Source organism: Prionailurus viverrinus, chromosome B2 (assembly GCF_022837055.1).
Source record: "Prionailurus viverrinus isolate Anna chromosome B2, UM_Priviv_1.0, whole genome shotgun sequence".
Lineage (NCBI taxonomy): Eukaryota > Metazoa > Chordata > Mammalia > Carnivora > Felidae > Prionailurus > Prionailurus viverrinus.
The window spans coordinates 88,025,235-88,097,323 of record NC_062565.1 but is presented as its reverse complement, the minus strand read 5'-3'; the positions used below and the strand labels follow the sequence as shown (position 1 = coordinate 88,097,323).

Sequence of the window (72,089 nt, the reverse complement as noted above, 5' to 3'; positions counted from 1 at the left end):
AGCCTGTTTCCGATTCTGTGTCTCCCTCTCTCTCTGCCCCTCCCCTGTTCATGCTCTGTCTCTCTCGGTCTCAAAAATAAATAAACGTTAAGAAAAAAAATCCTCTTCAATGAAAGAGCCAGGGTGAAGCAGCAACTGCTCACTGAAACTTGAGGGAAAGGAGTAATATGGAAGTACATGATGGCTCTTAAAGCTTTTGTTAGGAAGTGGTACACATCACTGTTACCACGTTACATTGACCAAAGCAAATCTCACGCCAATGCTGACATCAGGGGGTGTGGCCTGTAGGAAAGGGAAGAAGGGTGTGGCCAGGAGGAAAGGGCAGCAAATAATGTTTAGAATGCACAGTCTACCACAAGGTCTTTCAGCCCTCTTCAAAGTCCATTACTCCTGTGGCCATCTGTTGTACAAAAATATATGTGATGCATCTATGTTTCTATTCATATGTACTTATATACCAATATATAGTAATAACTGTACATCTTATATGTATCGGTTTACATTTCTAGTGTAAGCTTAACTCTGAAAAATTAAATATGTTCATATGCCTAAGGGCCAAATATAAGCAGAACTTACAGACCAATTATCAGGCTTCATTAATGCATGGGTGTCTAATATTTATTTGCTTTGCAACTATTTGGGTATAGGGAAGAACCAAGAGTTTATACATAAAACCTTGATTAATAAAATCCAGTCATTACTCTCAAACATCTGTGCATGTATTTATTTCTACACCACCATTTGTTTATATTTTACTATACTATCCTGCATATCTTTGACTTTCAGGAAAAAGAAGTAGAAAAACCAACAATCAGAGATGGTTCCTGCATTGTAGTGCTGAATGCCACATCTTAGTGTTTTTTGTAAGCCACTCAAAGGCTCTTCACCTTGCTTGCACTACTGTTGAAATCAAAGTCTTAAATCCTGGGACACTGGTAAAAGTTATGGTTTGGGGCATTTTACAGTTTACCACCCTATTCCTATTACCTGGGATTGTCCATGGCATGGGATGACCATGGCATGGCATGGCGTAGGTAATCATTGACTAAGAACCAAATAGACAAGAAGAAATACTGGTATGATTAAAATATTATTTCATCTGATTTTCTAAAAGAAAGGATCTTTCATTAGTTGTACTGCAATACAAAGAAAAAATATTTAAAGATTTCTTTTAATGTTTATTTATTTTTGACAGAGAGAGAGACAGAGCATGAGCGAGGGAGGGGCAGAGAGAGAGGGAGACACAGAATCCGAAGCAGGCTCCAGGCTCTGAGCTGTCAGCACAGAGCCCAACGCGGGGCTCGAACTCACAGACCGCGCGAGATCATGACCTGAGCCAAAGTCAGACGCTCAACCGACTGAGCCACCCAGGCGCCCCTAAAGATTTTTAAAATGCTTATTTTGTAGACATAGCAAAAATCAAATTTCCTGGTATCTCATAAAGCACGAAAGTGCTTTGTACGTAAATGTGCAAAAGTTATGTTGCATTAATTGTGAAAGAAAAAGAGTCAGAATTCCTTGTAATAGTTTCTCTGTTGATCTGAAGCAGTGGTATAGAAGGGAAAGAGTAGAAGAGCCCTCCAAAAAGAATGTTAGGTTTTAAATGATATTGTGAATAGGTGCAATTAAGGCCTGTCTTTTTTTTTTTACCCCCTTCTAATTCAGGATTTTGGTTTTGACATGGAAAAGGTTCTTAAACAAATGTTACTTTCTTCATGTTTTTTTTTATTTTTTTATTTTTTTTATTTTATTTTTTTTCTAATTTTTTTTTTCAACGTTTATTTATTTTTGGGACAGAGAGAGACAGAGCATGAACGGGGGAGGGGCAGAGAGAGAGGGAGACACAGAATCAGAAACAGGCTCCAGGCTCCGAGCCATCAGCCCAGAGCCCGACGCGGGGCTCGAACTCACAGACCGTGAGATCGTGACCTGGCTGAAGTCGGACGCTTAACCGACTGCGCCACCCAGGCGCCCATTCATGTTTTTTTTTTTTTTCAACAACTTCATGGGGCACCTGAGTGGCTCAGTCAGTTAAGTGTCTGACTGGCTCCAGTCATGATATCGTGGTTTGTGAGTTCGAGCCCCATGTCGGACTCTGTGCTGACACTTCAGAGCCTGAAGTCTGCTTCAAATTCTGTGTCTCCTTCTCTCTCTGCTCCTCCCTGTTCACACCCTGTCTCTCTCTCAAAAAATAAATAAACAAAAAATGTTTTTGAAAAAAAGAAAACCAACTTTTCAATCACATGGTATCTCGGTATATTAAACATCAATGAACCAAATCTTTTTATCATAAAAAGGGTATTCTTCATCATAAAAAATTATTATAAGAATATATTTAATGGTTAATGCTTTCATATCTACCTCTTAATTCACTACATGCATTGGCATTGTACAAAACCTAAGAATACAAGGTAGTCCCCAAATATTATTAAGAAAAACAGTTATAATTTATTGATCTGTTATTAACTTTATACTATGCTAATCATTTTTTGTTGGCTATCTCAGGCAATCCTTAGAATAATGCTAAAACCTAGGTGCAATTATTTCCATTTTACAGCTGAAGAAATTGAGGCTCAGAGAGAATATAGCTATCAAATAGTGGCAGAATGAGGATTCAGACTTATCTTTGTGTATAGATAATAGAGCAGAAGTTAAGGGATTTTTAGCTGTAAATGTGCCTCATATAGTTCAGTAAGTTGCAATCCAAGAAGTCATTGGTACCTAAATTAAAAGCCACTTTCCTATGAAACAAGGACTTTGCCTTAAGATTAAATGAGGAAAAAAAAATCTATTAGTTTTCTTTTCCTGCATAACAAATTACCACAAATTTAACATCTTAAAAAAACATTTATTATCTCACAATTTCAGTAGGTCAGAAATCTAGAAATGGCTTAACTGAGTCCTCTGTTCAGTCTCTCAAGATATTGGCCATGCCTGGGTTCTCATCTGGAATATAAACTGGAGAGGGATCCTGCTTCCCTGATCAAATAGTTGTTAGCAGCATTCAGTTCCTTGCAGTTGGAGGACTGAGAGTCAGTTTTTTGCTGGCTGTCAAGTGGTATCTGCCATTAGCTCTAAGACACCAGCTGAAGTTCCTGGCCAAGTGGGGTTTCTCAACATGAGTGCTTGCTTACCTATCGCCAGCCAATAACAGCGAGATTTCCTAAGCACCCAGAAGGTACTTCATATGCTCTTTTCTTCTAGTCCAATTGTCTCCACTGACATTGTAAGGTCCCAGTATCTTTAGAGTAGATACTACCACTCAGGAACCTTGGGTCCCACAGTGTTTGGAAGATAATTGCCATGGGAAAAAAGTTAAATATAGATAGATAGATAGATAGATAGATAGATAGATAGATAGATAGATATTATATGGTTTTAGGAGTATCTCAAGCTTCAATGGCATGGTGAAAAATAGTTCTTTGTTTGGAGCATTAAACATAGGTTCCCTTTGCTCTACAGAAAGTAAGGGTGTATCTAAAAAGCTAATATTGGGGTACCTGGGTGGCTCAGTTGGTTAAGTGTCTGACTCTTGAGCTCAGCTCAAGTCTTGACCTCAGCTCAGGTCTTGATCTCTGGGTTGTTACTTTAAGCCCCATGTTGGGCTCCATGCTGGGTGTGAAGCCTACTTAAAAAGACAAAAAAATAAAAATAAAAAAACTAAACAGTTAATATTTATTTAGAACCTACTGTGAGCCAGACCTTATTTAGCACTTTCACAAATGTCATCTCATTCAATTATTTACTTCTATAATCCTCAAACACTGAGAAATAAACATTATTACCCAGTAATGAGAGTTCATCATATAATCACAGAGCAGCCTCTCAATAGCAAGCCAATATAAGCTACAGAAGCAGAAATTGTATTTTACAGTTCTATGTGTCCCTGGAAACCAATAGGGGTTTCCTATCTAAGAAGTTGTTCATGTTTCAATTGAGAAATCATTTCTTAGAAGGAAAATTTTCACTTCTTATAATGGTTTAAGTGAGTTACAGATAATGCATATAAAATAACAATGATAATGAACATGTATTTAACATTTCCTGAGCATCAGGCACTGCTGAAAATGAATTACCTCATTTATTCCACAGGATCTACTGAAATATGAACAATTTTTATGTCCATTTTATAGATAAGGAAACCAAATACTGGACAAGTTAAGTAATTCATCAAAGTCACACAGTGGCTTAGACAAGATTTGAATCCAGGCAATCTTATTCCATGACTCCGGCCCTAAAGGCCAATCTACTGTCTTCAAATAGCATTTATCAGGTATTTTTTTAAGTATGCAATCCATAAACACAAATAATTTACAGTGAAGACAAGTCCAGGAAGATCTGAATGAATGCTTTAAGATAAAAAAAAATCTACATCTTTCATGTATCCAGGTCATCCCAATTTTCTCATTTCCCAATATTTGTTTAAATTTTAATTGTGATGTTTCTTTGAAAAGGTACCCTTCTACATTTTCAAATCCTTATTTCTTTACATATAAAGTAAGGCAACTCTGTAGCTTCTAATCACATCCTTTATACGAGTTTTTTTGAAATGGTAAATTGCTGTGAGATGAAAAGTAGATCTCATATTTCTTGGGGCTAAATTCAGTTCTCAGCTACAAATGTGGTCACAAGGTCTCCTTGCTGGGGTCTTTTATGTTACTTTAATTAAGTTTCAGCTATTATTATTTCTGCTGCCTCTAAAGGTATATAAAGTATCTTAGGAAACCTGTTTTTGAGGTGTCTATATTTGTTTTTCCCTAATCAATCTTGAGATTAATTTCATGTTCAATCCTGTTGTCTGTTAGGGCTCTGTGCTCTAGTATCTTTTTTAGATTGATCTGAAACCACGTTTAAAAAGCAAACCTTGGCCACACAAGGTTTGGTAACGTTATACTTGGTTTGAAAAATGTCTCTTGTGCCCTAAACAAAAATTACTCTGGAAGGGTGCTGGCTGCATCCTCAGGCATGCTATTGTGATTGCAAGTCAGCTGCAGTGCTCTGTTTGTTGTCCCAGAGCGGCCACGGACAGGCTGCTGCTCTACTGAGCCCTCTATAGCAGTTGGCCGCCAACAGCTCTCTATGGGGAACTGAGAATGGAAAGGCAGCCAATCATGCATGGTGTAATTTACATCTGATTGATGAAGGTCTAAGAATCACAGAAACAATTAATTTGTATCAGGACTCCTGTGGGCCAAAAAGTAAGAGATTGTGCCACTGGTACCCAATTTTAATTTTTGCTTTGATCAATCACCTGCCTTTCCACATCTACTTTGTTTTCAGAATTAACTTTTGCAGCCACAGATGTTAAAGGATGCAACAGAAAGAGTTTCTGGAAAACAAGAACACCAAGGAAAACACTCATTGATAAAACTCACTTGTAACTGCACTACATTATCCTTTTCTCAATTTGATAATGGTAAGGCATTTTCCTTACAATTGCAAGGGAGGATTTAAAAACTCTTTTTTTAAAAAATAAACTACTTTGTTTTTATTCATGTAAGAAAGATTACAATGGCCAGGAGAAAGGAAAAAAGAATAGTGGCTACTTCCTAGGAGGAGAACAACAGCAGGAGCAATTTAAAATAAAAATAACTAAAGATGCCTTAACTTTATAGTTAAAAATGAAATGAAAATTGCAAAAGCAATTTGTGGCAGGAAGCCTTTAAAATGTTCTAAGGATTGTTCTTATTTTGCATGAGCCATGGCCAATCTTTAAAATAGTTAGTCCATTAAGCATATGTATATCTGATTCAACACTCTATTGTAGGCAGAAGGCCCTCAATTATGAAATTGTAGAAGGATGGGTCTGACAGAGTCTCATCTAATTACAGGAGCAAATTACAAGTTCATAAACTTCATAAACCATTCTAATATCTGTCCTTAATAAGAAATCTCACTGCTCAAACCAGGAACATATCTAACACAGTCATATTTTTTCTACTATTCTTGGCATGCAATTGCCCCTTATTTGTAACAATACACAAAACAATAGAAAATAGCATCCATCATTTTTTATTGATCAAATGTTTAAATTAGTATTAATCTTATTCACACACTTCTAAGAGATGATTTAACATGAATGCAGTCATTTATGTTTGCTTTGCAATTATCCAATATTGTTTCCTCTTCTTATAGATGTGGAAAATGAAATGGAGAGAAGTAAAATGGCTAGTGTCAAAGAATGTAGGAAGCTGAAGCAGAAATTAGAACTCACATGGCCTTAGAGGTATTTTTGTTTGTTTGTTTGTTTGTTTGGGGTCCCTAAATCAAAGAGAGGGATTAATAACAGTATACAATGTGTAGTATTGGCTTTTCTGTGACTCTGGTGGCTTGTACACTATACTGCCTTTAAAGATATAAGCTACTGTGGATGATTAATTCTGTGATATGTAAAACTATTGCTGTTTCTGGGGTGCCTGGGTGGCTCAGTTGGTTAAGCGTCCGACTTGGGCCCAGGTCATGATCTCATGGTTCGTGAGTTCGAGCCCCGCATCTGCCTCTGTGCAGACAGCTCGGAACCTGGAGCCTGCTTCAGATTCTGTGTCTCCCTCTCTCTCTGCCCCTCCCCAGCCTGTGCTCCCACTCTCTCTCTCTCTGTCAAAAATAAATAAAAAATTAAAAAAAAATATTCCTGTTTCTGCCTAAGCCAAATTTTCCACTGTAAAATGAGTTTGGTGTCTTATGCCAAGTCTACAAGACAGCTCTGAACTCCCTGGCACTTAGGAAAGGATGGCCCACCCTAGAAATGTGCAAATCTTGACCATTCATCTATGATATCCACCAATACCCCCAGAAGAGAATTGCTTTTATTAAGCATAGACTTACTAACTGACCTTAAGTCTTGCTAAATTAGTTTCATAGTACTATTGGCATTTATTCATCCCCTGTAGCTTTTCCTATGGACACACTTATGACATTTTGATCATTTATGTATTCCTGTGATATGATTTATCATTTTCACAGTGTATACACAAATATCATAATTTTAAAATAATAGAAACATTTTTCTCAATTTATTTTAACTTGGTTTCTTAGCAAAAAGAAAGTGAAAAGTTGTAGAAAATGTTAACATCTATCATTTATGTAATAAAAAAATGTGAATTTTCAGTTTCTCTTTCCTTTAAGAACTAACAAGGAGGGTAAGTTTTACAGGACAAAGTGAGGGAAAGAAAAAAAGGAATATAAGCAGAAAGAGTTTTTCTTGTTTTTTTGGCTCAGGGAGGCAGTTAGCAACATCGTATTAGTCTCTTGATTCAGCCAGAAGTTAGTAGTGAGCAAGGCCAAAAACTCATCCTTCCCATATCCTCCCTGCGATATACTTCTGTGACTCAGGTTCCACAGGTGCCCTGCCATAAATCTTTTGAACAACCTGCTCTAAAGTCCATCAATCACACACAGACATAGGCTTCTACCAATCTGTACCTTTCACTGACAACAATTTAGACCCTCAAACATGAGAGATAGATTTATCCATTGTGATGAAACCAAATTTGGTGGGGTGAGAAAGGAATCCCTAGGTCTGAACATCAGTGTTAGAGTGGTACTCTCTACCAACTCTTTCTCTACCCTCGGGCACAGGGTTGCTGACTCTAAGATCTGGAAGCAAAAATCAGAAATAGATACAACAGCACTAACATGTATGCACTGATTTGTACAGATTAAAACAACAGATAATCCCTGAAGAGGTTTTGCAAAAATGATCCAACACGTATTTCCCCTGACATTAAGAGCATTAATACCATTAACCAAAGCTACCTGCGAAGCCCTTTTTAAAAACTTGGATCAACTATAAATCACATGAGGGATGATAGAAAAAGGGAAGTGTACCTGCATAGTGTCCCAAATCCAGCTCTATGACAGCAAGTGACAGATGACTGGGTTAATATGAGGCCTTCAGAATTCTGTACTATGGAATTATATTTTCCATTTTCATATATAAAAGGAATTTGTATATAATTCTCAATACTTCAATGGGTATGCTGAATCTTAATAAACAATGTCAACATTGCATACTGTACTTACACTTATACCTGACACTTCCAAGTTTGAAATTTGTAGGATGTATAGCAGGAAGCCTTACTGGGAATATCGGAGATTAGCTTTATTGATTCTTTTTTTACAATCAGTTAAAACAAGAAACCAATCTAAATAGTCAACAGCTCCAAATGTGGCACCAACTGCAGCTATGAAATCCCTAAATTCCTTGATTCTATGACTCTACAAATTCTAGCTGGAGTGTAGGAAGTTTCTCTATCATGATAGAACATTGGTTATAGAGTAACAATATAGACTACTACAGCATAGTGTTGACTTTCAGCCGCTAAAATCTACTTGTTCATACTTTCATTAATTTAACAAATATTTATTGATATTATATAATATATATTGATGTTGATATTGATAGTAGTAGTTCCTACTGTGTGCTGGGTCCTGTGATAAGCATAGGAAATAAGTAATAGAAAAATCACTGCTTTCAAGAAACTATCAATCTAATAAATTAGTTACTCCCTAATTTTTTCCACCACAGTAAACTTAAGAGCAATGACACAGTCCAGTCAGTAGAAGTAGCTTTTTGTGAAAGTAACTATGAAGTTAGGGAACTGGGTATATGGAGAAGACAGGATAGGGTATCTTGTATTTTTAAATTTTAAAAACAGATTTCCCTTCTTTTGGTGGAGAATCACTATAGCAGACATAATTAAATAGAGTCCCTTTCCCTCTCAAATGGTTTCCATATGATTATATAATTAAATTCTCATTACCTCGTTGCTAGACCTAGCAACATCTAGTAAAAGAATAAATAAGTCAATGTGATTTCCTTGTTTTGTTGGCCAAAGTTGGAGGCATGGAAAATAACAATATGAACAGCTACCATGTATTGAATGTTTCCCACATGAGGGCTAAATTTTTTACATACATTTTATCACTGAATTTTCACAAGAGCCCTATACAGTAGGTACTGTTATTACTGGGTGAACATACACTCTGCTTTGCCTGGATGATATCCGTTATACTTATTATCTTAAGTATTAATAATTCCTCCTTTCACTCTCTAAGTGTGACAACTGGATATATTATTTTTACCTACAAAATAGTACCTTTAGGGGAGCCTGGGTAGCTCAGTTGATTAAGGGTCCCACTCTTATTTTCAGATCAGATCACGATCTCATGGTTCATGAGATTAAGCGCCTGGTCAGGCTCTGTGCTGAGCACGGAGCCTGCTTAGGATTCTCTCTCTCTGCCCCTCCCCGTTTGTGCAAATGTGTGCACATGTGTTCTTTCCCTCTCTCTCAAAATAAACTTAAAAAAATAGTACCTTTATATAGTCCAATTTAAAACATGATTTTATAATAATCTCACAGCAATCTTAGAAGGGCCTTCTAAAGCTCTACTAAGTAACCCTGGTGTCCTATTAGGTTTCTGAAGATGGCTACTCAGAAAATAAACAAATCATACATTTTCTAATAAATTCAATTTTTGTGCAATGTGTTTACTGGGAGGTGTAAGGGCAGGAGGGCATAAAAAGAACATCATGTACTAGTGGCAGAGACCTAGAAGGTATAGGTCTCCCTGCTGATAGATGGAGAAAACTGAAAATAATGGTCAGAAAACCATATGAGATATATTTCCATGAGATTTATAATAGCAACAATTCTATAGCCAGCTAAGAATTCATTGCAAAGAATTTAATAAAATGAAAGAATTTGATTACACCTTCTTAAAACTTTACCATAATGAGGTTTGAAGATGAATTCCCACTCTTTGGACTCCTTTCTCATTAAGCATAAGACTGGTGGCAATACCTTTGAAAATTTAATGGCCTATGTACTGAGAATTTGAACTTGAAATATTTTTTGTTCATTTAAATTTGAAAAGAAAGTTGCGTCCTTATACTGAATTCAATATAATAGTGAAAAGGCAAATGTGACTGCAAAACCAGAAGACAACACAAAAGCAGCTATAAATGGGTGATTTAGCATCTGGGGAAGGAAACTAAATTCCTTCTGCTACCAAATTTTGCAACATTTATATGCACACTGATTATAATTTTTTCCGTAATACTTTTTAAACATCCATATCAGATTGTGTGGACTATGTAGCTGAATTGCATTCCAATCTTGTTCACTTTACCCGATTTTGCACATGTACACTTGTAATGACCAACAAAATTCCATTGACAGCAGCAGTCTCAAAAACAACCTTCCCAGATAATCAGTAAACCCCCATTCCCCACTATCAACCCAACAATGATCTTCTCATCAGATAACAGTTGTTAGATTGTCTTTATCACCAATTCATCATTAGAGCCAACAAGTATTGATTTATAGTCTGGTAAGGAGAAAATTCCATTTACAGGAAGTTTTATTGCTTAGGAAATTGTCTGAATCATCTAGAATTATCTGAAAAACCATCTTCAAATGGCTTTTTCATCTCTATATTTTTTAAGCCCGTGAGATAATGGTTTAAACCAAGAAGGCCACTCTACGAGGACAGGAAAAACTGTGTGAGCACAATAAAGAGGACTGTGTTTGATTATTCATTTGTTTAAAGAGCACAATTTTATTGGCAATGATAACTTATTTGCCCAAATATTTGTAAAGACTGTGATAGAATTAAATGTACACAGAGTACAGATTGGCAAAAGGAAGTCTTTCTTGAAGGAAATGTTAAAATATGTAAGATTTTTATTACTGATTAAGGATGAATTATTTCTATAAAGTACCTGAAAAATTAAGAAGGAAATTACCGGCAGATATATTTTCATATCATAAATAGGCACTCCTTATGAGGAATCAGATAATGCATAGCTTAAGGTCTCTGTACTTAGAATGACGAAGTCCTCATAAGAACACCTTGTCTACCTAAGCTGCACACTTGTGAACTATCTAAGTGCCCTTCAGGATGATGAGCTTTTGATTAGTCCTTTCAATTAGTGTTTATTTTCTTAAGTAGAATACTCACAACAGTTTCAAAGCTCTGAATCTCCTTTAATCGCTGCCTTTAAATTAAGAGGAATAGATTTTTTTAACTTGTCTCTTGCTGTGTTGGCCAAAAGATCAAGTATGAATGCAATTTAAATATGAAAGCTAGCATCCAATAAGCAAAGACCCACTTTTAACTAAAGGTGAAAATTCACTCTAACTCCATTAAATAAAAGCCATTACTATGTATCCAGACCTTCTCACATATTCTTGACTGATAGTTGTGCTTTCCCTTTGATGGAAAGATGAAAACAATTACTTTTCTTAAAATTTTTACATGTTTATTTATTTTTGAGACAGAGAGAGAGAGAGAAAGAAACAGAGCATGAGAAAGGGAGGGGCAGAGAGGAGAGGGAGACACAGAATCCGAAACAGGCTTCAGGCTCTGAGCTGTCAGCACAGAGCCCAACATGGGGCCCGAACTCACAACTGGGAAATTATGACCTGAGACGAAGTCAGACACTCAACCAACTGAGCCACCCAGGCACCCCAAATACAATTACTTTTTTGATAAGACTGCACAAATGTATCACCCTACACATTTTTCCCCAAGGTAAGACAGAAATCTTATGTTTCTAGATTTATTTCTAAATGGTCCAAAAAATTGGATATTTAAAATGTTACTATAAAAATAAATCTATAGAAAACAAAACTGAACTCACCTTAGACTTCTGAGGAAGATGACAGGGTAGGAGGATTCTAAGTTCACCTTGTCCCATGGATAAAACTAGATAACATCCACATAAGTATAACCCAGAAAATAACCTGAAGAGCCACAGAACTGGATCTCCAGAGCTAAATGCAGAGAAGAGTCCACACCGAAGAGGGTAAGAGGAGCAGAGATGTAGTCAGGAGCTAAACAGACCTATGGGACTATCACAGGGAGGAAAGGACCACACAGGTTCAGATAGGGAAGAGAAACAGACCTTCATACCAAGCATCTTAGGCACAGGGTAGACAAATTCCCATAACATTTGCCTTTGAAAACTAGAGGGGCATAATATTTTGAGTTGTTACAATCAACAAGGCTTAACACGTGCAACTTTAAAAATAAGCAGCTGGGTTCTGTGGGAGCCAGGAGGGCTACAGAATACTGAGTCCCTGTCCTTAAATAGACAACACAACAAGAGCCCTGCTGAGATACAGCAAAAAAAGCAGCAGTTGGAAAAACTCCTGGGGTATATGGGAAGATTTATTTACTAATCTCAGAACATGTGCTGGAGGGGCAGGGATCTTTAGAAGACTTCTCTAAGAATAAAAAACCAGTGGGCACCATTTCCATCTCTCCACCCCCAGATTAGTTACACAGATACCTGCAGGAACCGTACAACAAAATACTCTCCACCAAGCTTGCTAAGAGCACACCCCAACCCAGAACTCCCCTATGGAAATGCTCCCTCCATCCAAGTCTGGGCATAAGTTCTCCCCCATAACTCACCTCACATTCTCCTGAAGACCTACACCCTTCAATACAACCGTGACCAGAGCCCAACCAAAGCAGTGTCACCAGCCTGGCAGTATGTAAGCTGCCCCAGAAGGGGCCAGCATCACTCCAAAATGACTGCTGTTCTGGGTAGAGGAGAAGATAACCACAGAGACCACTATAACTGTGGCCCCAGCAGTGGGCTGTGGGCACACACCTAGTCTGACTACAGGTCCCACCCACCAATGAAAGCTTCTCAGGGAAATAATACAGGGAGTGTTCTCTGCAGTTCAATGCTATTGTATCTCTGACAAATGCTTTGTCTGACTCAACTTGAGACCAAGGGAGACCCAGACTGGCCCAATAACAACACAGGGACCAAAATCTGCCCACAATAGTCAAAGGGGGCTATTGCAGATAACTAGAATGAAGGCAAAAGTAGGTCAGCCACAACAGTAGGGCACACGATACATATAGGATACACTCCTGAAGCACCAGGGTCTTGTGAACAGAAGACATTGTACCACAGGGCACTACATGTGTCTTCTTCATAAGGCCATCACTTTCAAGAACAGGAGACATAGCTGACTTTACTAACACATAGAAATGGACACCGAGAGTTACACAAATGAGGAGAGAGAGGAATATGCCCAAAATGAAAGAACAGGAAAAAAAACACAAGAGAGCTAAATGAAACAAAGATAAGTAATATGCCTAATAGAGAATTTAAAGTAATGGTCATAAAGATACTCATAGAACTTGAGAAAAAAAATGGAAGATCTCAATGAGCCCCTTAAAAAGAGATAGAAAACACACAAAAAAAAGACCAGTCACACATGAAGAACTTAATAACTGAAATTAAAAATACACTAGATGGAATAATAGTAGACTAGAAGAAGAAGAAGAATGGATCAGTGGCCTACATGAAAGAGTAATGGAAAGCAATCAAGCTGAACAAGAGAGAGAAAAAATAATAAAAGATGAAAATAGACTTAGGAAACTCAGCAACATGATCAACCATAACAACACTCACATTAAAGAGGTCCTAGAAGGAGAAGAGAAGGAAAAATGAGCAGAACATTTATTTGAAGAAATAATACTTGAAAATTTCCTGAATCTTGGGAAGGAAACAGAAATCCATATCCAGAGGTACAGAGAGCCCCAACAAAATCAATCCAAGGAGGTCCACATCAAGGCACATGCATTAAAACGGCAAAAAGTCTGATAAAAACAGAATTTTAAAAGCACCAAGAGAAAAGAAAACAGTTACATATAATGGGAAACCCCATAAGGTTATCAGATGATTTTCCAGCAGAAACTTTGCAGGCCCAAAAGTCCACAATATATTCAGAGCACTGAAGGTAGAAAATCTGCAGCCAACACTACTCATTCCAACAAAGCTATCATTCAGAATAAAAGGAGACAAGAGTTTCCCAGACAAACAAAAGTTAAAGGAATTCATGACCACTAAATAAGTCCTATAAGAAATGTTAAAGGAGACTCTCTGAGTGGAAATACCAGAAGTAGAAGTAAGAAAAGTAAGAAGCACAAAAGTAATAAACTTAAGGGTATCTATAAAAATTAATCAAGGGATTTACAAAATAAAAAAATGACACCATATAACTAAAATTTAAGAAGGGAGGAGAGAGCAAAGAATAAATTCAAACTTAAAAGACTTAAGTTAATATAGACTTCTATTTGCATGAGATGTTATATATAAACCTAGTGGTAATCATAAATCAACAACTGGTATTAGATATGCAAAAAATAAAAAAGGAATCCAAGTGTGTCACTACAGAAAGCCTGAAAACTATAAGAGAAGAGAGCAACAGAAGAGCAGAACAGAACCAACCATAAAACAAGTAACAAAATGGCAATAAGTACATACCTATTAATTATTACTTTAAATGTAAATGGATTAAACATTCTAACCAAAAGACAGAGGGTGACAGAATAGATTAAAAAGCAAGACCCATGTATATGCCACATATAAGACATTTATTTCAGACCTAAATACACGTGCAGATTAAAAAATGAAGGGATAGAAGAACATTTATCATGCAAATGGTTGTGAAAAGGAAGTCAGAGTAGCAATATAAACTTTAAAACAACAATGGTAACAAAAGACAAAGAAGGACACTATATATTCATAAAGGAAACAGTACAACAAGAATATACAGCAATTGTAAATACTTATGCAATCAAGATGGAAGCACCCAAATACACCAAGCAGCAAATAACAAATGTAAAGAAATAATGGATAGTAATACGAAAATAGGAGGTGACTTTGATACCCACTAACATCAATGGATAGGTCACCCAAACAGAAAATCAACAAGAAAATAATGGCTTTGAATGACACATAGGACCAGATGGATTTAACAGATATTTTACAGAACATTCCATCGTAAAACAGCAGGATACACATTCTTCTCAAGTGCACATGGAACATGTTCCAGAATAGATCACATATTAGGCCACAAAACAAGTGTCAAGAAAATCAAAAAACCGAGGTCATACCATGCATCTTTTCTGACCACAGTGCTAGGAAATGAGAAATCAAGAACAAGAAAAAATCTGGAAAGAACACAAATGTTAAATAACATGCAAGTAAACAATGAATGTGTCAATCAAAAAATCAAAAGGGAAATCAAAAAATACCCAGAGACAAATGGAAATGAAAACACAATGGTCCAAGATCTTTGGGATGCAGCAAAAGGTATTCTAAGAGGGAAGTTTATACCAATACAGGTCTATCTCAAGAATCAAGACAAATCTGAAATAAACATAAACTTACACTTAGAGTTAGAAGAACACAAAACCCTAAATCAGTAGAAGGAAGGAAATAATAAAGATTAGTGAAGAAATAATTGAAATAGAAACTACAAAGACAACAGAATATATCATTGGAACCAGGAGCTGGTTCTCTGAAAACATCAACACAATTGATAAAATTATTAGTTAGACTCATCAGAGAAAGAGAGAGAGAGGACTCAAAATCAGAAATGAAAGAGGAGAAACAACAACCAACACCACAAAAATACAAAGGCTTGTAAGAGAATATTACAGAAAATTATATGCCAACAAACTGAACAACCTAGAAGAAATGGATAAATCCTAGAAATATATAATCTCTCAAAACTGAATCAGGAAGAAATCGAAGATTTGAACAGACTGATTTCCAGAAATGAAATTCAATCAGAAATCAAAAAAACAAAAGTCCAAGACCAGATGGCTTTACAGGTGAATTCTATCAAACATTAAAGAAGAATTAATACTTATTCTTCTCAAACTATTCAAAAAATAAAAAAGGAAGGAAAGCTTCCAATTCATTCTATGAGACCAGCATTATCTTGATACCAAAACCATACAGAGACACTACCAAAAAAGAGAACTGCAAGCCCATGTCTGTGATGAGCATAGATGTAAAAATTCTCCACAAAATATTAGCAAACTGAATCCAACAGTACACTGACAGAATCATTCACCAAAATTGAGTGTAAAAATCATGCAATAATTTCAGTAGATGCAGAAAAAGCATTTGACAAAGGATAACATCCATTTGTGGTTAAGAGTAAAAAACCCTCAACAAAGTAGGCATAGAGGGAACATGCCTCAACATAATAAAGTCCATCCATGCCCACCGACAGTTAACATCATACTCACTGGTGAAAACAGAGCTTTCCCCCTGAGATTAGAAATGATACAAGGAAGTCTACTCTTACCACTTTTATTTAACATAGTACTGGAAATCTTAGCCTCAACAATCAAACAAGAAATAGAAATAAAGAAACAAAAGGTATCCAAACTGGTATGGATGCCAAATGAGGGTTTTCTATAAAACCCTAAAGACTCCACCATCAAAAAACTACTAGAACTGATAAGTTAATTCAGTAATACAGAATGCAGGATACAAGAAATCTGTTGCATTTCTACATACTAATAATGAAGTAGGAGAAAGACAATATAATAAAACAATTATATTTACAATTGTACCAAAAAGAATAAAATATTTATGAATAAACGTAACTAAGGAGGTGAAAGACCTGTTCTCTGAAAACCTGTACATTCATGAAAGAAAATGAAGACAACACAAACAAATGGAAAGGTATTCCATTATCATGGATTGGGAGAATAAACACTGTTAAAACGTCCACATTACCCAAAGGAATCTACAGATTCAATGCAACTCTTATCAAAATACCAAAAGCATTTTTCACAGAACTAGAACAAATAGTCCTAAAAATTGTATGGAACCACAAAAGAAAATAGAAAAGCAGTCTTGGAAGAAAAAAAAATTGAAAATATCACAACTCCATATTTTAAGATATACTACAAAGCTCTAGTTATCAAAACGGTATGGTACTAGCATGAAAATAGACACATAAATCAATAGAACAGAAAAGAGAGCCCAGAAATAAACCCACAATTATATGGTCAATCCTCAACAAAGTAGGAAAGAATATTCAATGGGAAATACAGTCTCTTCAACAAATGGTGTTGGGTAAATTAGACAGCTACATGCAAAAGAATAAAACTGGGCCATTTTCTTAAAATATACACAAAAATACACTTACATTTAGGACCTAAATGTGAGACCTGAAGCCATAAAAATCCTAGAAGAGAGCACAGGCATTCTCTGACGTTAGCCATAACAATTTCTCTGACGTTAGCCATAACAACATTTTTCTAGATATGTCTCCCAAGGCAAGGGAAACAAAAGCAAAAATAAGCTATTGGGACTGCATTAAAATAAAAAGCTTCTGCACAGCAAAGGAAACAATCAACAAATCTAAAAAATAATCTACTGAATGAGAGAAAATAATTGTAAGTGACATATCTGATAAAGGGCTAGTATCCAAAATATACAAAGAATTTATACAACTCAACATCAAAGAAAAAACAACAACAACACATTATCCAATTAAATGGGCAGAAGACGTGAGCAGATATTTCTCCAAAGAAAAGATACAGATGGCCAACAGACACATGAAAAGATGATTAACATCACTCATCAAGGAAATACAAACCAAAACCACAATGTCACCTCACACCTGTCATAATGGCTAAATTCAAAAACACAAGAAACAGCGTGTTGGTGAGGATGTGGGAAAAAATGAACACTTGTGCACTGCTGCTAGGAATACAAACTGATTCAGCCACTGTGGAAAACAGTATGAAGGTTCCTCAAAAAATTAAAATAAAGCTACCATATGATCCTATAATTCCACTACTAGGTATTTACCCAAAGAATATAAATACATAAATTTGAAAAGATATATACACCCCTATGTTCATTGTAGCATTATTTATGCTAGCCAGATTATGGAAGCACTACAAGTGTCCATCAACAGTTTAATGAATAAAGAAGTGGTATATAAATACAATGGAATATTACTCAGCCATAAAAAATAAAACCTTGCCATTTGCAACAATATGATAGATCTAGAGAGTATAATGTTAAGTGAAATAAATCAGAGAAAGGAAAATACCATATGATTTCACTCTTATGTGGAATTTAAGAAATAAAACAAATGAGCAAAGAAAAAAATAAGGCAAATCAAAGAACAGGCTCTTGACTGTAGAGAACAAACTGATGGTTACCAGAAGGGAGGTGAATGGGAGAATCGCTGAAATAGGTGTCAACTTAACCAAATTCCAAGAGAGCTAAAATAACAGCTATCATTCATTCCTTCTTTTATTCGTTTATGTAGCAAATATTTATTGGTCAGTGACTATATGCCCAATTATGTGCAGGACATGAGCACTGAGAAGAGTTTTTAGTTTTCTGGCATTCTAAGAATGATGTATGGATAGTTAGGTGAATCTTACTCTCTTGGGTCAAAAGAAAAGATTGTCAGGACCATAGTATGAACTCATCCCCAATCCAAAGAATTCTTATATGACAGATCATTTCACATAGACATCCCAAGAGACAATGTGGGTCTCTAGACATGGTATTAAAAGCGTCACATTCATTGGCAGAGGAACAACATGACAAGGTATATCTAACAACATAAGGCTTAAAATAAAGATTAAGATTAGTTAGTTACCTGGAGTTATATGCTATATCATAATTCAGGCCCCGATTCATTTGTGGCTAACAAGAGATGCATATATTTTTAAGACCACCAAAGTTTTTTAAAAGTTTTTAATATTTTTTTTTCATTTTTGAGAGACAGAGTGTGAATGGGGGGAGGAGGCAGAGAGAGAGAGGTAGATACAGAATTCGAAGCAGGATCCAGGCCCTGAGCTGTCAGTATGGAGCCTGATGTGGGGCTTGAACACACAAACCACGACATCATGACCTGAGCTGAAGTTGGTCTCTTAACTGACTGAGCCACCCAGGTGTCCCTAGACCACAAAAATTACCGAATTTTATGTGAGTGGTGACCTAAAGCCATGTCAAAATCTAAAGTCCTAGCTCCTTATGACCCCCTTTGGTAGACTGTGAATAGATAAGATGTCTTCTCTTAATCTTATGTTGTCTTCTGCATATTAGGGCTAAATTCTATGCTTCTCATTCTCATTTATTACATCCTTCCCATACCTTCACCAAGCCTCTAGCCTCAACACATCTTCATGATGGCTCACCATGTTTTAGTGTTTCTTATCTATCCCACTCACTATAATATAGTGGCAGTCTATACTATTATTGGCAGAAATCATGTTTACTCATTTTTGTGCTCTTTGTGCAAACACAGAGCTTGGCATGTAGTAGGTACTTAAAAAAAAGTGTGCTAAATTTAATTTCACATACACTAAGTATGTTTAATGCCATCACCTTTTATATGGATTAACTTTAAGATGAAGGGCTAACTCAAACTCCAAAATAACATTTTAATCATATTATAGGCCTTGTTCTTCTAATGTGGTTTTTGTCGAGAAAAAAATCAAAGAGATAAAAAAATTTTTTTTAATTTCTAACTTTGTCTCCAAGTCCTATGGGGGCATAGATTTTCTATACTGAGGAAGTAATATCTGAGTCTTACATATATGAGATTTAATAGTAAATATAAGACTGAATCATAGGAACACTGTGATAGTGAACTTTATGTGTCCACTTGGCTAGGCCACAGTGTCCAGACCATTGGTCAAACATTACTCTGGATGTTTCTGTAAAAGTGTTTTTATAAGACATTTACATCTAAATTCACAGACTTTACAAAAGCCAGTTACCTTACATTGGGCCTCATCCCAATCAGTTAAGGCATAAATACAGCAAAAGGCTGATTTTACCAAAGCAAGAGGGAATTCTCCAGAAAACTGCCTTCAAACTTCATCTATAACTTCACCTCTTCCTGATTGTGTGGCAGATTGCCTAACCACTCAAATAACAACTCTTTCTTGAGTCTCCAACCTGCTGGCCTCCCTCATCAAGCTTCCTCAGTCATGGAACTGATATTAAAAAAAAAAAAAAATATATATATATATATATATATGTATATATATATACACACATATATATATATTATATATATAAAATAAGTAGATATATGAAATACACACACACACACACATATATATATATATATATATATATATATATATATATATATATTCATCCTATTGGTTTATTTTCTCTGGAGAAGCCTGACAAATATAGACACTAAGGAAAGAATTTATCAAGACTAAAGACATGATCTGCTACCCTACTTCAAAGAAACGTTGCCCTTCTCCACTTCTACGTGTGACGAATCCTTAAGTTTTGCTGCAACTTCTCCAAATTTAACTATAATTCTATAGTCTCCTAGGACACCTGGACATATTAACTGAGTTACTACCTTTATAGGAAATTAAGGGCAAGAGGAAGCAGGCCTCTATCAAAGGAGACCTCTTCCATCTTCCCTATAATCAACAATATTTAGTTTGATGAACACAAAATTCATACACATACATACACACACACACACTGCCCTCAGCAGAATCCTCTTGAATAAACAGACTTCTCTTGGTCTTGGGAGCTTAGGAGTCACATTTCCTTTTAGAGTCAGTTCTTTTAGTCACCTCAGGATAGAGACCTAATGTCTGGTATTTTAAAAGCTGTCATCTTTTAGTGCCTAAGAATCAGGGAATGATTAGATCCAAAAATACCTACCTAGTGCCAGATAATCATGGTAAAGCTTTCATTCAGTCATTCATTTATCCAATCAGTAAAAGTTACCCATTTATTCAATATTTGTTGAGCACCTATATTGTGCTGAAGACTATGCTTACATTCAAGGATACAACAGGGAGCAAAGAGAATCTCCCCAAAAACAATATTCCCTGCTCTCATGACGCTTATATGCTAGTTGGGATGACTTACATTAACCAAAGACCAACAGAAATAAATGTACAATTGAACTGTGTTTTATGATAAAAAAAAAAAAGTGGAGGTAAACAGCATGAGAGAGCATTGAGGTAGGCAGAATTCTGAAGTAGCCTCTGAGACTCTTTTCTTGTGTATACGTCATGTATAATCCCCATCCCTTATGCATGGCAGAATATGTAAATAATGGGGTATCATTCCTATGATTGGGTTACTATTCAGTTGACTTTGAGTTCATCAAAAAGAAATCTAGGTTGTCTGGGTGGGCCTGACCTAATCAGAGGAGTCTTTTCAAAAAAATAAAACATCAGAAAGATGCATTTCTGCTTGGAAAAAAGCAAGCAGCCATATTATGAACTCCCCATGGGAGACATGTAACAAAGAACTATAGATAGTCTCTAGGAGCTTAATGCAGTCTGTGGCAAACAGCTAGCAAGAAAAAAGGAACCTTAATCATACAACCTCAAAGAAATGAGTTCTACCAACAATCAATTACCTAAAAGAAGACCCTGGGTCTCAAATAAGAATAGTAGCCCAAGCAATCCCTTGACTGCAGCCTTATTAGACAGGAGCAAGAATATCCACCTAAGCCGTATGCATACTCCTAACCAAGGAAACTGTGAGATAATAAGCTTGTATTATTTTAGGTAGCTAAATTTTTGGTGATTTGTTTTATATCAGTAGAACACTAATACAAGCAGAAAATGTGGAGTTGACCTAGTCAGAAAAGACTTTCCTTGGGAGGAGATGTTTGAACTGGTGAGAAATAAATATTTAACCAGGAGAAGACAGTTAAAGGTGGGGGAAATCAGAAGCAGAAGATGTAGGTTTAGAATCTTTAAAACATTTAGAGATACAGGAAGCATGGCAAACATTAGAGCTATAAAGACATATATGGTGGAAAATATGATAGAAATGGGATTGGAGAGGAAAATGGGGTGAAAGATGCAGGGGTTTTAAAACCATGTTAAAGAGTTTAGATTTTATTCCCAGTATCTACAGTGTTGGTATATCACCTTAAATGTTCCCAGAGGGTAGCTCTTTTGCCGCAGATTTCCATCCCAGAAGTCTCTAGGGGCAACTCTATAGCTTTCAAGGACCTCTGACATGAACGCTGTTAGTCAAGGACACAGCATCATATTAACTTGCCCAAGACCCTTCGGTGGACATGTAAGATGGTCTATTTCCTAGACTTATTTGAAGATCATATATTCCTTGGGCATTTCCCCATGTCAAACTTTTAAAAAAAATTTTTTTTTAACATTTATTTATTTTTGAGACAGAGAGAGACAGAGCATGAACAGGGGAGGGTCAGAGAAAGAGGGAGACACAGAATCTGAAACAAGCTCCAGGCTCTGAGCTGTCAGCACAGAGCCCAACGCGAGGCTCGAACCCATGGACCGTGAGATCATGACCTGAGCCGACGTCGGACGCTTAACTGACTGAGCCACCCAGGTGCCCCTCCCCATGTCAAACTTCAAAATGAGTTGAGAATTAGGAATTGAGGGAATCGTGATGGGAAGAGTGGTACACAGAAAATAAAAAAAGAAGAAATACTCTCATGTCTAAGAGTGGAATATACTTTGCCTTTAACCTCCTAATCTCTGGTGTTCTCAATTCTCCTGCTAAAAGAATAGGTCATATGTAAGAGGAACCCAGGATACTATAAAACTTTGTAAGAGTAGATAGGTTTCTATAACTTATGCTATGCCTTACCTTTTGAATTAAGAGTTAGCAAGGGGAAGTTTTCAAATATCTCTTTAGCCACTCTTTCAAAATATGCAAAGAGTATTTTTCTCATTCTTCTCCATGCAATGTAAAATCCATCTTCTTTATTCTGACTTTTCCATTTCAAAATTTAAAAACCTAAATTAGGTCAATTTTCACATTTGGACCACTTTAAGAATTCTGCACTAACCTTGATATAATTAAGTCATACAAACTACTAAAGTTATTATAAAGAAAGCAAGTATTTCTAGGTTTCCATTGCCTACAAGGGAAAGTTTTAGTCTTAAACACTTTTAAAAGGTGACTGATAAAGTATAATACAAATTACATAAGTTATGGTTCACTAGATTCAGCAATTCTGTATTATATAGAAATTTAATCAATCTTTCAGGGATTGCAGACATATCACAGGAGGAGGTACTTTTGACCTTTCATGGAGAGGTAAGCAATATGAGGTAATGCACTGCATATTTCAGTGAGTTTGTTGGATTTTGTATAATTGTCTTTCTCAGAATTTCTGGACAAATTTGAGCCCTCCAATTTGGTAATTCATGCTGTTTTTCATATAAAAAGCAAAACCTACAAATTATCTACTTGAATCAAAATGTTACCTTTATTCAACCTAAATATTTTCTCTCTCTGCCTCAAGAAGGATAGAGAATAAGTAAAGAAGAACATGCAAAGTTATATAGAACACATTAAAATCATTACCTTTGTATCCCTTAAATACAGACTCACAGTCTCGGTTAATAGGACTCCTTTTCAATTTTAGAAATGTGCCAATTTGGATAATAAATTGTATAGTTACCCTAGTCAAGTTTGACATCATATCCAGGATAGTAACCCCAATTCATCTCTGTCCAGTTGCTATTACCCAGTATCGGGTAAGGACAAAGGAAGATTATACATTCAGTATTAATACAGGCTCAATATAGACCAATATATGGCTCCAAAACAGTAGAGAATTCTATGAAGGAGAAATAGTATAAATATGGATTTATTTACTTATAAGTAAAAAGCATAATAAAGCATGAGCTTTTTATGAATAAGAACAATACAAAATGTCACATGCAATCTAGTGCATATGACTCATACTTAAAATTATTCTTTTTTTTTTCAGTTCTTAGGGTTTTAATACTTAAGACTTTTTAAAAATCTCATTTAACAAATGAGGAAGTGAGCCGCCCCTGGGGAGGGGGGGCAATGATTTCTCCAAGATAACCTAGTTTATTGGACAGGAACTTGAATATTGGCTCTCAATAGAGAGTTCTTTCCATGCCATGCCCTATCTCCTGTATTAAAGTTCAAGTTCCCTTCACACCTCCCAAAATTTGAGTATATTCATATTCTAATTATAATTACATTCTAATTAAACTATGTTCTAATTTATTTATGTACAAGTATTAAGGATATCTGTCAACTATCTGGACTTTATTGTAGCTGTAGGTACTACCTTCATAGCAAGAAGGCATTGTAGCGTTATTTAAATGTAGTGTTTTCCTTAATGTTAAACAATGTTAGTTTGTAAATAAACCTATAGTTTCAATAGACCTTTTAATTCCTACTATACAAATGTACTAACACTTGAAAAATATGTCATATACAAAAGAAGATATATTCCCTCTGAATGTAACATTGAAATAATAAGGAAATGTATTGTACTAACTAAAAGTGCTCAGGGTGAAATCACTGTCATAAGCTTTCAATCTTATTTTGAAAGTCACAGACACATTAATATCCATTAAGCCTATTATTTGTTAGGGATGAGATCATTTATAAATAGACTTCTCCAACTGTAAATTGGAGAATTTTCTCCATCTGTAAAATTCTGTGTTTTGAATATGATTTTATTTTTTAATGTTTATTTATTTTTGAAGGTGGGGGAGGGGCAGAGTGAGAGGGAGACAGAGGATCCAAAGCAGACTCTGTGCTGACAGCAGAGACCTGGATGCGGGCTAACAAACTGGAAGATCATGACCTGAGCCAAAGTAGGTTACTTAACCTGCTGAGCCACCCAGATGCCCTGAATACATTTTTAAATGCATTAAATTATAATATGGTTTTCTCTAGTTCACAAAATTAAGTAACTGTTACTTGCTAAAATTGTGTTTTGGGGAGCCTGGCTGGCTCAGTTGGAAGAGCGTGCAATTCTTGATATCAGGGTTGTGAGTTCAAGCCCCAAGATGAGTGTAGAGATTACTTAAATAAATAAGCTTAAAATGAGTAAGTAAAAATAAATAAATAAACAAATTGTTCACATGTTTAAAATACACAGGGGCACCTGGGTGGCTCAGTTAAGCATCCAACTTTGGCTCAGGTCATAATCTCAGTTACTGAGTTCAAGCACTCCATCAGCACAGAGCATGCTTGGGATCCTCTGTCTCCTTCTCTCTGCCCCTCCCTTCTCCTCTCTCTCTCTATCTCTCTCTTTCTCTCTCTCTCTCTCAAAAAAAATAAACATTAAAAAACTTTAAATAAATAAATAAATAAATAAATAAATAAATAAATAAATAAATAGAATTGTGTTTTAATTAAGTCATGGTGCACTTTTTTATACTCACTTAGAAATTCTGATTGCAATATTTCAAATTCACCAGAAATACTACATAGTCTAAGACCAGTTCCAAACATGAGCTTTAGCATATACTTTTTTTTAAATACTTACTTATTTTTGAGAGAGAGAGAGAGAGAGAGAGAGAGGAGTAAGAGCAGAGAGAGAGAGAGACAGAGAATCTGAAGGAGGCTCTGTGCTGTCAGCACAAAGCCCCATGTGGGTGGGGCTTGAACTCACCAACCCATGAGATAGTGATTGGAACCAAAGTTGAACACAACAGACTGAGCCATCCAGGTGCCCCTACCTAATTTCTTTTAATCACATTTTAAATACTATGCAATAGAAGAGAAATGTACTAGTTTTCTTGGACTATTTTTCTTGAGCAACCTATTAAACATTAAAGAGAAATTTATTTTTTTAATGTTTATTTCTTTTTGAGAGAGAGAGAGAGAGAGAGACAGAGCATGAGCAGGGGAGGGGCAGAGAGAGAGGAGACAGAATCTGAAGCAGGCTCCAGGCTCTGAGCTGTCAGCACATAGCCCAATATGGGGCTCGAACTCATGAACTATGAGAACATGACCTGAGCCAAAGTCAGATGCTTAACCAACTGAGCCACTCAGGTGCCCTTAAAGAGAAATTTAAATCCAGGGAATGTCAGAAAAAGAAATCTACTGGTATATGACTTGAATGTCTAAGTGCTGAACTTTTCATGTTTATTAGTATTAGAGATGGAGAACTACTACTTGGCTGGCATGATGGCATTTTCCCAGAGTTCCAAACTATTTCAGAAATAGAGCATAAAATTAACTTATATGCCTTTCATAACAAAATAAATAAATAAAACTTAAATCCAACATTTACCTATACCATAACCATAATACCAGCTTCCTTAACTATAAATGTATCTGCTTTTGACAACTACAGATTCAAGTCTTCAAATGTTAATAATTTTTTAAATTTTTTTTAAGTTTTATTTTTCATATTTGTGAGAGAGACAGAGACAGAGCACAAGCAGGGGAGGGACAGAGAGAGAGGAAGACAGAATCTGAAGCAGGCTCCAGGCTCTGAGCTGTCAGCACAGAGCCTGACGCGGGGCTCGAACTCGCAAGCAGTGAGATCATGACCTGAGCTGAAGTCAGACGCCCAATCGACTGAGCCACCCAGGCGCCCCATATTAATAACTTTTAAATAATTATAGCAGATATTACTGTTTATATGCTGCAAACATACACTTAGGTTAAGCTTTTCTCAGAATCTTTCCTTAAGAATACAATTTGGTACCAGACCAAGAGAAAGAAGAAACTTAAATTCTAGTTCAAGATTCACTCAAAATCCAAATGACCTCACATTCAGCACTCTTCCAGAACAATAGTATTTCTGTCTGTTGAAAAGAAAACTATCTCTAATCTCTGGTTCCTAGAATTATAAAGAAATGGGAACTGCTTTAATATTTGTGAAGCACTTGGAGTTCATAGGCAAAATGCTAAGTAGGCAAACACTGAATTATACATACTAGGTATTATTCATGATTCATGTTGTATGTCCTACAGAAAACTTCCCAAGATTTGAGAAATAGTATTTTGCCTATTTTGTTCCATCTAATTGCATTAGTAGCACATATACTTCAATGCAGGAACTTTCCTCAACACTAAAGTCAGATTTTTAATCACAATTAACCAATCCTTAGAAGTATTTAGTACTGAAATCAAGGTCAGAGAAGGGGACACACTGACAAGGTAACAGTCATGAGAATGCTCCCTTGGTAGTCATACAATTTTTGTGCAATTTTGATTATTTCCTTATTATAAAACTAGATATGGATATTCAACATTATGAAACATCCTATGCATTTTACAAAACATCTATAAATTCAGTTATAAAAAATTGTCTTTAGAAAATCAAAAGAATCTTCTGCTTTCCTACCCAGAGAAATAAAAGCAGTATTAAGTAAAAAAGGAACACTTGCCTATAAATCAGGAAATCTGGAGCTTTGGCCCTAATTTGCTAAACTTCATTCATTTGAAAAACATTTCTCAGTGCTTTCCTTGAGTCAGAGGCTATAGAAGGGAGTGGGATTAGACAGGAAAATAAAATCAAGGTTATCAAGGAGGTCATAGTTTAGCTAAGGAGGAGGAAAGTCAAATAGTTATAAAATGCATGCATGCTTTAATATTGAAGTCTAAAAAGTGATCTTGACCCAAAATGGATGAAGCAACAATTTCTGTTGTGGGAAGGGGGGATGGACTAAAACAATATAAGTGGCTTTAGTAAAAATTAACAATAATTGCAAATAATACCTATTAAACAATGCCTTTGTATCAAAAACTGAAAAAAAATTTTTACATACATTACTTAATTTAAGATTTTTAGAGAGTGGTTCAAGATGGTGGCACAGAAAGATACTAAACTCACCTCCTCTCACAGATACAACAAATTTAAAACTATCTATAGAATATTTCCTCTGAAAAAGACCTGAAAACTGGATGAACAGAATCTCAACAATAAAAAGTAAATGCACAGGGATGCCTGGGTGGCTCAGTTGGTTAAGTGTCTGACTCTTGATTTTGGCTCAGGTTATGATCTCATGGTCGTAAGATAGAGCCGCCAGTCAGGCTGAACACTGAGCATGGAGCCTACTTGGGATTCTCTCTCTCTCCCTCTTCCTCTGCCCCTACAGCATCAAAACAGGTAAAAGAGTCAGAGACACACTCTCACCAAAACAAAACAAACAAACAAACAAACAAACAAACAAATAATATCCCAGGTGTAGCAATCCACAACCAGAAGGGATATAAAAAATATGAAACATTTCCCTGAGAAGCAACGGGTCAGTGTTCCATTTCAGGTACCCCAATCTCTAAATATGGCACAAAAGAGATGACCCCCCCAAAACACAATTAGCTTTCAAAACCAATGGTGATTACATCCAGGAAAACCATAAAACTTTAAGGAATGGAGAACCAGCTCTTAAAGGGCTAATGCACAGACTCACTTACCCTGGGACCCAAAGCAAAAACACATTAGAAAAGCACCTAGGCCATATGTGAAGGAGACCCACTTACAAACCTTCAAGAAAATGCTGGAGGGGCAGAAACTTGTTGGGACTCTGTCCAGGGACAGAGACACTCATAGGGGCCATTTTTTTTATCTCATTCTAATTTGCTAATATTACCACTGGTGGGTATCATTTAGGAAATCCTTCCATGGAGGACATACCCTGCTGATGGACCCACACACCATCACACCACAGCCACAGTCCTACCACAGCAGGTGGGCATGCACAGCTCACACATGGGAGGCCTCTTGGGTATCTGCCTCTGGTAGCCAGGGGCCATAGCACTACTGAGCCCATGAGACATCTCCTACACAAGGCTACTCCTTCAAGACTTAGAAAAGTAACTAATTTGCATAATCTATAGAACAAACACAGACAGTCACAAAATTAGGAGACACAGAAATAAGTTCCAAACAAAACAATAAAAAAAAAAACCTCAGAAAAAGACAGTAATGAAATAGAGATAGGCAGTCTAACTGATAAAGAGTAGAGTTCAAAGTAATGGTCATAAAGATGTTCACAGATCTCATGAGAAAAATGGATGAACACAGTGAGAACTCCAATAAAGAGACAGAATATATAAGAAAGAACCAAACAGAACTCATGGACCTGAAGGATGCAGCAACTTAACTAAATAATGTACTACAGGGTTTCAAAAACAGACTGGATGAAGCAGAATGGATCAGTGAGCTAGAAAACAAAACAATGAAACACACCTAGACAGAACAGCAAAAAGAAAAAAATTAAGTAAATATACCTAAAGTGACCTTTGGGACATCAGGCAAAATAATATTTGCATTACAGGGGTCTCAGTAGTCAGAGAGAGAGAAAAAGGGCCAGAAAACTTATTTGAAGAAATAATGGCAGAAAACTTCACTAATCCGGCAAAAGAAACAGACATCCAGATCCAGGAAGCCCAGAGAGTTCTAAATAAGATGAACCTAAGGAAATCCACTCCAAGACACTAATTAAAACAGTAACAGTTAAAAGATAAAAAGAGAATCTTAAAAGCAGGAAGAAAAAAAAACAACTTGTTACATTCAAGGGGAACTCAACAATGCTATCAGCAGATCTTCCAGCAGAAATGTTGCAGACCAGATGGGAGTAGCAGGACATATTGAAAATACTAAAAGGAAAAACTTCCCACCAAGAATTCTCTACCCAAAAAATTAAAGTCAAGACTAAGAGTCTTCTCAGATAAGCAAAAACTAAAGGAGTCCATCACCACTAACCCAGCCTTAAAAGAAATGTTAAAAGAATTTATTTAAGCTGAAAAGAAACATCAATAATTAATAACAAGAAAAAATACAAAAGTAGAAATTTCATAAGAAAAGGTAAAGACATGGTAAAGACAGTGAATCAGTCACCTTTAAATCAAGAATAAAGGTTAAAAGACAAAAAGTAATGAAATTAATTAAAAGTACAATAATTAGTTAAGGTAAACATAAAATAAAAAGACTTACAATGTGACATTAAAATTATAAAATGTGGGATTGGGAGATAAAAAGGTTAAGTTTAAGAATGTGTTCAAAGTTAAATTCCTATCAATTGACCACTATATGCGTTGGATGTTATATGCAAACTTCACAGTAATAACAAAGCAAAAATTGAGTAAATACCCAAAAGAAAATGATAAATAAATCTAAACATAACACTAAAGAAAGCCACCAAACCAGAAGGGAAGAAAGAAAGAGAAGAAAGAAACAGAAAGAAACTACAGAAAACAGCCAGAAAACAATTACAAATGGCAATAAAAACATACCTATCAACAAATACTTTAAAAGCAAATAAACCAAATTCTCCAATGAAAATACATAGAGTGGCTGAATGGATAAGAAAATATGTTTTATGCTGCCTACAAGAGACTCACATCAGAAGTAAGGACACATACCTACTGAAAGTGAAGGGATGGAAAAAGATATTCCATGCAAATGGAAACAAAAATAAAGCTGGTGTAGCTTATACTCATATCAGACAAAATAGACTTTAAAATAAGGGCAATAATAAAGACAAGGAAGGGTATTACATAATTATAAAGGGGTATATCTAGGAAGAATATATAACATTTACATATATATATATATATATATATATATATATATACCCACCATAGAAGAACCAAAATATATAAAGCAAATACTAATGGACCTAAAGGGAGAAACTGATAGCAATACAATAATACTAGAGGACTTTAACATGCCACTTACATCATTGGATAGATCATCAAAACAGAAAGTTTTGATGTCATTGGGGCACCTGGGTGGCTAAGTCGGTTAAGTATCTGACTCTTGGTTTCGGTTCAAGTCATGATCTCGTGGTTCATGGAGTTGAGCCCAGTGTTGGACTCTATGCTGGCAGTATGGAGCCTCTCTGGAATTCGCTCTCTTTCTCCTTCTTTCTCTGGCCCTCCCCCACTCAAAAGAAATAAATAAACTTAAAAAAAGAAGACATTGGCTGTAAACAGTACATTAGATCAGAAAAACTTAATAGACATATACAGAATATTCCATGCAAAATAAACAAAATGCAATTTTTTCTCAAGTACACATGAAACATTCTCCTGAATAGATCACATGTTAGGCCACAAAAGTAGTTTCAATAAATTCACAAGGCCCAAAATCATCAAGCATATTTTCTGAACACAGTAATATGAAATTAGAAATCAATTGTAAGAAGAAAACCGGAAAAAAACACAAATGTGAAGAATAAACAACATGCTACTAAAAAACCAACAGGTCACCAAAGAAATCAAAGGAGGAAAAAAAAACTTGAGAGAAATGCAAACAGAAACACCATATCTATGGAATGCAGCAAAAGTGGGTCTTAGAAAGAATAGCAATAAAGGCCTACCTCAAGAAACAGGAAAAATCTAAAATAATTAAAAAAAAAAACCTGAAGCCCAAAGTTAGTAGAAGAAAAATGATAAAGATCAGAATGGAAATAAATGAAATAGGAACAAAATAGGCAATAGAAAAGATAAAATCACAGCTAGTTCTTTGAAAAGATAAAATTTACAAATCTCTAGCTAGACTCATACACACACAACACATTGGTGGACTCAAATAAATAAAATCAGAAATAAAAGAGAAGTTACAACTGATACCACAGAAATACAAAGTATCATAAGAAACTATAACAAAAAATTAAGCACCAAAAATTGGACAATCTAGAAGAAACAGATAAATCTCTAGAAACAATCTTCTAAGACTGAATCATGAAGAAATAGAAAATCTTAATGGACCATTTTCTATGTAGACATTGAAACAGTAATCAAAAAACCTCCCAACAAACAAAAGTCTAAGACCAGACACTTTCTCTGGTGAGTTATAACAAATATTCAAAGATTTAATATTATTCTTCTCAAACTTTAACAAAACAAAACAAACCAAAAACAAAGACAAAGAGGAAGGAATGTTTCCAAACTCATTTTATGACACTAGCATTAATTACCCTGACATCAAACCAGATAATGACACCACCAAAAAAGAATACAAAGCCAATATCCTTGATGAATACAGATGAATACAGATGAATACAGATGAATACAGATGAATACAGATCCAATATACAAAAGAATACAAGCCAATATCCTTGATGAATACAGATGCAAAAATCCTCAACAAAATATTGTCACACCATATGCAAAAATACATTAGAAGGATCATACACCATGATCGAGTGGGATTTACTCCAGGGATGCAAGGATGGTTCAACATCTGCAAATCATTCGACATGATACACCACACTAACAAAATGAAGAATTACAATCATATGATTGTTTTAATAGATGCAGAAAAAGCATTTGATAAAATTAAACACTTATTTATAATAAAAGCTCAACACAGTTGGTATACAGGGAATATACATATACCTCAAAATAATAAAGGCCATATATGACAAGCCTGTAGTTAACATCATCTTCATTAGTGAAAAGCTGAAAACCTTTCCTCTAAGATCAGGAACAAGACAACGATGACCAGTCTTCTACCTTCATTCAGTATAGTATTGGAAATCCTAACCACAGCAATAAGACAAGAAAGAATGAATAAAAGGCATCCAAAATGGAAAGGAAGAACTAAAATTGTCACTATTTGCAGATGACATTATACAATATATAAAAAATCTTAAAGTATCTACAAAAACAAAACAAAACCTCCTAGCACTAGTAAACAAATTCAGTAAAGTGGCAGAATACAAAACCAATAAAAACAATTAGTGTTTTTATACACTAATAATGAAATATCAGAAAAAGAAATTGATAAGTCAGTTCCATTTACAATTGCATCAAAAAAGAATAAAACACCTAAAAATAAATCTAACTAAGGATGTGAAATAACTATACACTGAAAACCGTAAGACATTTAAGGAAAAAAAATGAAGACACAAATAAATGGAAAAATATACAGTGTTCATGGATTAGAAGAATTAATATTGTTAAAATGTCCATGCTCCCCAAAGCAATCTAACAATTCAAGGCAATCCATATCAAAATTGTATTTTTTTTCCACAGAGCTAGAACCAATAATTCTAAAAGTTGTATAGAACAAAAATATCCCAAACAACTGAAGAAATCTCCTTGAGAAAGAAGTACAAAGCTGGAGATAGCATGTTCCCTGATTTCAAACTATACTACAAAGCTATAGCAATAAAACGGTATGGTTTTGTCACACAAGTAAGTGGAACAGAAATTGGAGCCCAGAAATAAACCCACGTAATATGGTCACTATTTATGACAAAGAAGCCAAGAACATACAATTGGCAGTCTCTTCAGTAAAGCGCAGTCTCTTCAGTAAAGGGTAGGTAAACTGGACAGCCACATGCAAAAGAATGAAATTAGATCACTACCTTATACCATACACAAAAATTAACTCAAAATAGATTAAAGATTTGAATGTAAGACCTGATACCATAAAATTCCCAGAAGAAAACATAGGTGGTAATCTCCTTGACATATGTCTTAGTGATATATTTGTGGATCTGATGCTACAGGCAAAGGAAACAAAAGTAAAAATGAACTATTGACACTATATCAAACTAAAAAGCTTCTTTACAGAGAAAGAAAACATCATGAAAAAGAAAAGACAACCCTACAAATCACAGAAGATTTTCATATCATATCATATCATATCATATCATATCATATCATATCATACCACATCATATCATATCATATCAATCATATCTCATTAAGGGTTAATACCCAAAACATATAAAGAACTCATACAACCCAACAATAAAAGGAAACAATCCAATGTAAAAATGGGCAAATATCTGAACAGACATTTTTCCAAAGAAGATATACAGATGGCCGACAGGCATATGAAAAGATATTCAGTATCACTAATTATTAGGGAAATACAAATAAAAACACAGTAAAATATCACCCCACATTTCTTACAATGGCTATTATCAAAAAGGCAAGAAATAAGTGTTTCAAAAAACGTGGAAAAAATTGAACCCTCATACACTATTGGCGGAATGTAAATTGGTGCAGCCACTCTGGAAAGCAGTATGTGGATTCCTCAAAACATTAAGACTAGATCTGCCATATGATCCATCAATTCCATTTCTGTGTATTTATCCAAAGAATACCAAATCACTGACTTGAAAAGATATATGCATCCCTATGTTCATTGCAACATTATTTACATTAGCCAAGATATAGAAAAAAGTGCCCATCAATGAATGAATGGATACAAAAGAGATAGTAAAAATATTCAATATACTATTCATCCATAAAAATAAAATTTTGCCATTTGTGACAGCATAGATGAACTTTGAGGGTATTATGCTAGGTGATATTAGTCAAATGAAGAAAGACAAACACCATATGATTTCACTCATATGTAGAATCTAAAATAATAAAACAAACAAAACAATACAAAATCACATTCATAGATACAGAGAATAGATTGATGATTATCAGACAGGAAGGGCATTAGGGGTTGGCAAAATGAATGAAGGGAATCCACTGTATGGTGACAGGTGTTAACTAGACTTTTGGTGGTGATCACTTTGTAGTGCATACAGATGTCAAATTATAATGATGTACACTGAATCTTACATGTTATATAACAATTTTACCTCATTTTAGAAAAAATATTTTTCATATTAAAGGAGAGCTACTGTTATGTTCTCCATTTGACAAATGAGGAAATTGAGACTTAGAAACTTCAGGCTTAAAAATGTAAATCAAGCATTATAAAGTATGAATGAATGTATGTATATACTTGTGAATGATGGTTACATTCTCTCTGTCCTTCAGTTTCATTATCCAAAAATAAGATTAACTCAACAAACCCCACTAAACCATTAATTTAACAAACATTAATTGAGTACCTACTATACTGGGTGCTATGCTAAGAATTTCAGATATGTTGGTGAGCTAGACCTATACTGTCCAAAATGGTAGCCACTATACATGGTATTTAAATTTAATTTTTAATTAATTATAATTAAAGAAAACTAAAAATTCAAGTCTTCAGTCACATTAACCACATTGTAGGCACTCAATAGCCACATGTGGTTCACAGCTCCCATACCAAGTAATGCAAAATAGAACATTTCCCTTATCACAGAAATACTACTTGATAGCACTGAACCAGATAGCTGTTGCTATCTATCTTCCTGGAGCTTGAATTTTAGTATGGGAGACAGACTATTCAAAAATTTTATTATAGTACTGGTACATGCCATGAGAAAAGCTAAAAGTGCATAGGGGACATCTAATCAAGAGACTTAACCTATTTTAGGGATTAGAGAAGGCTTCCCAGGAAAAGTGACATTTCACCTAAGATCAAGAGGATGAGAAAGTGTTAACCAGAGGAAAGGGGGGAAGAAGACTCCCGAACAAATGGAGGCACCTGTGTAAGCCCTAAGAAAGGAGGGATTTGAGAGGAACTGAGTGGCTGAAGCATAGGAATGGAGGGTAGGTAGGGGCAAGTGCCTAGTAAACTGAAGGGATCAGCATGGGTAGAAGCAGGTAGAACCATCCTAAAATCAATGAGAAGTAATTAAAAGGGTTAAGAGAAAAACAGCATGTCTGACTGGTGTTTTTAGAAATATCACTCTGCCTGTGTATTCAAGCAAGAAGTCAGCAAGGGTCATGGCTTACCCTGGCTCTACATTAATATGCTGAAAATCAATTTGAAACCAATTTTCTGGAGGCAATTCACCGGAAGAGACATTTGCCAAGCAGCCAATTCACCAAATTTACCATGTTTATCAATTAACTTCTGAAAGGATGTAATACCTTGTTTGAAAGTTGTGGAGTCAGCAACTGAAATGCCTAGACCCCCTTCACAGTGTTTGAAAAGATAATATTGTCGGGGCACCCGGGTGGCTCAGTCGGTTAAGCGGCCGACTTCGGCTCAGGTCATGATCTCGCAGTCTGTGAGTTCGAGCCCCGCATCGGGCTCTGTGCTGACAGCTCAGAGCCTGGAGCCTGTTTCAGATTCTGTGTCTCCTTCTCTCTCTGACCCTCCCCTGTTCATGCTCTCTCTCTGTCTCAAAAATAAATAAATGTTAAAAAAAAAATTTAAAAAAAAAAGAAAAGATAATATTGTCGACTATCACAAGAGCACACTCTTAGACTTATAAGGAACTTCTTTGCCATTTAACCTGGCACAAAGTACCACATTAGGAGCACAAACCTTGGCCACAAGCAGTTAAGTATCTGTCATGGTGCCCTGGCCACTGAAGAGCCAGAATTAACCTTGAAGTTCTAGAACTGATTATTTTGGCTCGTCCAAAGACAAAAGAAGAGTTCTGCTGCATGGTTTAAGGACTTTGGTGGATTAGGAGCTCTAACTGAAATCCTGAGACTGTCAGGAATAGGAGAAAAGGATAGCAACAGCCTGCACCTGAGAACAGAAGGCCTGCGAGTACTGGCAGAGTTTGCTCAGCCTTCTGGTAAAAACTGCCCACTTCTACCGAAAGATAGAGAAGAGAAATGATGGTGGAGTTAATAAAATATTCTACCTCATAAAGGGTCACAGGGTGATTAATTCATTACAAGTTTCTGTGACACGAGATAGTTTTCTTCTAGGGGAAAAAAGGCAGTATTAATATACAAGTCAGTAAATGAGCAGTTTAAGTTCACAGCACAGAGCTGAATGCAGATTGATGATTTTTCAAATAGCCTGTGGTAATGATTATGACTGTGAGTAATGAGGGGAAAAAATTGTATTTTTTGGATAAATTTTGTAAACTTTCTCAACCTGGAAATACAAGCATTAACTATCAAGATCACTTATATCTAGATAAAAATAAGAGAATATTTCCACAGACTTTCTGTTCATTTTTCAATACAAAAGTAGATTTTCCGTGAAATTAATTTGAACTATATTTACAACAACAAACCAGAGTTAAAATGGAAAAAATAAAACCAAATTAAACCCCTGAGCCATTGCCTTTGTTTTCCAAGGAAGAGGAAACAAAAGTTCTTACAGATTTTAAATATATTTAAAAATTAATATTGGCAGTCTTTAATCTATTTATTTGATACTTTCAAGACTATAATTAAAGAAGCTCAATAAATGCATAACAGACACAGGAAAAGACTAAAAGTGACATTCAGCCCATGAGATCTCTTTTAGATAGCAACAAAAAGAAAATGATGGAAGTCTAATTTTTCTTTCACTGATAGCCATATTCTGACCCCTTGAGAAACAGAACATTAGCATTTATAATTGTTTGGCGTGTATCTTACAGTTCAGCACTTCAAATTCACTCTTCCCTACAGATGAGAAAAAATGGTTAATAAGAAGTTAAATTAAGAGGGTCCACTGTTTGTTTTTCCCTGGCAAGCCACCATGGCCTTGCCCATTTCTGCTTCTCTTAGTTCCCTGGAGCACCCTACACAACATTAGGCATATGGCAGGTACTTAAGGCAAAATGTATTGTCTCAACTATTGTGCCCTATAAGGTAGGGCTCCCAGCACCTATTATAGCGTTTCTTAGTAACGAGACCCAACACTTACTCCTTCCTATATTGAGGCAAGTAAAATTTTGCCCATAGGTTTTAATGGCTCTAAAACCTAGAAAAAGCCAAATCTGTCATGAAATGTATCAGATAATAATCTTCACCAATAGCTCTAAGTATCTTCCCTATATATAAACATTCCCTATCTTTCTATCAAGGTTTCTGCTAAGAATCTCTTAGCTTCACTGGATGTGTTTAAGCTACCATTTTAGAACCAAGATCAAGTAGTGATTGTCAAACATGAAAAACAGCAAAATAATATTTTAAAGAACGTTGTACACTTTATTATGTAATCCAGTGCCAACATTGTGGGGGACACCTTCAGGAATCACATTGCATGGTGACTTTGATGTACTGGTATCCAAGGTCCTATTCAGGACCAGTACCAACCATTTATATAATTCAATTAATTTAACAAAATCAGTCAGGATTCAGAAAGGAATTAATTCACTAGGAACTTTAAGGTAAAACATATTTAGATCAAATGATGCAGGCTATCATAAGAATCTAAAAAGAAAGTGCAAAGAATATTTAATGTAATATAGAATCAAAGAGGCAAGTACTCATTTTCTGTTGTCAAACGCAAACTTGGATTGTTGCTCAGGATTACTGTAACAAGATTAGCAATGAGAATTGCAGAAGTAGTAAATTCATTGTGTGCCTTATAACCAATCTAAATTCAGTGTGCCACCACCTGTAAACATGAGCAATAGATTTCTTTTTTTAAATGACCTGCAAAGTATCTAACAGGCTATCCTTGGGGAACTAACACTTTTTGAACTAATTAATCATCAGATGCCACTGCTGCTCCACTCCACTGAATATGAAAAAGCAGTTATTGGACAATAAAAAAAAATCTCTAGGAAAATAAAGTGTTGATACACCACTTTTGGAGGGCAGAGTATTCTGTAAACAACATTTCCAAGTCCTCGTCAAAATCTTCATTTTAAACAGCAGAAAAAAGATCATGAATATTCCTGTAAATGAATATATTTTAACATTGAAAACTAATTTAAACATTTTGATTTCCTTAGTACTTTAAAAGAAACATGGATCAAACTAAATAATGAATACTAAGAATATTAAAAGGAAAAGGTATTTTGTAGTGGTTACAGCCCTAGACTAGACAGAACTTCAAAGGGGACTGACTTCTATTTTGGGCCTTACAATGAACAACATTCATGACTCTGGACAATTTACTTCAGCTCTGTTTTTCAGTCTCCCAAGATATGAAATGAGAAGGTTAGACTAGATGATCTTTAAGATCCCCTCCAGCCCTAACCTTCTATTAAATGTCAACATTTTCAGAACTACTTTTTCTTTCCCATCTGTACAGTTTTGTCAATATTTAGGCCACTATCTAAGAATTATGGTTTGGGTTTAGCATTTACAATCAATATAGGAATTTTCATTATTATTTAGCTAATTATCTCTGAATACTGACACTTTTTATTGTCTCACATATTTTAATAACAAACAAAACAATCTTTATGAGACCAAGCAAGAACTTAAGAAGGTGCTACTGACCAGAGACAAATGTCAAACTAAAGATACTTTGAATATATTATAAGCATCCTCTTCTTTGGACTTCAAAGCACAATACATTTTTCTTATTCACTATATTCCTATGGTTTTCTAGTTATCTTCAAAATACTAAGATAGATTCAAAAAATGGAGGATGCACAAGAATTGTGTAATTTATTATATGAACCTATGAAATAAGAACTCAAATTATTATTCAGTTGTTCACTACAGGAAACTACATAAGAATACAACATGGTGAATGCACTAGGTGCAAAACTCTGAAGACACTGGCCAACAGGGCAACTGGAAATAAAATCCATGTGCACAACAATCCCTCTGCCAACAAAGACCATGAATAAGGAGAACACAAAATGCAAGTCTACCCTAAACAGTACAAGTGCACTCAAGTAACATATGGTATACTTTCTTGGTACCAATAGAAATAACTAACATTCTTCCAGAATTCACCATAAATTTATAACAACTGTGATAAACACTTTAAGTAATATATTATAAAGGCTAGAAAGCTCTCATCTCCCACATTCCCTTGTATCTAGAATTCTAGATGCAATTGAGATATTAGCAATTAGATGGCATGACATGAATTCAGTACTTATTTAAGTTCAACAAGACTTGATGCATAAGACAACCACTTTTATCTGGGTCAGATCTAGTAGCTGTGGTGTGACTCGAGTCTACAGTTCTGGTGATAGAGTCTTGATTCCCCAGCCACCAATTTTAGTAAAGTTTTCAATTTCCTTGTCGGAATGATTCTGAAACATTATTCTGGAAGTCTCCCTTGAGGCCCAATCAAGCTCCCTATCCTCCCAGAATTCCAACATTTTGTAAGCACATAATTCCTTATGTTTGATGTTTTTTTGCTTAAAATAGCTGAACTGGTTTCTATTGCCAGCAACTGAACCTTGACTAATATAGATTGTTATCATAAATAATTGTAGATGAAATATTCAAAGATGAATATCTGAGTTGGCTTAAAAGAAGTGAGAACCTGGCTGCCAAAAAGTGTTGAATATTGGTAGACCATGGTCTCAGTAGTAAAACAGATATTTCAGTTACCACCTATGATCACCCGGAATGAAGTGCCTGTGGAAGGTACAACTTTAATGAAATAGCAGCAATTTCTGAAACAGTATGATAAGCATAATGATGCAAGGATGGTCAGGTAGGTTAGTTACCTGTAACTGCATTGGAGATGTAAAAGGAAAAAAAATGCAGGCTCTACCATAAAGTCTTTGTTTAAGCCATAGCAGAAAAAAGAAAGTTTGTCTTAAAAGATTGACTCTCTTATGTCTACTGTCACAGAGTTGATTAGCTAAATCAAAAAAAGAATCTGATCCTTTAGCTGATGAATTACAATAAAGTCTTATATTTCTTATGCAAAAACGGGAAATTTGCTTAGAAAAGAGTAGAACCATGAAATTTTGGTGACAATTGATTAAGATGGTAATTGGGACCTTTCAGATATCTTTGAGTACACAGTCCCCCCGCCAAATCCTACCAAACCTATTGAGTCAACAGACACCTCCTACCCTGACTGATGAGGCTGATTCCACCTTACATAAAGAATTGGAAATGACCTCACTTCAGGCTACTTAACTTGTAAAGGGATACCAGTTATTCACATGTCATACCCTATTTTCTTCCAGATCTGAGTCAAATATCAGCATGTCATTAGTTAGTCATCTGAAACCTAAAATCATTGGTGACCTACAATAACCTTGTGAATATGCTGGAAAAGTCTTGGTAATATATGGAAGAGAAAAGTCAAGACTTAGAAAAAGAAAAGTGTTGAAGTGAGTTTATTACAGGCAACTGCCTCCTATTTCTTCCAGTCCAAAGCACTCAACCTTCACAGAGATATTAACAACTGAATTGTTGAAGGAGCACCAATATCCTCAGAAAGCACTGTCATAACTGTCCTCTGAAGGCAGGGAGGAAGGAGCCATCTCATACTGCCACTGAAATGGGTTCCTTGATTTCAGTGGGCATGATAAGAGCTAAGGGTACCAGAGACTTAATTATAAAAGGCAAGGAGAATACTGTTGCCATAATGGGTATTAGGGCTAAAGGGACCTTTATAATGAACTTTGAGAATGATTAATTGACAATAGCGTCCTTATAACTAAATAAAGAAATAGTCTTATTTGATCTATATAGTGAAAACCTCTAGGTCTGGTGAAAGAGGCTTGATTGACTAGAATTACCCTAATAGAAAAATCACAGCCTCTCACTTTGAAGGCAAGGTACTGATGTGGAAGAATGACATCACCTCTCAGTCTTCCTCAAAGTAACTGCAGTCATTTACCGCAGTCTGTACATTGAGAAAGGAGAAATATTCAGATCTTTTCATGATTTGTGCCATGGACCTCTTATGGTAGCCATGTAATAAACTAAGTTTTGGCCCAAGACCACCTTTCATTCAGGTCAGCATGTCTGCAAATTCATTCTATAGTTATTTTCCCTCTTCCTAGGTGTTACAGTAGAAATAGACATTCTTGAGAGCTGGCAAAATTCCAACAATTGTTCTCTAATTCATGGAATGAGAGCTGTTATGAGTCATGGTACGTGTGGTAACCACCTTGCAAGATGGTCCCCCAATGACCTCTGCTTCCTGGTATTCACAGCCTTGTGTAACACCCTCCCACGCTGTATCAGGGTTAGTCTGTGTAACTAGTAGAATGGTTATAAAAGGCTAGGTTATAAAAGACATTGTGACTCTGACCTTTGTTCTTCTCTTATATCACATGTTCTGAAGGAGCCACCTGTCATATTATGAGGAAACCCAAACCTTACAGAGAGGCTCATGTGACAAGGAATTGAGTTATTTGAGTGAGCTATCATGGAAATGGACCTGCTGATTTCCTGATTTCAGGGCAGACCTTGAGCCAGAACCACCTACTTGAATTCCTAACCCAAGAAATGTGTTCTCACTCTAGCTACACATCAAATCTATTACCTTTTAAAACTGCACATGACCCTGGCTCAGATTCCAAAGAATTTGATAAAAGATCTGAGGTAAGACTTGGCTGGCTATTTGTAATAAAAACAAAAGATGTTTTGGTTTATAACTATGATATTGAATCACTATTCCATACTGATTTATTTTTCACCTGGTTCCAATTTTTATAGTTTTTGTATCATTACTTTTTCAACTTATCTTAAATACAAGTGAGAATAAGGCAAGAAAATTAGTCATAAAGAAATCACTAAATCACTTTAATGTGCATGGGAAGTCCCTAGAATCATGTCTAGGATAACACAGAGAATTTCACTGTATTTTCTCTTTCTAGTTCCTCCTATCCTCCAACCACCTTTATTTGGGTGAAATCAGAGCAAAATTACAGCTAAGGTATGACTTTAAAGGACAAAGATTACAAAAAAAAAAAAAAAAAAGGACAAAGATTACACAGGGGTAGCCTGAATGGCTAGTAGAGAGATGAAAACAAAGAATGGCAATTCTTTGCTCTGATTAGCAACTTTGTGCATAGGTTTGGAACTCAGGAGTCTCTCTGCACCTGCCAATCCTCTCTTCTCTGCCAGGCTATCATCATGCAAAGTTTCCCAACTACAAGAGTCAGCTACCACAAATTGCATCCTAGGCACAGCTATTCAATCTCAAATTCCTATAATATATGATGGGCTCAATAAGGTGACATCTGGAAAACCTACATTTGGGGGCTGATCTACAGACATCCTACTGCAGATGTGGACACCAATAACTCCTAATCTAATCTAAAAGGGACCAGCTATTATATTTAATGGTATTAGGCAAACTCTAATCAGAAGTTTAGGCAAGAGACATGGAAAAGAACAAAGAGTTCCCCAATAACTGAGTATGATTAAAGGAAGGATTGCTTTCAGCAAGAGGCCTAAGAGTTTAGTTCTAAGTGTTTTTCCAACCTTTTCCCCACACAGTACTGCCTTTCTGACATGCTCAGTGCCTAATCCAACACACAACTTCAACAAAGCTGGGATTCCATTTTGGTAGACCTTCACTGGCTTGACAGTGAGGAGATAGAGTGCTAGAGACAGAGGAGATATTTTTTAAAAAATATATTGTTATTCACATGACTGAAAATCTGATATCTACTCCACTACTTTCCCCTTTGGAAAGGAAGAATGTATTAGGAAGGTTTTTCATATGCTCTCCCCTGAGAGGTTATCCAGCCTTCACTTAAATATCACCAGTAAGAGAGATCTTAACAATTACCAATGTAATCCATTCTATGAACAACACTAGAAATTAATAAAGCTTCTCTTTGAGGCCAAATCATACTACCTAAATTTCCCACATACTAATCCAAGTTTTGTCCTCTGAATGACAGAAATCAAATCCTATTCTTCTATCTGCAAGATTTCAAATACTGAAAGACAACTATAATGTCCTATCTTTTCTAGACTAAACATCTCTAAATCCTTCAACTCTTCTTGCTAAGACATAATATTATATCCTCTTACCTTCCCATGTGTCCCTGAATATGCTTTGATTCAATGTTTCTCAAATGCTTATTTAGTAGCTTGTTTTCTAAAACAGAAAATCTAAGTCCCACCTACATAGATTAGAATCCAGTAATTCTGGGGTAAGGCTTGGAAATTTACATTAAAAAATTCCCAGTAGAGGTGCCTGGGTGGCTCAGTCGGTTAAGTGGCCGACTTCGGCTCAGGTCATGAGCTCGGGCCCGCATCAGGCTTTGTGCTGACAACTCAGAGCCTGGAGCCTGCTTCGGATTCTGTGTCTCCCTCTCTCTCTCTGCCCTCCCCCGCTTGCACTCTCTCTCTCAAAAATAATAAATAAACATTAAAAATGTTAAAAAAAATTCCCAGTAAATTTCAGTACAATCAATATTCTAGGTTGTTAATATGATGCCCTGAACAAAACCATAACTATAGTTGAAAGAAGAAGTAATTATTATCTCCTTAAAGTCAAGTACTATACTCCTATTGACAGAGTCTAAGATTGGATCATAAATATTAGTATTAACTATTTTCAGAATACTAGCAAATAGAATTTCTAGGAGGTATCTCTTATGTCATCTTATTATCTTCTTATGCCCATGCCACTGGGCAGTTTTACCAAGGTACATAGCTGATAAGCAATCACTTTCATTTTTCTAGCCTCTCAGCTTAGACTAAAAATCTAATTTTAGATTTTTCAAATCAAGAAATTTTCTATGCCAGAAAAGCACATCTTCAAGTGCATTAGTCATGTGGGATCATAACAAAATACCATACTCTGGATATTTCTTAAGCAACAGAAATTTACTTTCTCACAGTTCTGGAGGTTGGAAGTCTAAGACCATACCAGCATAGTCAGATCCAAATGAGCATTCTCTTCTTGGCTTGCTAACAGCTGCTTTCTTGCTATATGTTCATATGTCCTTTCCTCTGAGTGCATGTGCAGAGAGAGAGAGCTAAGTCACTGGAGTCTCTTCTTTTAAGAGCACTAAGTCTATCATGAAGACCCCACTCTGATGATCTCATCTAAACCTAATCATCTTCCAAAGACCCCCCATCTCCAAATACTATCACTTTGGGGCTTATGGCTTCAATGTATGAATTTTGAAGGGACACAATCCAGGCCATAACAACAAAGTAGAAACTTTCTAGTAATTTGTTCTATCATGATTATATGCACACTCCAGTATGGGAAATAACAATGTTCATTCTGTTCCCACTTGCTAATCTTTTCCTTATATTTTTAAATTGAGGCTCAACTCACTAATATCAAGTAAACTTCCACGATTAGCTCCGCCTCTGATCTACTCATGTATCCTCAATAAATACTTGAACTGATTTTAGGAATTCATATTTAATATAAGCTTTCCAAGGATAAAAAACAATTTCTCAAATTCTTTAGTAAATCTCCACAGTATTGAGTTTTGTAGTCTTTATATAGTAGATGACCAATGAATAAGAAATAATTCAATGGAAATTATTAATTTTTCCTACTGTGTCACTTTCAAACCTTCTCCTTTTTCCAAAAATATACATATACTTATTAAGGTATCAGGCACTGTTCTAGATACTGAAAAGAAGCAATTAATAAAATCTATATGCCCTCCTTTATAGAGTTAATGGCCTAGATGGGGATATATGTATTGAAAATAATAATCACAGAGATGAAATATACAATTAAAGTTGTGATAAACACCTTCAGGAAAAAGAACTAAATAAAATGAAAATAAAGTTGTGGCAGACATTGTGAAGGAAAAGTAGATTGACAGATTACAATGCGGGCCTGACTAGCACAAAATTCAGGGAGGACTTCTGTGAAAAAGCCATGTTAGGAGAGATCTGAACGACGAGCAGATGACAGCCAAGCAAAAGGACAAATTCCAAGCAAAGGGAATAGGACAGAAAAAGATTCCAAAGCAGTAAGGAGCTTAGCCAGCCCCTTTGGGGTAAATGAAAAAAGAACATGTGGCTAAAATGGGAGAGAAAATAGATTATGATGAGCGTGGAGAGTTATACAGGGACCACTTACAGATCAGTTAGAGGGGGTTAGATGTATTCTAAATGTACTGCACAGACACTGAAGAGCTACAGCAGGGAGTGCTGCAGTTTTAGATCACTCAAAGCTACTACATGCAGAATATGTTGATGGGAGACAAGGGGAAATAGACAATCAAGTTTGCAAGCTTCCACAGAAGATAGTTTAGGGGAGAAAAGATATTTGCTTAGACTACAATAACAGTGGATATCTGAAAAAGCAGGCAGATTCGGGGTATATTTTGGAAATATATTCCAGAGGAATCAAAACGGGGGTGTAGAGGTTGACACACATTTGCTTTCATACAATGCTTACAAACAGTATGTGCTTTCTATAACTGCTAAGACTCACAAAGATATCTTTATGTCTAATTGCCCCTTTATCTTTTGTCTAAATGTTCATTTCAAGTAAAAGCTAGATTTGTTTAACTTTGTACAACAAGCAGCACAGCGTGATAACCATATTACAGTCTCTTAAATTCACTTAATAAAATTGTATCTAACAAGATTCTGGGGTTCTTAGTGAGTCAATATTATAAATATTGAAGGAGAGTGTCACAAGGGACAGACTTTTAATTCAAAAGAACCTGACATTCTCTTTAAATGGCATTTTTCCCAAAAGTTAATATCAATTTTAAGGAATTAGAATGTGAACTCATAACATTAACCTCAAATACAAGCTTCTAGCAACCACCAATATCCCTAACTTTAGTGAAACCTATCTCTAAATTTGAAGTGAAACTATAACTGCACTTTAATGTTACAAATAAGATTTCTATGTGAAACATGCAGGACTTCCAAAATACATAGGATGCATAGAATGATGTTGCAAAATAAAACAGTTTAATAGTCAGATTCTTACTGCCTTTGAATATGGAAATATAAAACTCCTTGCTCCTAAGCTATATAGTCAGAAAAAAAAATCAAATGGGTAAAAAATAGTGTTAAAGTCATATAACATCCTTTAACTTTAAAAATCATGCTAACTTTTCTCTCTCCTAGAATGTCAACTGAGAAAGAAACAAATTGAATTACATAGCTGCAGATATTCTTTTCAATGTTTTCCTTACTAGAAAAGGGATAGATATTTTTTGAAAAAAGAAAGTAAGGGGAAAAGCCTAGTCAAGAGGAAAGAGATTCCAAAAGGATTTATATATATATACAAAGATCATATCTTCTCTATCAACCCACTTTCCTATTTCAACCCTGATCATTTTCTTCATGGACAATAAGCACTAACCTAGTGTAAAATAGTGTAGGAAGAGTATGTGCATATGTGATGAATAAAATACAAGCTGCACCCATTTTGGGTGTTTTTATCATTAACTGCTGTTGCATAAACTGAACATACAATGGGCTGTGACACTGGATAAATCATTTGTTTCCACTTGTTATTGATGACATTTCATAACTCGTTTGGGGCTCTGCTTTGCCCCGTCACTCGTGAGTTATGAGGTCATCAATCATGACTGGGAATAAATGATTTATGTAAGTCACCCTATTGTATATTTTAGGTACAGTATACAATAAAACACACACTATTGATTTCTAATATTGTTGCATTACGTTTATCATGTGTGTTTGTGAGACTGTGATCTTGTGTCATCTGCTGCAACTGAGTATGAGATGCTAAAATAATTTATGAGAAAAGAAATGTACAAAAATGACTCAGAGAATTCCTATTTTTAATTAATATCTTGCTAAAGCAATTTTAAAGGCCTCCTGAATTAAAAATACTGTCTCAAGTAAGGGGAGTTGCAGTTAAGGACATGAAGTCAATATATAAGGTCATGATTAGGAAACAGAAAAGGACTAAAGAGACCTTTCAATAGAGGATATGCCACCCTGAATAACCTACGGAGATACTGAAGACAAATCTCCCACTGAGAAACACTGTACTGTGTATTACACTTGAAAGGATCAATGGCTTAGTAACAAGAATACCATGGAAATACAAAAAAAAACTTCTTCCAGCCATTTTTAGAGAGGAAAAAGGTAGAGTGGGGAACAAAAACCAAACTGCTCCCTTTCATTGATGAAAGCTTAGAACTTTTAACTATAATACAGGTTGAATTTGCAAAGAATCCACAAGCAAGTTTAATTAACATATTAATTGAAAATGAACATACAGTGATCAGGAAAATACTCTTACTTGAATGGAGTTCTTTAAAAAGAATACAGCATCTTAAGGGATTGGAAAATTTTCCTTTTGCTTCCTTCCCATTTGATCCCCCAACTGACTTCTATTTTTTTTTTCCTGATGAGCTTAAAACTATAAACATGATTTAAAAAAAAAAATAAAACTACAAGAAAATGCAAAGAAATTTGAGGGAGGCAATCAAAAACATATTGAAAATCAAACCTAGAATAAGAGCATCAAAAATCTAGGAACTTTCAGCTATTTGCAATTACAAGAGTAATTGCTATTTTAACATGTTTTGCTTGTTCCAAAGAAACTCTGGTTCGTAAGCTGAAATTCAAGGAGTTTAAATCACCGCGAAATCTTTTAGGAGCTGATCAAGACTAAATATACAATCAAAACAACCTATTATCTACATATTTTAGTTGATTAAAAAAATAAGGTACTTCTCTGAGCAGTACTACACAGAAGTTGTTGACCAGCTGGGTTCAATTCCCAGTGATGATAAAAAAAATAAATAAATATTTAATCTGAAATATGAAGAATTTAGGTCAGATATAAAGAAAAAAATATTTTTCTTACAGGAAAGTATTAGATATTGACATTAGCTATTGAAAACAGTTGTAGAATTTTCTTTGGAAATTTTTAATAGTAATTTTACTTTTTAGAATGGTTTAGGTTTGTCCTACTCTAATGGCCAAGGGTTGCATTATAAATTCAAATAACTTCTCACAATTCCTTTCACTGCTTAATCCTATGATGATACTAATTAATTAAGAGCACTGTTTTATAGAGCAACAGCATAAAAGGATTGAGAATTTCAAAAGTGAGAGTTGGTAGCTTTTATTGACTAGTAAGGTGATATATGAGAAAGCAAGTCAGAAGTCCACAGTTTAGCTAAAAATTCTCAGTTTAAGTCCAATATTATTAAGAAATATTTCATTTTTGAGGTTTTTCCCTAGATTTTTTTCTATTTGCCTTAATTAAGTATAAGATTTCTTAACCTACAGCATTGACGGGGCTTTAAGGGAGTTTAATACCTGAAATTGTATTAAAAAGTTACATATGATAAACACATATGATAAACACATATGTATATTTCTGGGGAAAGAGCTCATGACATTATTAAACTTTATTCAGAGTCCAGGTCTAGAAACAAAAAAAAATTAAAAATTTTAAAAATGATTACAAACCACTGATTCAAGAGGCTGTCATTCACAATCAAGTCTATTATCCATCTTTCCAAATTGTTTATAAAATTAATTCCATTTTTTAAAGTTATTCTTTTGCCCCACCCCACCCCCACCTTTTTTCCCCTGCCACCACCCCACTCCATCTCTCTGTCTCTTATGGCCTTGATTGGTTTTGGCAATTGGTCAGAATAAAGTACTTAAACTCAGTGGCTAATTTTTATATCTTTCAAGTGTCTTTGGATAAAAGTCTGATTGTAAATTCAAAGTATGAACTTAACTAAAAATCACTTTTTTTCTTGTATGCAGATATCAATTAGATGTGATCTGCCTTCTCCCCTATACATAATCAAAAGAGTAGCTGCTACTTAAATGTGGAGGAAACTCATATATGGAATCAAAACAGTCACTGAAGAAAAAAAAAATTTCCTCTTCTAAAACTCAAGGGTAAACTTTGTAATGTTTTAATTTCAGATTTTATATTTTTAATGATAACAGTGCCATGAGCTATGGGAATATTATCATTTGATATAAGGAGACTACAAAGAAAGGCAGTGTAATTAGGAAGCATCTTTGCAGATATGTATAGTAAGTGGTACGTGATCAATTCAGGATATTTTTTGGAAGGAAGAAAGGAAGGGAAGAAGGAAATAAGAAAGAAAGAACAAAAGAGAAAGGAACAGGATATAAACCTGGCTTAATCAGTTTAGAGCCATTTTAATGAGCTTGTTCCCCAAGCATTAGAAATGCTGATGGAACCACAGCCTATACATTTGGTCCTTTACCAGGTTGGGTATGAGGAGACTGGGGACTTAACCCCAGCTCTGCTCCTGACTCACTGACTGACCTCAAGCCAGTTAACCCATCTGTTGTTTTTCAGAAGGTGATGACTTGGAGACTGTCTAGCAATTGCTGTGCATTAATGGGGTGACAGTCAGAGGAAGACGCCTGGGGCAGAAGAGCTTCAGTGTAAGGAAATCAGCCTTTACTGCTCTGCCCAATCATGTCAGCACCACTGCTCTTTCAAGGGGCTTCCCGCCATTGTTGCTCCCTGCTCCGGAACACCCCATGCTGCCAAAGCCACTGCAGGGGGTCACCTTTAACAGACAACCTCATTTTCAAATTTCCAGACCACTAAATCAAATGAACCAGTGCAAGAGTAATTTTTTTTTAAGGTTGCCAGAGAGATGCATAGAAGAGTTGCCTATCTTGGGAAGAGAAAATTACAGCAGGAGTCTCGCTTTGTGATGATTGGAAAAGAAGGTAGATCAGAAAGCAGCTTCTTGAGTTTGGGAATTATTTAGATTTTAAATTGTGTTTTGCTCTACATCAAATTGGATTAGATTCCTTGAATCTTCTAAGACTTTGATCCAGCCCATTTCACATTTACAAATTAAAAGGCAGCTTCAGCAGTGAAAATCATATAAGACACAACAAGAAAGCTTTGAGGGGCATACAGGCAGATTTAGCCTAAAGGCCCATCCACTTGCGTAGTGTCTCATACCAACATGTTTGTGCTTTGAGAAAATACACTCAATTCCTATAATGCTAAACATTCTTCAATAGAGAGGCATGCATTCATAAAGCAGTTGTATATCTACAATCCTTTATACTGTTTCATGTTTCTGAATCCAATAGTAATTTAGTCTATTAGAATCAATACCCCTAATTCATAAAAGCAAATTTTCAGGGCACTAAAAGTGTTGTACAAATGCAGACCAGTTAAAATTTTAACCAAAGTTAAAATAAATGAGTGTCATATATTTGACACTTAACACGTCCATGACAACTAGGCTCACCCTAAACAATCATGCAGAAGTGAAAGCAATGAGGAAAAAGAGAGGAAGAGGGTAAAACATTCAAATCTAAAAGTTTACAACGGTAAATATGAGTGTGCAGGAATACTTAAAGAAAAATCACTGATCTCCCTATGCATGAGCAGGAAGTTTGAACCTAAATATCATCCATCCAAACTATAAAGTTTAGACCAGACATCTGTTAAGAAATAAAAGGATCATCAGCTAACCCCAAACAGAATCCTTCAGCATAGTACACTCCAGCAACTTCCCAATGCCACAATGTGTGTGCAAGGCTTCATCAACAGGGTTTGAAAAGCACTGCTATTCTCCAGATAGTGCTCACTACATGAACGCTAACATAAATCAAAAATACTGGCATGTGTTCCCTGTAGTCACTGCAGCTTAATCCGCTTACTCTAACCCTTCCCACCTTCACACAGGGTCATCTCTCCATGTAACCGACATATTCCCCTTTCAAAAATCTTTTTTTTCATGAAGGTTTATAAATGCCTTATTGATTTTCCACACAAGGCCAGTCAACTTCTGACTTCACAAAAGGAGTTGAATAAAGTGGCTGAACCCACTGCTGTTTCCCTACCTACATAAGTAAAGTACCACTACCCAGTTAATTTTAGTTCTACTAACTGACCTGGTTACAGGATAGCCATCATCAGCCCTGGGTCCCCAAAAGACAAAGACCCTTCTGTGCTCTTGCCTGACTATAAAGTTGTAAAACCAGTGGTCAAATAATTGCTTAGCCTGCTTGATTCTTCACCACCCCCTTACCCCATCTCAGTCCTATATACTGCAAAAAAAAAAAAAAATCTAGATGCAGCTTCTGAAAACTTTCTTTTGATATGTGATCACCTTTTCAACAAATCAGTCAAAAAAGACTGTGTCATGTATCTTCTGCATTTAAACATTAATATTAAGGTTATAAACTTTAAGATGTTTTTGTCTCTGACTTCACTGATAATTTTCCACAATTTTTAAGAAAATATTTATTTTCTTATCTTTATTATAGATTACTTTTTATTATTTTATCATAGGTTATTAAGATTTCAGCTATTTCATAGTTTTAAATCTTATTTTATTTACATTCTTTTTAAAAAAAAATTTTAATGTTTATTTTTGAGAGAGACAGAGACAGAGAGAGACAGAATGCAAGCAGAGGAGGGGTAAAGAGAAAGAGAGACACAGAATCTGAAGCAGGCTGCAGGTTCCCAACTGTCAGCACAGAGCCAAACACAGGGGTTGAACTCACAAACCACGAAATCATGACCTGACTGAAGTTGGATGTTCAACCAACTGAGCTACCTAGTTGCCCCTTTATTTATTTATTTACTTACTTACTTACTTACTTACTTACTTATATTATTTCATTCACAATTTCTTCTTAGTTTCCATTTTCTTTTTTTAAACAAAATTAAGAATTTTCAAAAATGATCTGGCATTGAATTGTTCCTGCTTTAGCAACTGAACTACAGTATAGGCAAAAATAATGCACACATTTTATATATATATAGTGGAAAGTAGTAAATAGGCCTATACAGTTGCAAAGTTTCCACATTTTAAAGTAATACAATATTAATGCTAATTAAACCGAAAAGTTAATGATATATATTGTAATCCCTAGAGTAACCATTAAATATATATGAATTCCAAATACTCTAAAAACATTTCTATGGTCCAAGTAAGACAGCAAAGTAAAAACAGAGGAATAAAAAACAGGAGGAAAAAGAGAAAACAATTTTTTTAAATGTGACTTAAATCCAACCACATCAATAATTACATTAAATGTAAGTAGATTAATAATTCCATTTAAAAATCAAAGATTGTCACAATGGATTTTTTTTAAAAGCAGGACCCAAGTCTATGCTGTATATATGAGATGAATTTTAAATACTAAGACACAAATAATTTAAAATTAAATGGATCGGGGTGGGGGGGTAGTGCCTGGCTGGCTCAGTGGATTAAGCGTCTGACTTTTTTGATATTGGCTCAGGTTATGATCTCACAGTTTGTAAATTCAAGCCCTAGGTTGACTGGCCACACTAACAGTGTGGATCCTGTTTGGGATTCTCTCTCTCCCTCTCTCTTTGCCCCTCCCCTAATTGCACACACTCTCTCTCAAAAAAAAATAAACTTAAAAAATGTATAAAAAATTAAATTAAATTAGATGGGAAAAGATATACCATTTAAATAGTAAATACAAAGCTGGAGTGGCTATCATGGCAGCTTTATTTATAATAAACTAAAATTTAAAAGCCTACATTCTAATAAAAGGAAAGTGGATAAACAAACCACAATTCAACTGTGCAATGAAATACTAGTTGGCAATTAATAGGACTTAACTGCTGATACACCCAAGTATGGATATATCTCAAAAACATACTAAGTGAAAAAGTTTCGCTCAAAACAACCTACTGTATGAATTCCATTTGTATTCCATTCTAAAACAGGTAAAATTAATCTGTAATGGAAAATATCAGAATGGTAGCTGTTTCTAAGTGGGCTGGGTAGGGATTGACAGAAAAGGGGCATGAAGGAATTTTCTGGGGTCATGGTAGTGTTTCACAGGATGATCCTGGGGATGCTTATACAGGTACATGTAATTATCAAAAACTCAATGAAACTACACTTAAGAATTCTGTATTTCATTGTATGTAAATTTTACACCAAAAGAAAAAAATGTAAATAGAACACAAATTAATGATATGCATGCTAGGTGTTAGGGGAAATTGTACTGATGTCTGCACTTTCATTTGAAATGCATCAAAAATAATAGATGAATCAAAGAATGTAGGAACAACTAAATGAATAGATCTGGGACAAAGCAATATACTAAAATGTTAATAGAAGCATCTAAGTGGTAGTTACATGGTGATCACTGAGAGATTCTTTCAACTTTTCTGTATGTTTAAAATTTTTCTAAACAAAAGTTGAAAAATTACATATTAAAACAAAAATATAAAGAGGGAAGATGAAGAGGGGTACACAGAGGGCTAAATTGTATCTGCTTTGTTCTTGAAAACACAAAATGGTCTGAAGCAAATAGAGCAAAACATTATGATTTTAAAGACCCTAGTATTCATGGGTATTAGTTGTATTATTCTCTTTTCTCTCTTTTATTCATATTTTTCTTCATGCTTCAAATGTTTAATAATTTCATTTTTATAAACTATAAATGGAATGACTGTAATACATTAGAGTATGAAGGGCAATGGACTGAATCCTGGGACCTGGCATTTTAGCACTCACCTAATCATTAAGGGCTATGAACCTGGTATAAAGTGACAAAAATCTTCCTGACCTTAGTTTCTTCATTTGTAAAATAAGAGAATTAAACTGAGTTGATATATTAGAGATTAATTTCATCTCGACAATTCTATAAATCTAAAATAAGCAAAAATAAACAAAAGTGTATTTTTAGGAATTGCTTCCTGTGAAATGTTATACATGAGCCCAAATACTCAGAGTTAATCATACAAGTAGTCAGAGAATAATTTTGTGCATAATGGAATCACAATCTTTACATTTTTACTCAGCCTACTAAATGCAATAAAGTAACATATAAGTAGGGGGTTAATCATTACTGAAGAGCCCAAAGCCCAGAAAGAAAGAGAAGCAAAGTTTAGTTTTTAAGACATAATTTCTACTATTTATTCTTCTCATAACTTGGGGTCTTGGGAATTCCATTTTAAGCCTCACTTTTTTTATCCTTACATTATGGGGATTACAGTCAATGACCTTTAAGAACACTGCCAGCTCTAAGATTCTACAATTAGAATTCTATTTGGGTTAAATACCTGTGAGTATACATTACTAAACGTTTATTTATCCTCTCATAACCACTAGTACTCTACCTTTTTTTTCAAAGCCACTCAAGAGTACTGTCATTATCAATCCCCACCAAACAGCTACCCAAAATTGGTGTTGTTAGTGAATTATATGCAGTGGACAAATTAATCTTGTAAAACTATTGGGATTACAATTTTCAATGCAGCATTTAGGGATATAAAAATAGGGTACTTCTGAAAATCAAACAGCATGTTGCCTTGTTACCAACTAGTACCATCTTTTGGGTCTGCCATCATGTTCCATATGTACACAGGAAGGAAAATTAGAAGCAAAAATGAGACCTTGGCGTATTTAAGGTCGATACTTAGCTGCTACTTGGTAGTTCCCAATCTCTTTAAGGAAATTACTTGACTGAGCTTGAAACACTGTTTTTGGTTATCAATTGAGTTAGACATTTAAGACGTGTCTTTCTGGCCACAAAATGAAACTTCTATCATCTTTTTCCAAAACAAACAAGCAAACAAACAAACAAAAAGAGTATGACCAGGGAAGGAGGAGATTTTTATCCTTTAAATTCATGTACTCTTTATTGCTTCTTGGCCTTTTGGTCAAGTATAAATTCACGTACATCTTTAACTCTTACCAATGCAACTTACCCATTATATCTTTACAACTATAATTCTTTTTTTTTTTAATTTTTTTTTCAACATTTATTTGTTTTTGGGACAGAGTGAGACAGAGAATGAACGGGGGAGGGGCAGAGAGACAGGGAGACACAGAATCGGAAACAGGCTCCAGGCTCTGAGCCATCAGCCCAGAGCCTGACGCGGGGCTCGAACTCACGGACCGCGAGATCGTGACCTGGCTGAAGTCGGACGCTTAACCGACTGCGCCACCCAGGCGCCCCAGCACAACTATAATTCTTTATGAAAGAAGAGGATTTCTAAAATGTAATAATTATTGCTACTTCTCAAAAAAAAAAGTGTCCCTCTTTAAACAATGCTATAATTTCTGTGAACATTCTAATTTTTTTTAATTTAATGTTTATTTATTTTTGAGAGAGAAAGAGACAGAGAGTGAGTGGGAGGGACAGAGAGAGAGGGAGGCACAGAATCCGAAGGAGGCTCCAGGCTCTGAGCGGTCAGCACGGATCCCAAGGTGGGGCTTGAACCCGTGAACCTTGAAATCATGACCTGAGCTGAAGTCGGACGCTTAACTGACTGAGCCACCCAGGCACCCCCGTATGAACATTTTATTTTGAATAAAAAGTTTCTAAATCCCATTCAACAGGGCAACACATCTTACCTGAAGATAAGTTTTTCAAAGTTTCTAATACAATCTCATTTCTCAAAAATTGAAATGTTTGCCCATGGAGAAATTTATGTTTCTGGAAATACAATGCCATATTGAGACTTCTGGTTTTTAAATAGATTAAGAACAATTTCTTTTTCCTCTTTGACTCTTTGCTATTTTCTTAGCCACTTTATCTTTTTCTTTTTATTTCACGTATAATTTTTCTCCTTTCTTATACCTAACTTATGTTAATTGTTTCCCAGTGTCCTAATACGGTTAACATTTAAGTCCTCCCTAGTGGAGTCTAGTGGAGGAATGCATTCCATTGTGCAAAAAAAGCTTTTGCCAAAGAAGCTAAAGAAAAAACAAAAAGATCTGAAGAAACAAATCTATTTTTCCGTCATTACGTGCCTGAAAGGAACCTGCCACCTAGAAGAAAATCTGTTTAGTTTTACAGTATAACTAATTATGCATGAGTTTAGACCAGAATCCCTAATGTTCAAAGAAACCATATTATGCCGTAGAGTAGAGCCATCTTTCATTTTTAAGAATTGATATAGGGGGCGCCTGGGTGGCACAGTCGGTTAAGTGTCCGACTTCAGCCAGGTCACAATCTCGCGGTCCGTGAGTTCGAGCCCCAGGTCGGGCTCTGGGCTCATGGCTCAGAGCCTGGAGCCTGTTTCCGATTCTGTGTCTCCCTCTCTCTCTGCCCCTCCCCCGTTCATGCTCTGTCTCTCTCTGTCCCAAAAATAAATAAACGTTGAAAAAAAAAAAAAAGAATTGATATAGGCTTCTGGTAGCTGTAGAGTACATTTGTCCATCATACTTATAACACTTATAACAGTTTTTTGTAAGCTATGAAACCAAAGGCCAATGAAGAATTAATAATGGCTACATCCAATAGATATTTGCAACTACAGGGGAGCCTTCAGGTTTTTGCTTAATATTCTGCATGCCCATCTCTCGTCTAAATGCATTTCAAAAAAAAAATTGGGATGCACCTCCGTACCATTGTTTTTAAGCCCCAAGAAAGACATAAATTTAACAATAAACATTAACTAAAATGGTCCAGGGGGGAAAACATAATTTTTATTTGTTTGTTTGTTTGTTTCTCAAGGGGCAGGCAGAACCAAATTAGTTGGCTCTCCCAGAATCAATATGTAAAAGTGTGAAAAAGAATGCCAGTATTTCTGAGGCTTATATTTCTTTGAGAGGGAGGAAAGGGGACATATTCTCTGTGTTTTACATACAGCTTTAAGCTCTAGATGGTCGTGGGATGGGATTTGGAAAGGGAGGGTGGGGGAAATGCAGAGCCGCATGAAGACTTTTATTCTAGGAGTATTCTGAAGGTCAAGAGATTTCTGGATTACCCCCCCCCCCAAAAATACATAAAACTCTATTTCTAGATTATCCAGAAGACAGATGAAACTACTGCCCATCTCCTATCCCATTTATTACTGACATATCCACTTTATTTTTTTTAAGGTTTATTTATTTTGAGAGAGAGAGAGAGCCCATGCACATGAGCAGAGAAGGGGCAGAGAGAGAGGGAGATAGAGAATCCCAAGGCTGGGCTTGATCTCACAAATCTTCAGATCATGACCTGAGCCAAAATCAAGAGTCAGACCTTTAACCAACTGAACCACCCAGGCGCCCAGACATACCCACTTTAAAGAAAGAAATTCTGGTTTCCTTAGGATGGGAGTGTGCGGGAGACAAGTTCTATTACCCCACACAGAGCTCTTCTAAACCTCTCTAAACTCAAGTCAATAGTAATAAAAATAATTTCTTTATTCCATTACTTTGTAACAAAAAAGACAGAAGAATAAAAGAAAAAAAAATGTCGGGGGATGCTTAATGTGGCTGCAGGGCCTATGTATATAAGTGAGGCAAGAAAGGAAGACTGCTAATCAAATGGTTAGACTTGGGAATCACTGTTCTGGGTGAAGTTGCCAGATCCCTTCCATGTTTGTAAAGACACTCAGTTAAATACCAATTGTGTTGATAAGTTGTGTCGCCTATTATCTAAAAACAGTTACTAGGGGCTCTTACAGACTCATTCCCTTGGTTAAGCATCCAAGTTCAGCTCAGGTCATGATCTCATGACTTGTGAGTTCGAGCCCCACAACAGGCTCTGTGCTGTCAGCTCAGAGCTTGGAGCCTGCTTCTAATTCTGTGTCTCAGTCTCTCTCTGCCCCTCCCCCGCTCGATCCTGCGCGCGCTCGCTCTCTCGCTCTCTCTCTCTCTCTCTCTCTCTCTCTCTCAAAAACAAACATTGAAAAATAAAAACAAACAGTTTTAATAAACAGGTATTCTTTCTATCTTACCATGAAGCTAGAATCCACTAGTTTTGGGGTTTTTTTTCATTCTTTCATCGTAATATTGGGTTCATAATCCTTTTGCTAGACATTGTTCTCCTCCCTCCAACTATTTTCACAACCAGTTCCAAAAGAGAAATAAATAAATCACGTGAAGGGAAATAACTATAGATTTGGAAAAACAAACATGATAATTCCTAGGGACACACAGAATCAAAAAGATCATTTGAAATGCTATATCTCTATATTTGAAAGTGAAACTGTGCTGAATACTATTAATAACAAGCTAAATAAAACACAACAGGGGCATTTACAGTCCAATTAGATTATTAATGAAAAAGTAAACTATTTCTTTCATGCCATAAAATGCTATTTTCCATATAGAATATGTATCTTCCTGGTATATAATTATTCCTTCTAAACAATTTCTTTTCTGAAACATGCTGTTAACAGTGACTGACAATAGCGACTGTGTGTAAAAATACTACAGACACAGGTTAGTATGTTAAAGAAAAGACTAAACATATTGTAAAAGATAAGGAACCCATAATGGAAGAATTAAGCAATCAAAATGCATTTATAAACACTTTTTTCTCTTTTTCCTCCATATGGGCAAATAGAATATGACTAAATATGAAATTCAATTTTCACTGTCTTCCTAGTCACAAGCCAACTGATTCCTGGGTCATGTGGCTTTGCTCCCAACTGGAAACAGAGAATAAAAGCACTTTTCAGACTCTTTTCAGGAGGTACAGTCTTGAAGCCACCACTACTTGACACAAATTAAAAGCTGGATTCATAGAATTGTCATTTGTACAGAGATGTCTAAATTTTATGAAGTCCCTGTATTTCTTTAGCCTCTGTGATATCTGACCCTGGATTAGGTTAGATGACCAGACAAAATCTAAACCTTCTTCTACTGACCACCTGCAAGACTTTCCATTGCCCACCTATAACTAATCTGTCAATGTCGATTGTCAAGGAAAGATTGCAAGTTTGATGAGGGCAGGGTCTACATCTCTAACATTACCATTCCCCATCTGTTTTGGTTCCAGATAACACATAAGAGACACTCAAAAATGACTACTGAGGGGCGCCTGGGTGGCGCAGTCGGTTAAGCGTCCGACTTCAGCCAGGTCACGATCTCGCAGTCCGTGAATTCGAGCCCCGCGTCAGGCTCTGGGCTGATGGCTCAGAGCCTGGAGCCTGTTTCTGATTCTGTGTCTCCCTCTCTCTCTGCCCCTCCCCCGTTCATGCTCTGTCTCTCTCTGTCCCAAAAATAAATAAACGTTGAAAAAAAAAATTAAAAAAAAAAACAAAAAACAAAAAACAAAAATGACTACTGAAAAAAATGAGCAGCCTAGATTAGCTTTCACAGACCTCCTTTACCAAGATGCTACATGACAAAAAAACTAGTTCTCATTACACTGGTGTGTGTGTTGATCATAGGTTACAGTTAAGAAACAGATTTCCCTGAATTACACAATGCTCTATGAAAACCCAGGAGTTAAATTTCCCATGAGCCTGTGTACCTGGAATAGTTGCACATCTCCTGAAGAATCAGTTTATTCTCTTGATGATGATTCTACGCATCTTGGAATTATTTCCATCTTTGTGTTGGTTGTTAGAGAGCTGAGGACTAAACATGTGGCTCACTTGTGACCAATACATAGGGCTTCAGAGTGGGCATTTGGTTCCATAGTCACACTTCATGCTCTGCCCTTCCTTTCTCTGGCTTTACCTTGGCTTCATTTCCCTCACTTTGTTTTAAGTGTATGTTATGTATCTTTGTAAGCCACCTTAATTTCTTTTTGAATCAAGGTGGAATGTAAATAAATTGATTTTTTTCCTTTCATGTAGAAGTTATTAACTTTGCTGAAGAAAAGAAGAGGCAAAGAAAGACATAATATAGACTTTGGCAATATATGGCTGATTTTAAAAGACCTTGGGGATATCTTGGGAAGAGAGGATACTATTTCTATCCCACATTGTATAGTTTTAGTTTTATGTACATCACAAGGCAATTGCACAACGTCAACCCTTTTTATTATGTTACATCAAGAATGTTAATACTTACCACGTATTTAAAAATAAAAACAAAAGAATGTAACTGGACCAGAAGCAGCTTAGCTTTTACTTATGGTCAGAACATTAGGAACAGGGAAAATTAATGAAACTATAAAAGTATATGGAAAACATTGATATCAAGTAAACAGAATGGCCTCTTACTATTTAATTATGTTTAAAGACATGGGGTCCCTCCTATTCCCATGCTCCTTTCTTTCACAGAGTAAATTTTCAATTTCTCATAAGAGGTAGATTCTCAGGAGACAGAGAAATAGACCAATGCTAGATAAGAGCAAAAAACTCACAATTTTTCTAAGAACTCATACTTGAGTTAAATAGTTTATTCAGAAATGCAGTCACATTGTATCATAGTCTGACAAAATTATGATAATAGTTAATCTGAATATAGAATGTCCCTATGCTGCTATTGCTAACCCTTCATCTACCTAGCAAGTACATTTAACTAAAAGGAAGAAACAATGACAAAGGAACACACACACACACACACACACACACACACACACACACACACACTTACATATCACCATCTGCCCCCAAATAGCAAAGGCATCTCTGCCACAAGAACCTTGCCCATCTCTGCTCCAGGTTCAGGTAGAGAACTACTGTCAGTCTATTTTAGAACTCCCATTTAAATTCTGTATGTCTTTATAAATGCAGTTATCATTACCATTGTTGCCTTATCACTCTCTATGATTGCTCTCTTTCAGTCAAGTACAAAGGCAGCCTGAATATAAATGTTTTGTCATAAAACTGCTATTCAAATAATAAAAAAGGGTTATAATAGTACTAAAAATAATTTACCCCCAAGGCTGCTGCATAGACTGGCAGTGTGCAGATTTGAGGGGCACAAAACACCTCCAGCCATACTCTCACTATCCTCTGAACTCTTCCACTGCATCTGAACCCATATTTGCATGATTTTAAAAATAATTTAGATGTCATTACATGACTAGGATATCTAGAAAATTTTTAGCATTAGATTAAAAAAGATACAAGTTATTTTTATCACTATTATCATCACTGTACTTAAGAAACATGGGATAAATTAGAGTGAGTGTTTATATCTTTCAAAGGGAAGTTATTTTTTTAGTTCATTAGTTTGGGGCAAATGGATAAACACGTAGTGCATATATGTGTACGCACATATAAGGTACACACATATATAGATACACATATGTCATACACATGCATACAAATTATACACACATATCACATGTACACACATATAGCATATACATAGCATGCATACGTATATGTCATGTGTACATGCATACATATAAACACATATATCCTATATATCATATGTACACACTCACATATAAAATCTTTACTCTGAAAATGCTTTTGTTGGTATCAGGACTAGCTGTGCACTGCCACCCAGGGGCTGTCTACAACATTTTAACACTGCTATCTTGCCAAGAGGCATTCAAAGTCATTACCGAATGCATCCTGGACAGTCCTTCATGGTAGCTGTTAGCATTCCCATTGCATATTCCGGTAGCTTTGGTGTCATTTCCCATAGCATGAATGCACACTGCAGAGAAAGGCAGAGAAAAAGAAGGGAGAAAAGAATGCCAAACAAGCAAAGGACCACCTAGAAGGAAACAAACAAATTATACTGACAAGGCTGACAAGGGGGAATAAGAAAGAGAGAAAGAGGGGAAGGAGGAGGTTTATGGGCTTCATGCCCACTGCTCTGGGTAAATATCCCTCCTTGCAACAATAAAGACAAATAAAGTACAAAGAAGGGATAAAGCAGAAGATTACAGACCTGGCCGGTGTTTGATAAATGGCACTCTACTTCACTCTGCTTATTGTGTACTTCATACCTCACTCCTGAATATGGAAGAGAATTTTATTAAAGATTTAGCCACGGTGGTGGTGGTGACTGGCTCACAGTAATTTTCCTACAAAGTAGTTTAATCTATCACAGGGCAGACAGTGCACCTTCTTACCATGTATCATATCTGTCTATTGAGTAAGTGCTATCCAAATCCAATTTCTTTTCATTTTTGGAACCTGTGATGCATATTCAAGATACACTTTCGTTTTGTCTTTGTCCTAAATTGGGTGCTGTATGAGATGGGGACGGGAGGAGTACTAATAAAAAGAAAATCTGCACTCTAAGGTTTCTATACCATTCTGGTCATTTTTTGTATTTTACAAAAATAAATTGCATAATTTCAATGGCATATAATATTGGTCACATGTGGAGTCACCAGGACCTTTCATATTTATGGATATGAATATGAAGCATTGCACCACTGATTATGGAATGAACTTAGAAAATCATTACAGTCAAGTTCCGGTTTTGAGCTTTGTGAAGCACACAGGGGTTGTTCCATTCGATAATGAGATGACTCGTGCAATAATAGGGAAACTGTTTCGACCAAAATCATTCAGCAGTTCATTACGTGGTAAAATGTAAATCCAGAAGTGTCATAAGCAAGGTACTTTCAGAGTGCTCTGTTATGGAATCACAGAAATTAGAAAAGCCCCGTGAGGTCACTCACTTCATCTGTTCCTGGTATCAAAGTGCTCTGAGCAAAATATTTTCAAATATAGAGTCCATGCTCCCATCATGATATTCTATTATTTCTCCTTTCATTGCATTACTTTATTTCACTATGATGAATTGTTCTCAACCTGACAATTGTTTCCTTTAAATGCTATTGGTCTTTTTGTAACAAATAAGTAATTCTGCTCTTACTCAGTTACAACAAATCCTTCACACTACTGTTAAACCTTGTTATTAGACTCTCTTTAAAATTGACCCTAAATATGTATTTTTTTAATTATAAGGTTAATTAGTATGTATTTTAGCCAGAAAAATTTACATTTAGAATCACAAATTATTATTGTCTTATAGTCCCTTGGAGGACCCAGAAACCCCACAGTCAATTCCCATCTACCAGTAATTTAAAAGTTACATCTTGGGACGCCTGGGTGGCGCAGTCGGTTAAGCGTCCGACTTCAGCCAGGTCACGATCTCGCAGTCCGTGAGTTCGAGCCCCGCGTCGGGCTCTGGGCTGATGGCTCAGAGCCTGGAGCCTGTTTCCGATTCTGTGTCTCCCTCTCTCCCTGCCCCTCCCCTGTTCATGCTCTGTCTCTCTCTGTCCCAAAAATAAATAAACGTTGAAAAAAAAAAAAATTAAAAAAAAAAAGTTACATCTTGTCAATTTCCAGCTGTTTCTACCCTCAGCAACTTGGACCCTTTCTTATTAGGTCCCAAAATCAAATATAAAATTTTAAAAATACTAAAAGTAGCTCTTTATTAGGAAAACTTTGAGCCCCATCCACCTTGTCCAAGTCCTTCAATTTAAAGATGAGAAAATAATTGAATCCCAGAAATTAATTTGTCTATATGGTCAAACAACTGACTTATAATTAGAGGAAAACAGATTTTAAATCTAAAAGACCTAGTTTCAGATCCTTCCTCTGTAGTTAACTAGTCCTGTGACCTCGGGTGGACCATTAACTTTCTGAGCTTCAGTTACTTCTCTGTAAAATGGAAATAGCAATACCAAACCCATGAGTTTGTCGTAGGAATCCAGAGAAAATATTTAAAACACTATTATCACAATGCCTGGCACACAGTGCTCAGTAAATTATATCAGTTAGTCACAAAACTCAACCTAGAAACCACTGTTCAAGGGAATTTATTTAGCCACATAAATTCATGCTATCTATCATCTCCATTTCACCTATATACAGTTGGCCTTTGAACAACATGGGGGTTAGGGGCACCCACACTCCATACAGTTGAAAATGCATGTACGACTTTTGACTCCCTAAAAATTAAGCTACTAATAGCCTTCTGTTGACCAGAAGCCTTACTTATAACATAAAGAGCTGATTAATACATATATTGTATGTTACATGAATTATATACTGTATTCTTATAATAAAGTAAGCTAGAGAAAAGAAAATGTTATTACAAAAATCATAAGAAAGAGAAAATATATTTATAGTACTATACTGTGTTTGTGGGAAAAAAATACACATATAAATGGACCCACGCAGTTCTAACCTGTGTTTTTGAAGGGTCAATTGTATTATAAATCAGAGCTCATGATAAAGACAAAATTAAGCATGCATCTAAAACTATATACAAGGTATTCACTTATCAAGCCAATAAAAATTTATTACAGCTAAAGATGTTTTTAAAAGTCTAATTATAGAAAATAGAACCATTTGGATATTGTCCTGGGTTTGGGGAAAATAGGAAGATAATAATCAGTAACATTGGAAATAACTTGATTTTTCACTACTTTCCTAAAACATATTGACAATAAAATGTTTGTGTAAACACTTTTTCACATTAATACTATTAATATTATTTATGTATGTTGCTATTTTGCAATGAAATGCATTTTGGCGTGGGGGGTGGGGATGGTGTGCTTGGGTGGCTCGGTCGGTTTAGCAGCTGACTCTTGATTTTGGCTCAGGTAGTGATACCACAGTTCCTGAGTCTGCATTGGGCTCTGTGCTGACAGCACGAAGCCTGCTTGGGATTCTGTCCCCCTCTCTCTCTGCCCCTTCCCTGCTCAGGCTTGCTCGCTCTCTCTCTCTCTCTCTCTCTCTCAAAAATAAGTAAAGTTTTTAAAAAGTTAAAAAATAAAAAATAAAATAAAATGCATTTTTCATATTATGAAACTAATACATGTAGTGAAGAAAATTTCCACAATATAAAAAAAAATCATTCATTATCCTACTACCCAGAAATAATTGCTTTTAATATCTTGGGGAAAAATCTTTGAAATGCTTTAAATATATATTTTATCATAATTATACATGCAATTAGATTCATCATATGTTACAGAGATATAGATTATATACTATTTTATAACCTTTTTCCCCAGTTATAAATGGTAAGCATTTTTCCATGCCCTTATATATTCTTGAAAACATAATTTAAGTGGCATATCATAGGGATTTGTCAGTACTCTGTTTAACTTCTCTCCTAAAATATTTGTATTGTTCTCAGTAACTGTGTAATAAGCATCCTTTAATTCTGTGATTCCTTTTGAATAGGATTTTCAGGCATTTATGTAACTAAAAACTCTTTGAAGCCACAGCTCTTGTCCAATCTCTATTTGATTTTATTGCAAACATAGTATGAATTTTTGATAAGAACACATTTAAGAAATATATTCCTATCAATTAATATTCAATTAAAAAAACATTTACTTTTCCAAACACCAAAAAACTAACTCACAATCTGGGATTCATACTACTATGATTTCTTTATATTGTCATGATAAATTTTGTATGGGAAATTTAATAATTATTGCTAAAACATGTCTCCCTTTCTAGAAATTTTCTCTATAAACTAGAGACCTTCATAAATATCACTACAATCAAGATACATCCATAAATTAAACTGTTTATTCACTGTAGTGCCTACATAACTAACATGAACAGATAAGATGGTTGGCAACTGGAAAAATTGTCCTATTTCATAAAAATTGCAAAAATGCTCACATCTTTTAGATGCCATCTCTTAAAACCAAAACGCTAACATTGACTCATATTTCTAATAAGTGTTTCATATTAAAACAGATATACCTTATACATTTACACATTTTGGAGATTTAAATTTGTAATGGTAAAAGAAGAAATCCAACATTTAAAACAATTTTCATCTGATGTATGCCACCTGCACTAGTCTCAAAAACTTTCTATATATAAGATTAATTTGGAGTAACTTTAAAGTCAGGTCATTATAATAACAAAGAAAAAACTTCTAATTACATCATGCTGAAATAGAAAATAATCAACCAGAAAATTGACCATTTTAAGCATGATTGTAATCATCCTTAGGGGAAGAAAATGGGCAAACATATACTTGCTTTGAAGAAAAAAAATATACAGAAAGCTTTTCTTTAAATATATATATGTATTTTTAAGTGTATGCTTATACATGTTAAACTAATGCTATATTTCCTCTATTCATTGCCTTCAAATTCCTTCCAGTCTGACTATTCCAAAGTAAAAAAGCACTCTATTGGCAACAGAAGCATTTTATTTTTAATACTGCTTTATTTATATTCAAAGCAGAGTATTTAGAAGGCATGAGGCACCAGTTTATAATGAAAGACGTTAGTGCATTCTGGAAACCATGAGTCTTTTATTCACTCTTTAAGATGCATTCACTAACCACAGAAGAATCTCACTAAATGTAAAGATTAAGACCTATTTAAGTATAGTTATATTGAAATGACTCAGAAATTTGTAAAATAAGTTTATTTTCACACTTCTAATAGACTCAGTTATTATGGTCAGCAGTACAACTAGGGTAGGAGCAGACATTTTATGCCTTACAGAAGACTGCACCAACTACCGCACAGCGCCACCTGGCAGCAGGACGAAGGACTGTGCCACCGTCTTCTGGCCTCCTCTCACTGAAAATCACTAATTGGTACAGGACAATGTGTCCTTCAGAAAGTCCCCAACTGATGCTGGCCTCATTTTCTTCATTAAAAATGGACACATTCATGTACCAAGTTTGAAAAGCTGGGGGTTTTGTCACTTGGTTTTTGTTATTTGTACTTTTTAAGCATCTTAATTCAGAACACTTCATTTTCAAAGGGCATCTTTACTGCAGCTGATCACAGCTGATGATGATGAATGTATCTACATTTTTCAAAAATAATTTGTCATCAGTTTTCATGGAGATAATCACAATAAGTTAATTTACAACAGTGACACAAAGAAAAATCCAGTGTTCAGCTGAGTGTAGCTATATGCCTCTGTAGAGAAAGAACAACAAAAACACCAAAAAAAGAACTTCTCATACCCATATGTTTGAATCATTCTTATTTTTATTTATATGTCTATACACATAGTAACATTTGTATTTGTACTCTGAAAAGGAATCTAAACACATGGTTTGTACATATTAGCATGAACAAAATCTTATTAAATCCTTTGACCTTTCTCTTCAATGATTTACTTGTAACCTGAATACATGTAAACAGCTAGAGACATTCATAAAAACAAAAAAAAAACACTTAAATAACAACTACTTCCATAATCTGAGCAAAAGTAGTTACTATTGCTCTTTTGACTAGAAAAGAAATTTTTGGCATCTGTTGTTCTTTAAAGAGGCCTAAACAATTACAATTTGTCATTCCCATTTCTTCATAGCCACACACTCAAAAAAAAAAAGGAGAGAAAGGTAAGGAACTGATAATGATTTCCTACATTTCTGGTACAATTGAAATTCCAAAATAATACTGCCAATTCAAAGAGCAAAACATCAAACTGGGCTCATGCTCATATTTAGTATGCTAGATGTTCTTCTAATTGAAAAGTTAGTAACCTTCTATGCACTACACTCTACTACATTACAGTTTTCACAACCATAAAAAAAATAAAATTTGGCATGTCCCTAACCTGTGGGGTAATTCTCATTTAAGGAGAAAATATATTCTTTTTGTTTTGTGCTTCCTAGTTTCTTAAAAACAAATGTTTATCTTAGAATCAATCAAAACATTCTAAGATCGTAGATATTTAAGAGCTGACAAAAGTGTGCCCAGCAAAAATATTACAGGATTGGGGCACCTGGGTGGCTTACCGGTTAAGCAACTGACTTCGGCTCAGGTCATGATCTCATGGTTTGTGGGATCAAGCTCTGCTTTAGGCTCTGTGCTGATAGCTCAGAGCCTGGAGCCTGCTTCCGATTGTCTGTCTCTCTCTCTCTGTCCCTCGCCTGCTCCTGCTCCTTTTCTCTCTCTCTCAAAAATAAATAAACATTAAAAAAAAAATTACAGGGTCGAGGATACAGCACTTCAGATTATACAGTCACACAAAGACCTTTTTTGCCTTTTCCTTTACATTCCTTACAATGATGCAGGAGGTAAGAGAAAGATGTTATAGGAAGGGCATACTTACTAGGAAATAGCCTATATCACTTCTTGGTGATTGCACTTTCCTTCTTCCCTCAAAGCCCAGGGTTAAACAATCACCACACTGGAGAAGAAAAAAAGGCAAACAAAAATGGTGTACTTCCCACCCCACCAGTCTAAACCTACTTCCCCACCCTTCCCTGGGTGGACTCTCTTCCCAGCTGAAGTTGAAGATGAGCCCTTCAAGTCAAAATTGGCAGGTGCCAGGGAAAGATGGGTTATCAGAAAATCCTTGTGCCCTCATTCTTACATTTAACCTGAGGGGCCAGAACACTGTGGTCACTAGGCCTGAATTACAGGCTACAAAGTTGCTCTGGGAGAGAGGCCCCAGGCTTACATGCTCTGAATAGATTTGGAAGAACAAGCCTTGGACTCTCCTCTGCAGGATGGCTATTGGTCTTTGCTAGATCATCCTGCTTAATACATTCCTGAGTAGAAACATAGTTATAGATACACTACCCAGAATATGTGTTAGATACCTCTTAAGCCTCACTTCACATTTTCTTGGCTAAAATTTTCACTACAACTTTTGTTATGACAGACCTTTATCTCAGGGCCACTGTCTGTCTCTAGCAAGAATGACTGGATAATTTGTGGGGTCTAGTAGAAAATATCTCTTGTTCATAACTAATTATGAATTTCAAAACAACGAGAGCATACCATTAAATAAAGCATTAGGACCTTCAAAGTCTGGCCCCCTGTGACCTCACAGATCACTAACAGATAATACACCCACAAAGCCAGCCCTACTCTCTTGCTTTCTGTAATCAAACTTCTCTGCTGTGCCCCATGTTAGCTTTGTCCAACTAAACTGGAAAGGCACAAGTTAATACCTATTAAGCAAATCTTGAGCAGAGGGAGATGAAAGCTAGTGGATAAATACTCCCCTCTTTCATCCTGTGGGTATAAAATTCTGGGGAATGTTCTACAGGGCTCCTTAGGATTTGCTTAGCAGGATAGAACCCTAAACACCCACAATGAAACTCAGCCCAATAACACATCCATGGATCACCATTCCCTTCTTGCTCATTTCACTCTTCTCAGTCACTCACCCATGTTCCTTAGGATCACCTCCCAAAATAAACCATCTGCATAAGAGCCCTGTTCTCAGGATCAGCTTTAGGGGAAAACCTAGACTAAAATGAAATACAAGACAGCTGAGTTAGGTGAGGGTTGAGATGAGAACACAGGGTAGGGAGCCAGTTTGAAAACTAGCAATAGTAACAAGATGGAGAAAAGATCATTTTGGAAATTAAAAAGCAGAATCAAAGGGACATGGCAGCTGATTGGATATGGGAGATGAGGAAGAGGATCCAAATATAACAGGAAGTTTTCTTATTTAAGTGAATAATGGATGGTGACACCATTGGCAAAATTAGGGAATGCAGAAGAACAACTGGAGTATAAAAATAACAAATTTGTCATCTCTCAGTGAAAATGTGTTAGCAGTTATACTTGAGTCTATAGATAGTAAACAAATTTAGGTAAAAGGCATAGTGATGAATATAACTATAAATGCACAAATAAACATTTATTGAATACAGAAATAGAGTTGGAGGAAATCCCCCCCCCCAAAAAAATTATTATAATGACACCCATTCTTTATTTTTACTACTTAAACTCCTGCTGGCAACCTATTATGCTTTAAAATATTTCCGTAAGAATTATGAATACAATGGGAAGAAAAACTGGATCAACTAATTATTATATTAAATGATTTTAGTGTGAAGTGTTTCCAAAATCAATATTTAAAAATCTCAAGGTTGTTACATTCCTTTTGCCATTATCCTATCTCTTCAAATGACATAATCTATTTGAGAATTTAAATAAATTTAAACTTTTATTACAAAACTACAACATTAATACTATTAAACTCTGGGGGTCTGCCAAAGTTGTTAGCTTCCAAAGGCTTTCATCTGACCCCCGATATTTGGCCAAAAACTATAGGGCAAATTTTTCTTTAAGTAACGTTTACTGTAAAAGTCAGGCAATTTTTCATTTCTACAGAAAATAGATAGCAAGTTGGTTTTAAGGGGATAGCTCAAAATCAGCCATACCTATAATCATCAAGTTTGTCTTTATTGATCTGTCTTGAGAGGAATTAAAATCTATCTGGATGTTTAGTTGTTGACATTCCTCTGGAATTTATTATTCACATATCTGGTATCTTTAAAAATTCTGTCTTTGGAATTTTATGTACTTTCAATGTTATCAGGCTTTTCTGAAGGTGGAGCTGTCCACATGAATCACAAAGAAATGAGACTGGAATGGAATATAAGGTAACTCTCTCTTCTTGATGAGTAATATTTGCAACATCCCCTAAGTGATCAAAAATAAGTCAAGACACTTTAGATGAAAAGATCAAGAAGACACCATAGCTAAGATAGCAACCAGAGGAGACCTGAACCAGAACATGGTACCTGGGAAAACCTGCCCTGAAGCCTGGGAAACACAAAATATCCCACCACTTTGAGAAAATGTAAGGTTTAAAAATGAGAAGGAGGAAGACTTTCTCCAAAAAGACACAAAAAGAGGGGTGCCTGGGTGGCTCAGTCTGTTGAGCGACCAACTCTTGGTTTTGGTTCAGGTTGGTATCGAGCTCCACATCACGCTCAATGCTGGGCATGGAGCCTGCTTGAGATTCTCTCTCCCTCTCCTTCTAACCCTCCCCTACTCATTTGCATGCACACACACACTCTCTCCCTCAAAACAATTAAAAATTAATTTAAAAAATAAATTTTTTAAAAATTAAAAGACACAGAAAGTGATAAATTGAACATCAAATTTAAAATGACAAAACTGGGGGCGCCTGGGTGGCTCAGTCGGTTAAGCATCCGACTTCAGCTCAGGTCACCATCTCACGGTCCGTGAGTTCGAGCCCCGCGATGGGCTCTGGGCTGATGGCTCAGAGCCTGGAGCCTGCTTCCGATTCTGTGTCTCCCTCTCTCTCTGCCCCTCCCCCGTTCATGCTCTGTCTCTCTCTGTCTCAAAAATAAATTAAATAAATAAATAAATAAATAAATAAATAAATAAATAAATAAAATGACAAAACTGAATGTGCTAAGAGACTTGTTATAGAATAAAACTGTGTATGTATACATACATGTACAATAAACAATGAAGTAGTGTGCAGAACACATTGTTTTTAAAATCTCTTCTAAATCAAGAAGAAAAATAAGACAACTAGCCAAAATAAACGAGAAGGCAATAAGATAACTAACCAGTAAAACTAGACCAAGAACATGAAGAGAATACCACAAGACAGGAATTATAAATAGGGCAAATAATGATTATAAGCATTTTTTAAAGATACTTATTATTAACCAGAGAAATATAAATTAAAACAAGAATGAGATAGCATTCTTCATTTAGATGACTGGCAGAAAAGAATTAAGTTCTAAATCTATCAGACATTGGACAATCTGAGGGAATGTTCATTTTGGGGTACAACTAGGCATATAAATAGGTACTGCCAATTTGAAGGAAAAGTTGGCAATATCTACACTGTACATTTCCTGTTACCCAACAATACCACTTTTAGGTGTCAAACAAAAAACTGGCAGAAACAAACAAGGAAGTATGTACAAGGATGTCCACTGAAGCTTTTTTGCAGCAACAGAATTTTGAAAAAAAAATATATAGGATATATACATATTCTAAATATATATATGATATACATAAAAATATTTATAGCATTTTAGAATGACTAAATATTTAATTGCTTCAAGGGAGGAGATGAGAATTCAAAGTGTTTTTAGTTAAAGGAAACTTTAACCTTATTTTAACTATTTTAATGCTTCACAAGGAGAATTTATTCATGTATTACATGAGTAATTAAAATGGTTTTGAAAGCAAACAAGGAAACTCCAGAAGATTAAGCTGAATGAAAAAAAAAAAAAAAGCCAGTCCCAAAAGGTCACGTACTGCATAATTCCATTTATATTATACATTATATTACACGTTTCTGAAATGACAGAATTTTACAAATGGAGAACTGATCAGTGGTTGCAGGGGTTTAAAGATGGCAAAGAAGTTGGTGTCACTATAAAACAGCAACACAAGAGATCCTTGTGTTCATGGAACCGTCCTGTTTAGTGTCTTTTCTATGGTGGTGTACCTAAACCTACACATGTGATAAAATTATATAGAACTGAACACACACACGCACACACACACACACACACACACACACACACGAGTATAAATAAAACTGGAGAAATCTGAATAAGATCAGTAGATTGTAGCAATGTCAATATCCTGGTTGTGATATTATATCATAGTTTGGCAAAAATGTTAACATTGGGAGACACTAAATAAAGTGTTGAGGGACTATATTTCAAATAGATAATGGCAAGACAATGTCAGACAACAGAACTCTGACCCATAACCTCTGGAGCAACCACCATGGGAAACCAAACTTTTGCAGCAATTGTCCCAGAATAGTCCAGATTTATTCAGTAACTTCCATTTTCCTGAATTT

The 72,089-nt window shown here is 35.5% G+C and overlaps 1 long non-coding RNA gene across 1 annotated transcript; it reads left to right on the top strand.

Moving 5' to 3' along the window:
- The first annotated feature begins 41,380 nt into the window (after window positions 1-41,380).
- LOC125165223 (uncharacterized) lies at window positions 41,381-49,480 on the top strand. The gene is made up of 3 exons (XR_007152025.1): window positions 41,381-41,596; window positions 48,710-48,847; window positions 49,281-49,480. It is a non-coding gene; the product is annotated as an uncharacterized LOC125165223 (long non-coding RNA).
- The last annotated feature ends 22,609 nt before the right edge of the window (window positions 49,481-72,089 follow it).